At 47.4% G+C, this 71571-nt stretch overlaps 1 protein-coding gene across 3 annotated transcripts; it reads right to left on the bottom strand.

The window, feature by feature from the left end:
* Positions 1 to 3887: 3887 nt before the first annotated feature.
* On the bottom strand, positions 3888 to 59286 carry COLQ (collagen like tail subunit of asymmetric acetylcholinesterase). 3 transcript variants are annotated; one of them, XM_021678710.2, is made up of 17 exons: positions 59181 to 59286; positions 33355 to 33467; positions 32096 to 32197; positions 28615 to 28659; positions 28255 to 28281; positions 26333 to 26395; positions 24621 to 24683; positions 24113 to 24139; positions 23410 to 23454; positions 23192 to 23227; positions 20376 to 20456; positions 15241 to 15346; positions 10154 to 10293; positions 8952 to 9071; positions 8404 to 8524; positions 6757 to 6859; positions 3888 to 4860 (listed from the first exon to the last, which is right to left on the bottom strand). In XM_021678710.2, exons 1-17 carry the CDS (start codon positions 59284 to 59286, stop codon positions 4791 to 4793), a joined length of 1368 nt encoding a protein of 455 aa, XP_021534385.2. In that variant the 3' UTR covers positions 3888 to 4790. The 3 variants fall into 3 exon arrangements, with proteins under 3 accessions (XP_021534385.2, XP_044771613.1, XP_044771617.1); XM_044915678.1 differs by lacking the exon at positions 59181 to 59286 and adding an exon at positions 39536 to 39611; XM_044915682.1 differs by lacking the exon at positions 32096 to 32197.
* Between the last annotated feature and the right edge of the window lie 12285 nt (positions 59287 to 71571).

Consider the following 71571-nt stretch of genomic DNA (forward strand, 5'->3'; position numbering starts at 1 on the left):
TGAACCAAATCACTGTCAACCTTTGTGACTAAAATCTTGGGCTGTCAAAACTTTGCAGTTTGCAATCCTATCAGTAAGAACGAAACTTTCCACTCTTGCCTGGAAGACCTGAGCCGTATGAGTCACTTTGACACAGAGAAGCGGTTTCGATTTCTACCCTAGATTTAGAAATCCTGATAGGGACTTCCAGCCACAACAGTCCATGCTTTTCTTAACTTTGCAGTTCTCCAAAGAATCAGGACCTGGGTCCACTTCCCAGTCCAGGCTTGATCTTGACCCCTTTATACACAGCCCGCTTTGCTTTGAGCCTGTCCCCGCCATGCTTCTTTCATTTTCTACCTACACTTCCACCCCTCCCCAAGTCCTACCATAATCTTGTCTTTCTTGGTTTGATGAGATTCCCAAACAGGCCCAAACAGGCAACGAGGCTCAAGGCAGAGTTTGAGAACTGCTGCTCTTTTTCACTGCTTTGTAGTAAAGGCTGTGGTCCAAACAGCTGTCAAAAGTGAACTCTTGGGGCGCCTGGGTGGCTCAGTCGTTAGGCGTCTGCCTTCGGCTCAGGTCATGATCCCAGGGTCCTGGGATGGAGCTCCTAATCGGGCTCCCATCTCAGCGGGAAGCCTGCTTCTCCCTCTCCCACTCCCCTGCTTGTGTTCCCTCTCTCGCTGTGTCTCTCTCTGTCAAATAAATAAAATCTTTTAAAAAAATTTTAAAAAGTGAACTCATAACCAGCCTCAAAGCAGGAAGAAAGAAACCCCAGGTCCCAAAGAGGTGAGTGATTCGGCTTGAGTCACTAAATAATAATGACACAGATAAAACCCAACCCTCCCTAAAGAGTTTCTAGGTTTCAGAAATTTTAACCATATTATCACTAAAATTCAACACAACCCTGAAATAACCCAGTATAAAGATGAGAAAAACAGACTCAGAAAAGTTAAGCAAATTATGCAGGATAATTAAACAGGGAGTTGGTGACAGGCTTCAAACCCAGATAGGTGAATCTGATCCTCTCTTTTTTTCACAAAAGCAAACTATACCACCTCTTTCGCAACCTGTGGCTCCCTAGGAGAGTCGACCTCTTTTACGTAAATTGTTGGAATCAGCAAAGAGCTTTCTAGATGTGAGGAATATTCCCAAATGTTTGCCCCAAAGGCTCAGCACCTATTCCTGCCAAAAGGAAAAGCAAAACCAGAGACAGCCACTGTGATGTGTACCCAGCACCCATTCACCCCATACCTGCTCCCCACTATATAGTCCAATAGCCTCCCCTTCCTTACACAGCTGATGTGCTTCTGGAGAATCCCCAGGGACTGGGCAAGGAATAATCTTAACACCTTTTGCCTCCGTGGGTTCAGGAACCCAGCTATAATCCAATTAGGTGGTATTCTCCTGACAATAACAAATGAATGGGCATGTGACCCCAAACAGGCAACGAGGCTCAAGGTAAGATTTTTGGGGGGGATTCTGGAATAAAAAATTTGAGAGCCACTGGAATAGACGTTATCTCTTCCTCTGGATATTATAGGGTACAGACGTAAGCCTGAAACTGCAATAGTCAGCTTGTGACTACCCAAGGATCAAACTAACAGGAGATAGAGAGGACAGCTCAAGCAGAGAAATGGAGTGGGAGCCTTGATTGAACCATGCCTGATCTCCACTCTGCCACTGGAATTTTTAAGTTATATAAGCCAATAAATTCCACCCTGTGGTTTATATTATATTTAAGTTGGATTTTCTGCTACCCACCAACAAAAGCATCTAAACCGGCATAGCCTTTTTTGGTGACTCAGCTGCAGCTCTGAAGACCCTACGATATTCGCAGCCACCCATGTGACAGCCTCAGGAGCAGCTGAGGATATCCGTCACCACTCCTAGGCATGCCCTGTCACCGCTGGAGAACAGAGTCCCCACCCACAAAATGTTAGGGCTGGAAGAAAGAAACTTGTCTACAGTTTCTTCCAGGTAAGGAGCTGGTGTCTGTGAGAAGTGACAAACCAAGTCTGAGCCCGTGTCAGGACTCCCGGTACAGTGCTCTTCCCTCCCCGCTGCAGCACCTCGGCTCCACACAGGGCCAGCAAGTGCTCCCAGGAGACATTTGGCTACCTATTCTGTGGCCACCTGGCCTGCGCACAGGGTGCCCCTGGTCCTGAGGAAGCTGCCCCCTGTACCACAGCATTTCAGGGGAGGCCTGAGGACAGCACGTTGTGTCATGAGCACTGGGTGTTATACAAGACTGCTGAATCCCTCTGAAACTAATAATACACTATATGTGAATTAATTGAATTTAAGTAAAAAAAAATGACAATGCCACAGGGGGAGGATTACTACTGTTACATATATACTTCAAACAAGTGGCTTTGAATCCTTTCATTTTCAGAGCCATTCAGAAACCCCTTGCAATAGTCAGAGACAGGCCCACCTCTAATATCGTGGGATCTGGTTACAAGAGCCCAGATGGAGGCTCACACCCCACATGTCTAAGTATTTACTTTAGAATCAATCTAACAAACTATTATTAAATACGTCTCTCTGCTTACTTGACAGTCACACTTTCATAAGACCTGGAAGGCTGGGTTTGCATTTGGAATATTTAGATTCCTCAAAGTTCTGTGGTGGCACAAGGGGAACAAGGCTCAGCCCACACTGAGAGGGGCTTCGTGTATATCTGTGTGGAAACCCCAGCTCGCATATCCAAGCCCCATCTACAACTTCTAAACACAGCTTGTCCCTGGCCACCCAGGTGTGTGCAGGTCACACTCAGGAGGACAGACATGGCAAAGAGTCCTGCTCAGGACCACCTGGATGGGAACTGTGGTCTCCTGGGTACCTGGATCATGGTCTGGGAGAGGGGTGCACAAGCTACAGTGGGAAGGTCACCTTGGCCTCATAGACTCCCTGACCTGTGGGGAGGGTCATGGCCAGAGGAGGGCCAGATTGGTGCCCTTCAAGGCAAGGGACCCGGGACAGGGCCTTACGTGGCCAGGTCCAACCAAGGGCAGTGCTGGAGCTCCATCTTGTTTTAATTGTGGTCCTAAAATAAGGCTGGAGTGGCGCTGGGTTAGCAAGAGCAGGCTTTGTGGCCTTAGGTAAGTCCCTCCATCTCTCTCAACATCGGTTTCCTCCCTTGTCCCTGAGGGACAGTACTGCTCCACATTCTAGAACCCTTTGCAAAGCCTGGGAGGCAGTGAATTCAGACCCCTCATTCCAAACAGTAATGCTGGGACACTGGCCCAAAACCCCAAGGGAAAGAGAGCCACAGTGGGGGAAACAAACTGCTTGTATTTCTTGATTTCCCATATGGAGATCCCAGCATGAAGGTGTAGCTTTACATGGGGGCAATATCACCCTAAGGTGTGCAGTAGAGGCTGAGGGAACTGGGCTGACCAGTGTGCCCACCTCTAAAGACATCACCTTTGGGCTGATCCCATCTACTACAGACCACTAGTGATGGTCTGCTGGGCCAGAAGCTCCTGTCTACTGAGTCCCTAGGACTCAGGCACACTAGCTTCGTACAAAAGCCCCAAAGTGTCCCTCCATCTGGTAACAAATAGACAAATCCCATTTGAGGTCTGCCATGGGGGAGACATCTTTGCGAACCAAAGCTAAGCAAGCCCCACTCAGGAAAGATGGTGGTATAAGGCAGCTCACAGACAGGCCAGACTAACGACCCTGCAGAAACGTGGGGGGGGGCTCAGGCACACAGACATGAGGGCAAGGCAATGCACTACAGAGACACAAAGGGAAGGCCACGGGATGCGCACAGGAGTCAGCAGGTAGCCAGGAGCTGGAGCTCAGGAGAAATGGTCTCTGCCTAGGGCAGGTACTCAGTCATAGGGCCTCACATGGGGAAACCCAGAGTGGTGAATTCCTAAGGACTGGAAACACCAAAAGCCTGCCCAGGTGTAGACTTAGGAGGTCACCCTCTGGTAGTGAATCTCCTGAACAAGAAAGGGACATAAGGGGCATTTGCAAGACAGAGGTCAAGGTGCCGAGGGCCACAAGGTCAAGATGGTGCTGGGGACAATGAAACCACAAGGGCTACCCCTTTGGGAAACACTGAGAAGCAGAAGGCCACTGATCTGCTATTGTTCACATGCTGAGCACCCCAGCTGGGCCTCCACCCTCTTCCAGGGCCAGAGCACCATTTCGGTGGCTTTCTCAGGACCTTTTCACAGTTGGGTCTCTTCTTGGGGAAGCTGCATCCACATGAGGCTGTGCTGGGCCGTAGCCAGTTGAGGGGTTCCTCAGTGGGTCCAGAGCTGGGAGCCACTCCGAGAGAATGGGCCCACTTCCCTGCTTTGTGGTTCACGGGCCTGGAGAGACCTGACAGCCGACTGCCCTGGGTGAGAATGCCCACATTTCCAGAGGTCAGAGGATTGGAGAGGCCTGTACACCAGATGCCCCAAGTGGGAGGAGAACAAATTCAAAAGGCCCTGCAGGTCTAGGTGGGGCTAACAGTTCTAAGCCAAGTCCATGGTGTGGGTCAGTAACATTCCAGAAGAGAAAGGGCACTGTAGGTTTGGCTATTCGGCCAGATGGTAGCAATGGGAAACAGTTCCCAGGTCGGGCACGTGGAAGGTTTTCCTGGACTCTGGATTAAGACAGGATGCAGTAGTCCTAAGTTCTTCCAGTCGGACTGAGTTACAAGCATGTCTTAGCAGCAAGAGTTTGTCCTTGTTGTCGCACGAAGGTGGTGGAAACTGGACCAGGATGGCGCGAAGTCAATTTGCTGAGGGTGGAGGAGCTGCTGCCGGTTCCGTAAGACGCAGCCCTCCTCCTCCTCGCGGCCCTCATGTGAAGTAGCGGCAGGACGTGGAGTCGATGTAGCAGTACGGAGTGCACTGCAGGTCTCCATACGACCTGAGGGGGGGTAGACAGGGGTCAGGGCGCTCACGGGCCAGTGGGCAGGGGAGCTCCTGCCCAGCCCTCACGACCACACCAGGTTCTAAAAGGCCACCTCTGGTGACTTTTGGTCAAAGCTCATCAGACAGCAACCATGGCTGCTACCTTACCTAAGGGTTCCAGAGAGACTGTTCTCATTCCCATTTGGGGTGAGAGGCTTGGGGCAGTTGAGTCCAGGCCTCTGGGACTTTTCCCCCGGAGCCCAGCTGAGGGATCTGGGTGGAAAGAGTTGGTAACTTTGTTCTTAACACAGCATCTTTGAGAGAATCACTCCCTTCTCAAGACCTGAAAGGTTTCAGTGCTGTCCATTAGATCATAACTGTGGTGATGCAAATGTTCTATTTCTGTGCAGTCCACTATGGCAGCCACTAGCCATATGTGGCTACTGAGCTCTTAAAATAAGGTTGCTGTGACTGAAAAATTAGATTTTTAATTTTATTTTTAATTAATTTAAATTTAAATAGCAACATGTGACTGGGGGCCACCATATTGGATAGCAGTTTATACTTCTGTAAGCCCAAGTGCTAATCCTGACCGTGTGTTATACATTACACCCATATTCACAAGCATTCTCTGAGGCTTCTAGAGATCAGACGAGTAATCACAGTGAGCCAGTGGGTAAGCTCTGGGCTCTATGCAATCCTGTGCTCCACGTTCAGCTGTCTATATTGAGTTGTGTCCATGAAGCCATCAACCAACCAGCTCAGACCTGCCAACCCTCTGGCAGGTTAGGAGCCCTCCACACTTCAGAGATAGGGAAGTACATACAGACACACAGATACGGGTGGAGGGGGCATCCTGACCAAGCCTAAAGTGCTTGTTTTGGGGTGACTATAGGTCTGTAGTTCTCCCAGCCTGGTTTGGTGTGTTGGTGTGTGTTCAGGGGGTGGACATTGAGGAGACCTCCTTGGAAGAGAGAGCAGAGAGAAGGCGACAGAACGACAGGCCTGGTGGCTGTTTCCCAGCCCTGCGGAGGGCTAGGTCCAAGGAACAGGGCTGGAAGGGAACGCTGAAGAGACTGGGCTCCTGAGGGACTTAAGAGGTGTGAGGGGCCAGTGATCCACTCTGGAGCCAAGGAAGAAGCAGGAACTGAGGGTGGAACAGCCTTCCCATTTCCCCTAGAATGCTATACAACTCTGGTTTTGAAAGGATTAAGGGGAATGTGGTGCTGTTTTGCATTTCATAGTGCTAGTGGCCCTCAGCTGTCTTCGGAGACATCAACGTGGAGGTCAAGACACTAGAATACTTATTCTGAGCAACGTGAACACCCACTGGAGAGTCCCAGATATAACTAGAGAGGTCCTTGAAGGGGATACTAAGTTCCTGGGGTTTTCCTGGAGGATCCATGAGCCAGCAAAATTAGATATTAATGCTGTTGTGATCTCATTTGCACCCACAGGCCCGGGAATCAGGGGTTGTCCCAGAGAATTCAGGTTATACAGATGCTTAGGTTCTTGGGAATGCCCTGGTCCCTCCACTCTCCACTGGGCTTCCTCCAGACCCACTTTCCAGAAGACTAACGTGGTCATGGTAGCCACTGGGGATGGGAGTTGCTCATCTGGGGGCAACCGCTGAAATAGAGACTGCCGGTTCCCAAGGGCCCAGGATGGAGCTGGTCACTGTCTATCTCAGCTTGGCCTCGGTGGCACTCAGGCACTCTGAGAGGCACATGGTGGTTATGTTTATGGCCTGTCTCCCCTAGTGAGCAGGGACCACGTGTTAACTATCACCATACCTCAGTGTTTAGAGAGTAGAAAGAACATAAGCGCTAAAAAAAATATTTGTGAAGGAAAGAAGAGGAGGCAGGCAGAGAGGGAGGCAGGGTGTCAGAATAGCACATGTGGTGAGCCCTACCCAGGGAGATAGGTCTCGCACGTCAGGTAGCCAAAGTCAGAGCCGTCACAGTCCTCCACGCCCTTGTGCTGGTGACCGTCTCCACAGTAGGCCCGGTGACAGCCTGAGGGATACAAGGAAGTAGCCCTGAGAGGGGGGCTAGGGTGGGACAGGCTTACCTCAGCCTGTAAGGACTGTATGGCCTGAAGGATCCCCCCAGAGCATGCACCCTCTTGAATGGACTTCCATAAAGCTTCAGATGCATCCAGGGACGGCCCCTCAGACCCCCAAATCCCACACCAGAGACTAAGGAGACCCAGGCTCTAGCCCACTGCAGCTACTCAGTAGCCAACGGACCAAGAACAGGCCACTTGGCCTCTCTGAGCCTCCATATCCCTATCTAAAGCCTGGGACGTGGCTACCACCTCCTCTTCACAGGACGCACTGTGGGTTCCCGTGAAGTGAGGATCAGCAGACTGGGCACAAGTGATGACCGAGGTGGCTCTTGTCTGTCTCCAGAGACCTTCCAGGGTGGGTGGCTCTGTGTCCCTGGGGAGCCAGATGATCTTCAGTGGGGTCTCTTTTGTCATGCAAGGGAAGGGTCTTGGAGTCCGAGCCCCACCCCCATTTTACGGGGCTTTGAGACCCCCTCAGTTCCTTCCTGCTGTGTGATCTATCGGACGGTGTCTGCGCCGGGGCAGAAGGGCCTCCAGGCAAAGCCGGCATGCCAGGGGGCACCATCCCGGCGTCGGTCACGGGAAGTACAGCTGCACCGCGGGGGCGCCAGCCGCCTCTCCGTCCCTGCATCCATCCCTGTGCACACCTTCCTCACTCCACTGCAGTGTCGTCAGCCTTCCCAGAGCCAGGAAGGAGACTTCGCATTTGCACATCCCCAGCCCTGAACCGGGGCCTGGCTCCTCACAGCAGGGGCCGGAAAATAATTCAGCGAAGGGATGTTGAACCCTTACTCTACCCAGACGATCCAGTGCACATTAGCTCACAGAATCTCTGAAGACCTGAGCCGTCAGTGCTGTCATACCCATTTTTCGGTTGAGGAGAGACTCGGAGCTGTGAACTGCCCTCCAAACCCCCCTGTCACTGAGTAGCCTCCTCTCTGAGCATCCAAGCTCTGTTCTGTCGGACTCTAAATCCCCTGCTTTCTATCTCCCCTCCTGCTTTGTGGCACGACTGACAAAAGAAGAACAGCAAACCCTCCAGGGCCCTGTTGCGTGCCTGGCCTGGTAGCACCCCATCAGCCTGAAGGCTGCTGCCCCACGAAAGGGCTTCGCCACTAGGGCTCTATCTGGTAACTCTGTCCTGATTCAAATTTTTGGCTTCTCCCTTTTGTCTCTCACTCTGCATCACCTTTATCTTTTGATAAAGAATGTGGACTGGAATGTGGGTTTTGCCCAGAAGTAGGGTTCAGGAAAAGGGAGCGACTGGCGGCTTCTCTGGGGGCAAGATCCTTGACACTAACCCCCACCGACATGCTTGGGCAGTGGAGGTCCACACGTGGCCAGAATGGGAGCAGTCCAGGTGTCCCCCCTCTGGCTCTAGAATCATCCAGGGGCTCGCCCTCAGCCTCCCCTGCCCAGTGGCAGTTTGCGCTTCAGCACCTCCCGCCCGCCCCCATCCCCCAACCCCCCGCCCCGGCTGGGCCCCACTCACTGATGCAGTCGTCGTCCACGTTGCTGTTCCCGTCATCACACTCCTCCCCAGGCTGCAGGACCCCATCCCCACAGGAGCCGTGGTGGTCTATAGTGTAGTCCACAGGGTAGAAGGGGGTCACCTGGCCAAAGAAACACATGGCAGTGACCAGGGATGGCATGCCGGGCACCGCAGGCAGGACGGGTCATTGGCACTGGGGCCAGAGGCTCTGGGTCTGTGGGGGCTTCCACCTGGTGGTGATGGAGAGGCACTCCTCTCCTGCCGCTCAGAGCTCTGCAGCAGACAGGGAAGCTGGATCAGATCAAGACAGCAGCCTGGCAGTGTGGGGATGGGAGCCCATCTGGAACTCTGGCTCAGAGAGGAGGTTCCATCTGGGGAGCAGGGGCACGGAGAACCGCTCAGAAGCAGAGCAAGGGAGGATGCCTAGGCCTTCCTCGGGAACAGATTGCAGAAAGCTCTGCGCCAGACCCAACTGTTGGCCCTTCTTTCCTCTAATGCTGTGTTCCTTTCCGGGGTGGGCTATGTCCAGAGTGCCTGCCTCATGGTACCTGGATGGGGAGCCAGCCAAGGCTGTCCTTGAAGTACAGAGATCTCTGGTCTTTGCGGAATGCAATGGCGTTTTGGGTGTTCAGCCTCTCAAGCTCCTCCTGGTTGTTGACGACAAAAATCTGCCAGAGAACACATTGGTGAAAATTTCAGAAAACACTTCTATAATGGGCAGGGAAAAGCTGGAGGAGGAAACAATCCTATCCTTGGGATCATTAACTATGGGAGGGGCGTCTGCATATTACACTCCAGCATTCCTCCTGAAATAGGGAGGAAGGTCTTGATTCCCACATCTTCTCAATCCAGTTCCAACTGTCTGAGTTTGCAGTAAGACTATCTATGATTTGGGGCACCTGGGTGGCTCAGCTGGTTAAGCATCTGCCTTCGGCTCAGGTCATGATTCCAGAGTCCTGGGATCGAGCCCCGCATCGGGCTTCCTGCTCAGTGGAGAGCCTGCTTTTCTCTCTCTCCCTCTGCCCCTCCCCACTGCTCATTCTCTCTCTCTCTCTCAAATAAATATCTTAAAAAAAAAAAAGACTATCTATGACTTAAATTTTTTAAACATTTAAAATGCCCCTAAGACTTAAATAAAAAGGTGGTATCATCTAATCAAGTAATTCAACATCTGGAAATGATTCTTAACAAAATTGTTATACTCAAAGGTGTTCATTATGGTTTTATTTACATTAGTGAAAAGTTTGAGAGAGCCCTATAAATATCCGACAATAAGACACTGGTTAAATAAATCACAGCACAGCCGCATGTTGGATGGATGATTATGGGTCCACTCAAATGATGAACTGATGTCCAGGGTTATCTCAAAATAACCCAAGGGAGGGTGGGCAGTAGAGAGTGGGTGTAAAGAGGAAACAGGATTAGCCAGGAGTTGATAAATGTTGAATTTGGGTGAAGGATACAGAGGTTTATTACACTATTTTTTCCGTTTTTGTATTTACCTGAAATTTTAAATATTTTTTTGTTCTTAAAAAAAAGACAAAGAAAATACTTCAAAATGCACCCACAACCAAATGGACAATTTGGTTTCCTACTTTTGATTTTCCTTTATTTTCCAATCTCCCATAATGAGTGTGTCCCAAGTATAATGGGGAAATCTGTTGTATTAAAAGGCTCTTACAAAGCTCTGAGAGGGTCAGGTGAGAGGTCCTGATGGAGAACCAGCCCAGATTTCTCCTAGGAGCCTTACCACAGGAACGTGCGGGGAACTGGGCCCAAACATGGATTCCCTGTAGGAAGGGTTATTCACATTCATACGGGTTCCACAAAGACAGCTTCCTGGAGGCCCGGGAAATCCTCTGTCCCCTTTGGGTCCCATCACAAGTTGTCCTAGGAAGTAACAGATTGCTGAGTCACTTGAGTGAAGGAAGAGAAAACCAAATAGCCCTGGGAGAGGTGAGCAAACTTCACAACAGAAAGAAGGTCAAAGTCCACAGTATTTTAGGGTAGTCCTGGGGGAAGAGGTTCAGAGACTCTTGTTCTGAGATGTGGAGGAGGTGATGTTCTCTGTGGGTCCCTTAACCATGAGGGGTGTTGCAGTATCTTCTCCCTTTCATTTCTCTGTACTTGAGAAACAGTCATTCCACCTCCCAGACTACCTTGCATTCAAGGTCTGAGATGGGAGAAGGGTAGGCATCTGGGAAAGTCTATCCTGATACAGGAAAAACATTGCTGGTAAGAGACAGTTTCCTTCTCCTTCCTGTCTATAAGACAGACAAGATGTCTGGTGCTGCAGCAGCCACACTGCAACCATGAAGTAACAAGTATGAGAAGGGAAGCCAACACACAGGAAAGACCAGAACCTCATGGAACATGTGACCCTCATAGTGACCCTTAGAGGCTGAACCAAAGCCAGCCGTTGTCCACCTCTGGACTTCCTTGTTATATGAGAAAAACAATCCCCTTTTTGTTTAGACTATTATTAACAGGGACTTCTTGCTGATGAACACATCGCTAACTGATAGCTTTTATTATTATTTTTATTCATTTTATTTTGTTCTTATATATAAGATCTTTACAAAGGAATTTCTGAAGGTGGATTTTTTTTATTTCTTCTGGAAGAAAATGGCATGTTGGAAATGCTCCACCTACTTATTGTCCCCTGATACTGAGTGTCCTAAACATATATGATTAGGAAATTTACTCTCTGCAGTGTGGGTGGCCTGCTAGGGTAGTAGTTTTCATCCTGACTTCTAAAGGCCCTGATGCCCAAGCCACAGCCCAAACCGATTCCATCAAGAATGCTGAGAATAGAACCCAGGCATCTGTGGCTTTTAAAAGCTCTCGAGCTGATTCCAATGTACACTGAGGTTGAGAACTGCTGGTCTAAGGAAACAGTCTTTGCACAAGCCATTCCCCCACTAGATTGTTCTCTCTTCACCCTCCGTGCCTCCTAGCTTGCTCCTGACCTGGGTTCCAATATTACATCCTCAGGGAAAGCTTGTGAATGCTCACATTCAGGCATGTTTACCTTGGATACAATCTCACAGCTCCCCATGCCTTTTCTTCACCGCACATCTGTCTGTGATTTCTGTATCTTGTGAGATTAGGTGGTGAAGGTCAATCTCCCCCAGTAGAGTGTAAGATCCACAAAGGCAAGGTTGGTACCCGTGTTCGTTTACCACGGTCAGACACGCAGTAGGGGCAGGATACAGGCTTGATGACTGACTGAATGAATGAATGAATGTGGACTAACTGGTCTTCAGAAAAGACTAAAGATCATCTTTGGGTTGGCCAGAAAGAGCTAGAGCAAAAGCCCTCCGACAAGAGAGGGAAGAAAGGGAAGCCAGAGACAGAGAAAGGAAGTGTGCCTCCTCCTGGGAAAGTAAGGGGGAGTCTGGAGACCAGGCAGTCTTTGCTTTCAGGCTGTATAACTTCCAGGGGAGCCAACAACTGTGGACACAGTTGGCAGATCCCAGAGGGGCAGAAAATAAAATGACCCCAGGGGAGAGGTCTGGTCAAGACCCCAAGGAAGCAGCTTCAGCTAGAGGAGGAGACCCCAGTGGGAATACCCTCCCCACAACCCTTCCAGAACACATATCTTCCAGAACAGATATGTCCAAGATCAGAATAATGTCAGCAAGGGGGGAATGGAGGCTTGCCAACATTTTTATCCCAGGTTGTGGTAGTTCGTTTGAACAAGAAACTTGCATCCAGTGCTGCAGGAGGAGCTCCAGTCTTGGGTTCTGATGTTTTCAGCACAGCCCGGAGAGACAGAGACTCCACTAACCCAGGAATATTCTGGGTTATCACCACGTGGGGAAACTGAAGTGGGAATTTCTATAACCGAGGACACGAGAGTGCCTCTGTGACCCCCAACAACTCCTCCAGATCTGTGGCCTCAGAGCGATTCAGGAGTTTGTCCCATTATCCAGCTAGGTTAGTGGGGATGCTGAAATGTGAATTCGTGTTCGACTTAACGCTATGCCATTCAAGAGACAAACGTCCAAGAATATTGATGCCTGCAGGAAGCTGGCGATTCCCAGGTACCACAGTGATTCACTTAGACCCTGTCTGGGTGCTGGAAGGACTCAGCCAAATTTGTAATTTGGTTATTGCAAATTACATCCTAGACGCATTTTGCCTTATTCCCTCCCTGCCTCCCAGCACCTCTTTCTCTCTAACTCTGGTACTAAAGAGCTCCCACCCTCTCCACCGGCCCCAACACCGTCCTGCCCCACAGCACTGGGCACCAGAACCAGAGGTGGCCTCCTGACAGGACGACAGGATGGGGCAGGGTGCCTGCTTCCTGCCACCACTGCAGTTTTCCTGCAGCTTCCTTTCAGCTGTCAGAGGACATCTGTCACCCCTGCCTGCTGGTTTCCTGTCAGGAGGCACTGACGGGCACGGCAACTTGAACTTCCCCACCCCAGCCTCTCAGAGCTGGCCTAGCAGGCCTGCTGATCCATCATCCCTTGTAGCCATTGGCCCTGGCTTTCCATCATTGCCCAGAGAGCCTCCCACCGCCTCGGGCTGTGCAGTGGGAGTGGGCTTGAGATGGGAAATCTGGGGGAAGGGGGAGGCACCACAGAATAGTCTCCACATCACCCCCAGCTTCTACTCTGCCTCTGCAGAGGCCGCATGGCTAAATGGAAAGGTCTCAGACCCAGGAGCCACAGACTGATTCTAGGCCCACCAGTCAGCTCTGTGACCTTGGGGAAGTCCCTTTTCTCTGAGGTTCAAAGTTCTTTTCTATAAAAGGAGAGTTTTTAGATAAGATAAGACCAGGGTTGTTTGACCTGTGGTCCACAGAGACCAAGCACATCCCAAGATGGATTTGGGGCAGGGGTTCTCGAACTCTGGGAAGCAGTTGTACAGAATTCTGGGTTTAGATAGACACATGTTTCTCCTGAGTGGGCTTGGGACTTTTATCAGCCTTCAAAAGTAGTCTCAGGAATCACTTTTGGGGCCTGCTCCCGTTCTTGATAATAATCCAATTGGCCCCAGGCCCAGAGAAGTTCTCTTTTAAATTCCTCCCTCCTCTTCTTTCCCTACCCTACCCCAAATGTTTCCAAAGAGCAGGATTATTGCCCCATTTTCTTCAGTCCCTTCACTGAGAGGATCCCCAGAAAGGAAGTGACTCAAAAGAAGGCACAGGAAGGGGACATGAGTCAGAAACAGACTGCATTGGGCTTGGCTGCTGTGCAATAACGCACGGACTGAGAACTCAAATGGCCCGTGTCTGTGAAAGCCTATAGTACCTGGCCCTGCCCATCCCCCCTGCCAGGTGCCATGGGGATGCAAAGCTGACTTGGCCACAGACGCTGCCTCAAGGACTTGCCATCTAGAAGGAAGATGAAACACAGCTGCAGAAAAGAGTTAGCAGTGAAGGGCCACAGCAGAGAGGCAATATGTGACTTGGGCCCAGGGGAAGGAGACGCACCATGTTAGGGCCTTGCTGAGGAGAGGGCTTTGAAGGAAGGAGATGGTTTCATTGGGTACACCAGAGGATGATAGGGATGCTATTTCAGGCCATGTGGACCCAGAGAGACTGTAGGAATATGCTCCAGCTCAACAGAGAGCGGAATTGGCTGGCGGGTAAAGGGCGGTGAGGCTGGGATCTGGCAGAGGACAGAGTGGGGGGAATGGGAGGTGTGCATACTAGCCTAAATGAGGAGGAGCTGGAAGACCAAGGAGGGAAAACAGAACTACACTGGCCCTGCTAAAGGGATGGGGTGGCAGTCCCCTGGAGCCTGACAAAACAAAACAGTGGGCATCTGAGTAGGTCGCTGAGGTTCCCCAGGTCCTGGCCTCACCCAACCTCGGACCCCAGGAGGGAACTGAGGTTCAAGCCCAATGCGGGCTGGCGTTTACAAACAGACACAAAATGAGGGCTGGCCTAATGACCTCTCTTTGCATGCACACTGCCCTCCCCCTCCACCCCCCCCGCCATGATCCTGGCTACTCCTCAGTTTTGCGAGCCGCTCAATACCCCAAGGGCCAAGAGAGTCCCTTCCAAAGACAAAACTCGGGCCTCACACCACACTCTCGGTCCCTGGGGTTGGCAGCTCATGATCATGGGGCTTGAGGGGAATGTTACGCGTGCCAGAACCAAGGAGGACGAGGACTACAACAGACCCTTGAACTGAAATGGTAATAAAAATTGCTTGGATTCCTTTTGTATAACTGAGGACAAAGGACCCTATGTAGTAAACAGTCTTCTCAGGCCCAGAGATGCTGAATGTGCTGTGAAAGGTCATATTTGGAGCTGACAAAGGTACAAACTAAAGAAAGGCTTTAGGTCATCAAATGAAACAAGGTAAGCAAGGTAGCAGTGTTCCATGCCCTCTTCAATGGTAGACTTTGATTTCTTTTTATGATTTTTTTGTATGTTCAGTATAAACTAACAAGGACTCTTTAATAACACTACATAAGATAGAAAGCTCTGCCACACCATCTTCTAGGTTTAAGAGAACTGCTTGGAGTTGTGAAAGGTTTTTTTAGAAAAAGGTATTTGTTGATGAAATATGTGCCAGTTATTTTTCACCTAAAGTATAAAATGACATCACCAGTGTAATCAGGGTTCCCTTTGTTTTCTCCTCTATTTGTTCTCTAAAATCCTACAACAGAATCAGGATGGCTTTTACCTCTCTTGTGTTAAAGTTGAAAGACCCAAACTGTGGAGAAATTATAAATATGTTGAAGTGCCTCTAGTAGTTTCTAACTCAAAACACAAGGCATCTCTGCGGCATCTCTGCGGCATCTCCTTGTGCCCTCTCTGGGGAGGGCGGCCAGGAGGGCGACACTGTAGATCACGTGAAGCAATGTAGCTCTTACCTGCGGATGGGGGGCCCGGGGGGCCTGGGGGACCTGGACGGCCAGGTTGACCAGAAGGCCCAGGCTTGCCTGGTGGGCCCGTTACTCCACTATCTCCCTTCTGCCCCTGACAGAGAGAAAGGCAGAGGCTGTTATGATAACATGACATGGCAACCTTCCTTCCCCATTTATGTCTAAATCAGGGACCACCTTGCAGGAGCCCAGGGCAGGATGCACCCGAGGCTTTGACCATCAAGCTCCTAAAAAGCTCAGGGCAGGGGCACCTGACTGACTCATTTGGTGGAGCATGTGACTCCTGATTGCAGGGTCATGAGTTCAAAGCCCTACGTTGGGTGTGGAGCCTACTTAAAAAACAAAACAAAACAAAAACTCAGGGCAAGTGATATTTGAGATTGTGATGGTTACAAGTTTGCAGACATTACTTCTTGCTCTCTCCCAGAAACATGGCACATGACTGCTGAAAGGAACCAGTCCAACCCACTCCCCTCACCAGGCAGAATGGGAAACAGAGGCTCAGGAAAGAGCAGAAATTCATGCAAGGCACCTAGCATTGAGGCAACAGACTTGTTGCCTAGGCCTCAGGCCTCTGCTTGCTTGTCAAGACCATTTCTGTTTTACTACAAGAGCCGTTTCCATCAAAAGGCAAAAGGCTCCCCGTTGCTCTCAGGATAAAGACCCAGATCCTTATTTCAGCCTACAAAGCACTGCATGGCTGGCCTTTCCAATCTTGTTCCAGTCTTCCAGCATTTTCGGTCTTCAAGAGCACCATGCCTTTTATTTCCCTCCTCCCTGCCCAAACTCCCTGTCCACTCCTCCAGCTGGTTAACTCCCTCCCAGCTGTTAGCTCTCGGGTAAAGTGTCACTGCAGCACAGCCTTCCCGGACCTTGCTAGACCTTGCCAGACCTTGCCAGACCGAGTGAGTTCTCCTGGTCACAGGCTCTCTGAACTTGGCCCCTTTTCTTCCTGGCATTTACCCAACTCGGGAACACACCGTTATTTGTGCAGTCCTTTCATCAATGTTTCTCTATGAAATATAGGCTCCCTGTGGGCCAGAATTTGTCTTGTTCCCAGATTAAATGAAGGAGGAGGAAGATGTTGACAACACAAACAGGAAGCAGTTCTGTTGAGCTGGAAGTAAGAGACCTGGGTTTTCACATTGGCCATGAGACCTCGGGTCATGCAAGTCATTGTTTTGTGCCTCAGTTTTCTCATCTATAAAATGGGCCATTACATTACACACACACCTTCACAGCTTTGTTGTGAGAGTAATAAAGCTCCCAGAGGTGAAAAAGCCTGGTGATGGGTATTAAAGAGAACACACTCTGCATGGAGCACTGGGTGTTATATGCAAACAATGAATCATGGAACACTACATCAAAAACTAATGGTGTACTGTATGGTGATTAACATAACATAATAATAAAAAAATAAATTAAAAAAAAGTGGTTTGCATAGAACCAAGTGTTGCGGGGGGCGGGGGCCAAGCTGACTATCATAGCAACTGGCTTGGTTTCATCTTTTTCACGTGGTTAGAAAAGGCCTGGTTTCTTAAAGAGAGGCACACCTGGAGCTGTAGCCATTCCACACAGGATGTCCTCCTTGCTGCCTGTTCTGAGACGGTCAAGAGCAAAGATTTCCTCCTTAGGGTTGCTCTGAGGAATGACCCCAGAAACCAACGTCTGTAGGTTCTTCTCCCAAACAATTTTCTAATTGTCTGCTCTTGCACTGGGCCTAAACAGGACAGTGATTGATGCAGGACATTTTTGACCTGGATCCCCTTTCTACACTTATGCCTTGGCAGGCCTGCCCATGTAATGAAACATAATCTTCCCCAAGTCTGGGAAGCAGGGGGGCAGGGCACTCCTTTCCAATCACAACAGTGACACGCAACCTGCCGCTTTGTCAACATGGCTCTCCTGGCAAGGTCTAAGGGGTTCTTAAATTCTTATTTATTTATTTATTTATTTTTAGGAGTTCTTAAATTCTTAATATGGGACCTGTGAGGTCAGAGTTTATTTCCAATTCCATCCTGATGGAGGGAGTTCTTAAGCCTTTGCCCAGGCTGACACTTGGTAACTAAGATGGGTCCCAGAATAGCAAAGAAGGTCACACCATCTTAATATAGCCACGGTTAAGGCTTGTTTTTCTAAAAGCCACATCAGCTGACTATGAACACAGGAAATGTCACAGCTTGAAGGAGCTGGAAGCACTCCTTGATTCTGACACCAAACAATAATGGAATATTCTATGTATCAGTCATTTGTTTAGAATAAGCCATGTCTCTATGAGCAGGATTCACTGAGCAGTGCTTTCCAGGAAAGGCATTATTCTTTATTCACTTTACTGCCACAAAGCTTGATGTCTCTCAAGGAAGTTGTTCTGTCTCCTTCACTGAAGATTTGTATAATAGAGTCAAGAACGGTTTTCCTGAGCCTGGTTGAAGGCAAATGCTGAAGCATGAAAGTGAGGAGAGATGTGTGGGGAAAAGTAGGTCTCAGCTCTCTAAGCTCCAACGCTGCCTTGGAAGCTTGCTTGGCTGAGGGGGTCACTCTGCTGCCCTGTCCCTTGGTTTCCTTGTGACTAGACCGAGGGAAATGGATGAGGTGGTCTCTAAAATCCTTCTGGCTCTGAAATTCGGATCTCCTGAAGTTCCTTCCAGATCTCTGATTCCAGGAGTTGGATCGACTTATGATAACATCCAGAAACTTTTAGTACCACTGGCCCAGCAACATTCAATGTATAATACTCTATGGTACTAAACTAATTAAGGATTTAAAAAAAAAAAGAAAGAAAGAAAAGAAAGAAAAGGACCATGGTGGTCTCCCAAGGCTAACAACTAAAGTCTGCTGTCTAGACAGGCAAGGAGGGTTCGGAGAGCACTCGGCTTGTTTATAACATCTTGTAGGAAGGATGAACTCATTTCTCTCAGCTCCCACACATGGTCCTGGGGTAGTTTTAAGATTGCTCCGACTGAATCATTCTCAACAGTGTCAGGAAATAACCTTCTTGTCTCAAGCCGTCACCAGGAAAAGACAAACACTGTCCAAGAAAAGCACCAGAAGGACCGAAGCCAGCAGGCTTCTTGAACCCCAAGCATAAAACATTCTGCATGGAATCCAGCAGTAGGGAAGAAAAAGATTTTCCTTTTTTTTTCTCCTTTTCCCGAGCCAAGTTTTTAGGGAATTGTGGCATCCCTGTGAAGTCATGGACATGCCAGCCATTTAAGACTTAGAAAACTGAACTGGACTACTGCGACTTCAGAAGTTATAGTGGAATTTGTATTCAGGTTGGATGCTGTGTCATTCCTAAGTTCGCTTGGAAAAGACCAGAATTGGTTTCATACTGTTACCATTGTTTTGAACCCTGGCTACATACTAGAATCATGTGGAGAGGGGCACCTGTGTGGCTCAGTCGGTTAAGAATCTGCCTTTAGCTCAGGTCATGATCCCAGGGTTCTGGGATCCAGCCCCACGTCGGGGTCCCTGCTCAGTGGGGAGTCTGCTTCTCCCTCTGCCTCTGCCCATCCCCCTGTTCATGCTCACTCTCTCTCTCTCAAATAAATAAATGAAATCTTAAAAAAAAAAAGTCATGCGGAGAGCTTTAACAAACAACCACCCATGCTGGAGCCCCAAGCCAGGTCAATTATATCAGATGCACTGGGAAGTAAGGCCCAGGCACTGGGGGTGATGAGAGGCAAACCTTGAACTACAACCATGGCACCTGAGGCAGAAAACCTGTATCTAATCGGCCCCCAGCTTACTCAGACGCTAAAGTTTGAGCACCATGGATCTAGCCTAGGGAAAGAATGAAAACATAAGAATGGAGAAAAGTTTGCACCCAAAGATGTTCACCTCTCAGCATTATATATAATTTGGCTAGGCCTCTCTTGTCCAATCTACTGCTTACTCATTTACAAAATGTGATTGCAGACATTTTAAAAAGATGTTTAAAAGTGCTTAATGAGGGGGTGCCTGGGTGGCTCAGTTGGTTGTGTCTGACTCCTGGTTTTGGCTCAGATCGTGGTCTCAGGATCACGGGATCGAGCCCTCTGTCGGGCTCCGTGCTTAGCGGGGAGTCTGCTCAGGATTCTCTTCCTCTCCCTCTGCACCTCCCCACCCCCCACTTGCACACATGTGCGCATGCTCGCTCTCTCTCACAAATAAATAAATCTTAAAAAAAACAATATGTGCGGTAATGAGGAAAAATGTGTATGCTGTGATTTTAAGTTACAGTTTTAGGATACAACAACTATATATTGGATATAAAAGACATGAACAACTAGGAAGTTCACAAAGAAATAACACTGGAAGGAAGTACACCGAAATGGTTATGTCCGGGTGTTAGGCCTTTAGATGACTTCCCTCCTATTTTCTGAATTTTCCAAGTTTGCTGTGATGAGCATATATTACACTTGTAATGGGAAAAGAAGTAAAAAGCCTACAAACTGACAACCAAAAAAGTAAAGGACGCCTGTCCATTAGAGAACAGATGAGGAGTTTCTCTGAGGCACTCAACACAGCTCTAAAGCCAGCTAAGGCAAACGTGCCTTCATCTTTCCTTTCCCTATCACATCACATGGTTTGACACCCATGCCTTCTGACCAGGGGATTTCAAACAACTTCCCTAAGTCCATAATAGTGCCCATAAAGAGAGTGGAGTCACTTACAAATCGGGTGTCTGATTTCTCAGGGGCCTGGGAAAAACCACTGTATCCTTGAGACCCAGAAGACCCTTCAACAGCAAGGAGATATTTGGGCTGTTCTCCAAAACTCCATTTGTGTCTGGGGCATTGAGGCAAAAAGCAAGTTTTCTGGATGAACAACCAGATCTGGCTTCTACTCCCAGTTGCTTTGGTTAAGATAGACCCATTCTTATGAACCAAAGATCCACTCTTACTTCTGGCCTTGGACACAGTTTGAATGGAGCATTCGCTCCCACCTGCTTCAACCCTTGGTTAGCCTAGAGAAACAGGAGCTCCTGGAAGTGGTGCTCTTTCTGCCCGCCAGCCTCGACGACACTGGGGACTGTGCCTATGGAATATTTCTGATTGGCTTCAGCTGTCTGCCTCTCTACACCACCTGCCTACATCAGGAGGGTCTGACTTCAGGGGCATGGTAAGCACTGGGATCCTTACCAGCTTGCCTCGTTTTCCTGGTCTTCCTCTGGGTCCTCTGGGTCCTGTTATCCCAGGCTCACCCTTTGGACCCATTTCACCCTGGAAAGAAGAAAGAGAAGCAAGAAAAGAATTAGGGCATGTGGAGCAGGCACATCTCTATAGGTCCATCCAATCATTGGTCATGAGGGCAGTGCACTTGATCATTCTAGACCTCTTCCAACTGGCCAAGGTGGGAGATTGGGAAAGTGATGAAGTCATGTGAAAGGTAGATAGGTTTTTCAAGGAAGAGGAAGGAAAAGAGAAGGTTACCCCAAGTGGGTTATTTGTTATCTGAAAGAGACAGCTGCTGGGCAGCACACGTTTTGGTGTCCCAAATCACAATCCTGAATGGCCAAAGTAGGAGATTCCTGCATGTCAGTGACATGTGTGCCTATGACACGGCATGCTGCTGGGGAAAAATGCTTTCTCTTTTAGCCAAAATTGTATGTTGTGTTTCGTTTTTAGCATGAATTCCAATCTTTGAGTTTTTGAATGATTGAACGCAGTTCTGACAACTAGCATCTTTGGAAATTTTCTCCACATGTAAGGACATTTATTTAGCGTTATACATTTGCCTACTCTTCTGTAAAAACTGGTTTAGTTCCAGCTCACTTTCATTTGAGTTAGTTGAAAACTGTGGAGAAAAATATTCCAGACATATATTCATATGCTCAATATAATTATTGTAAAAGGCACGGAAAACAATGTCAACAGTACTCTTAATTGAAAAGCCCTACTCTGAGCTATCAGAACCAAATGCACCAATTGCAGAATTCCATAGTTTAAGGCCAACCTTTTGTCAAACCCATTTCTCCATTATAGCTTCTCTCCTTCCCCGTGTTCTTCTGGAATTGCAGGGCCACCTGTTGTTTCTTTGGGTCAGGGACCCCACAGAACATCATTCCTACCTCCAGTTATCCCTCTAGAGCCCAGGATGCACCACCACCAAGCTAAGTTTAGCAAGAGCAACCATGAGAGTTTCTGTTAGTCAGCAGCCAGTGTCCATGAAGAGCTACTCCAGACACTCAGAGAGAACAACAAACACCCAGAAGGCTCTCCACATGGAAGTCAGAGGAAGTAAAACACAATAGAAAATTTCAGAAAAAACTAATACAGAGTAAGGACCAAGCATAAAGCTCTGAAATTATCTGTCACTCAGCCAGTGTAACAAACTTGTCCCTATCCAAGCCATCAACATCTTGCCACACCAAGAATTGTTCTTAAACCTGTGATTTCTTCCCAACTGTCATGTCCTCCAGCATCTAGGCATTTCAAAAGTGTGGGGAGGATAACACGGATTCTATGTGGCTACAGAGATGTTTGTACAATTCTCCTCAGCTGTTTAGAGGGGGTCACGGGGTATTTTGTCTGGCTTGGACAAAACAGCAGCATAAAGAGTATAAGTGGTTTTTGGTTTTGTTTTTTGTTTCTTTTTAAAGATTGGCAGAAGGAAGTTTGGCCCCTCTCTTCATCAACTGGAAGCAGCCAGTAAGTTCTTGATCTAATTTCTAAGACCTAATTATTGTTATCATATCATCTTTGTCTCAAAACAGCCTGCCATGAAAGGGAAAGAGAACTCTAGATGGCAAGTCCAGTAAAGGGTGCAGAGGCCAGAGAAGCTGTCATACTTAATTCCACAATAATTTATTATTCTTTGATGTTCACTCTTGCACTGAATGAAAACCTAGCCTAAATATTTTTAAATCAAATTATTTTTTTTTCTCTTGTAATGTTTCCTTTAACTTGCTTATGTAATTATTTATTTTTAACCCAACATTCCACTTAGGGAATAGCAGGAACTGCTTAAGGCAGTGATAAATAATAATAAATTACTGTCAGATGATTGAAATTATTTAAATATGTTCTCCTGGATGAACGTCAGACAAAAATTGTTTGAGTTTGGAAAAGAAAACTTTAAGATAAACTTGAAAAACAATTAGGATTCTAAGAAAGCATTCATTTGCATGTTTAAAGAATACTATGCTCTGAGGCTTGGGGAAAAATGACAACCTCCCAGGTCAACTGGCTTTCAGCATGAGGAACCACCATTACAACGTTAGATAGAGGTGTTTTCAGTGGCCAGTTAGGTACGCTTTCACGCTCTCTCTTTATCCCCTGACACCTCCTCTCACCAACCCCATTCTTCGCCAGACCCTAACCTTAAGTAGAAGTTTCCGGAAATCTGCCAGTCAATTGACACTTTCACAATTTTTGTCGTATCTACACACCACTCTATTGTTAGTTTTTGGATATTTTTTTTCAAGTCAACTGAATGAACTCCATATTTAGTAAGCCTTGTTCCCAGCTAGATATCCATGAAATCACACTAAATATTTAACCGTTTAAATAAAAAATTTAACTAAGATAACTCTGCGTACCAAGGGTGACCTTGAAGAAGGTCTGAGTTGAGTGCTGCCAGCAATGGCCTTAGGCCAAAGATGCCCGTGCCTCACACTGGGGCCCACGACCATGGCAGCTCAGATCTGATCCCTCTGTCACGATGCCTTCTGCTTCTGAATGTTACCATGGCCACCTGAGAGGTAGGAGATGCAAAGAAAGGCCTCTCTACCCGGATGGGGTGTCCTCTCCCTCCCACTGAATCGGAGGGAGGGCTCAGACCATGTTGGCACCCTCTCATCAATGTGCACGGCAACTTGCTCCTCTTCCAAACCAGAACCTTCCATGGAAAAACCCACTTTCTCTGCCTGATGGACAGAGAGGCAGAGCTCTTTGTGTAGTGCGTAGAAGGTCTAATTTGTTACCGAGGCCCCTTCTTACTACTTTTAAGTACTTACTTTCTGCCCCAGCATTCCAGGAAATCCCGGGAAACCCTGTGAAGAGAGTGACACACAGAGTGACTATCTCTTCAGAGAGGACCTGAGAGGGCTGTGGAAGAGTGTGGTCTGCCATTTTCAAGATAAGAGCCCAGTCAGTCAGCCAGCCAGTCAGCTGGACAGCCCACAAGGGGCTGCCACTTCCGTTGTAGTTTATCATTCCATGCAAAGGCCATTACCTTTTCTCCTTTGGGACCCAGGTCACCCTTTTCACCTCTGGATCCCTAGGAGGAAACCACAGCAGAGAGTCAGAGTTAATACCCTGGGGGGAAAATTGGAGCATTTCACAATGAAAGCTCCCTAAGGCAACACCCTCATCTTACAGGCAAAGAAGTAGGCTCAGAGATTAGGCGACTTGCCCAAGGAAGGAATGCTTTGTGATCTACCTTTTATTTGGACCACAAAGACCCTTTGCATTAATGAAAGACAACTTACAGAAAATCCTGGGTCCCAGATCCTCTCTCATCCTGTAGGAAATTTGTCCCCAGTTTCTGGCTGGGTTTTTTGTTTCGTTTGGTTTGGTTTTTGACAGATGAGAGGGTTGTGTGATGGAAGCTTAATCTAAAGACACACGTCAGCCATCTTCTTCCAGTACCCCCCAAGCAAGCAGTGCTCCCTCTCCACCGGGCACAACCTTCAACTGCTCATCTGCTCCATGTGAGAGGCCTCTACCTCCACTGGAGCTCCTCCCTTGCCCATGCCCTGCCTCCAGAGACCCCTCACTGCTCTCTCAGTGCAATGACGAAGGACAGGGGAATATCTAGGAATGGTCACTATAGTCACTAACTTAAGAGAAACCTGGGCCTGTCCTCTGCTTATCATTGACCCCAGAGCCAATAGCCCAGACCAGGTTCTGGGAAGCCACCAGAGACAAACACTAACCTTTTCCCCTCTGGATCCAGGGTAACCCTAAAAGAAAGGAAAAGGTACATTTAGGATCAGCCCTATAGGACCTTTGGGTTTGGTGCAAGAGTGGAAGGAATCCCTGAATATGATGGTGAGGTGTGTCCCCACCTGGTGCTGCAAGTTTTAGTGGGGGTTGTAACAGTAACCACAAAGATGTCCCTGAGGGTTATGTTTATACCAGGCCTAAAAAGAACATTGCTTTTCTTAACCACAAAGGTCCGAACAAAGGTTTCCATCTGCTTTGTTGTTCAGAAGCTGGACTCTCCCTGCCCAGGAGAAGGTCATCTCCATGCCCTTTGTCCCAGGCATCATGTCCCCCAAAGGGCTGATAAAGGCAAGCACTCTGGCACTGGGCTTTCCAATATCTCTGACGTTCCCCAAACCTGGGACGGCAGCTCCACCCAGTCCCGACTTTGTGGACAGCAGCTGTTCCAGAACCTTAGTAAGAAGACCTGGGAATGTCCACCTGGACCAACACACTGACCTTGGAGCCCATTGGTCCTCTTGACCCTGGCAAGCCCATCATACCCAGGTCACCTTTTTCACCCTGTGGGAATTAGAAGAAGAAGGGGAAAGGACCTACAGTGACTTTTACTAGAGAAACAGAACCAGGAGAATCATGGGCAAGATTAGGATGGAACTAGGGACATTGGGGTTGGCTGGTGAATCTGAGGACCCCACATGCGCCCTTGCTCACTCCCAGGGGTTCAAGGCTCTATGGTCCACAGTTTATTCTGGTATTTGAGACTAACATAAAATGAAATTGCCCCAGGCAGAGCAGATCTCCAAACTAAACGCTGAGATGCTATAAATGCTCCATCTATTCCTGGAGTGTGTTGTGAGAGGGTGGGGAGAGAGCATGGGGGCACTGGGGCCTCATAGGACTAAGTGTCAGCACCCCCCAGAAAACTTCACCTGCTTTGTTCTTTGCATAGGGAGGGCCTTTCAGGCATTTCCATATACTCTCACCCTAGGTTTGCAGCCAAACAGAGTGAACATCAGCCTCTGGGCATGCATTACTGAGACAGGGGGCTAAGGCTCATGGGTGGCCTCTGTACCATCTGTGCTAAAAATTATATACCAGGGCTAAAAAGTAGAAATATAAGGTACTTGCACTTAATTAAGAATTTTTTAGAAGTCACATTAAAACTGGTAAAATTAACTTTAATAACATTTTATTTAATCTAATTATCATTTGAACATATAACCAATATAAAATTAGTGAGGTATTTTACATTCTGTTTTTCATAATACATATTTGAAATCTGTTGTGTATTTTATATTTAAGTCACATCTCAATCCAGGCATTAAATTTTCATCAAAATATTTGATCTGTATTTAGATTTCATAAAATTTAGAGTTGAAAAAGCAGATTCACACATTCAAGTTGCTCCAAACATGCTTAAAGATTTTCAAATAACTGAACTGAGTAAAGGTCTTTAAATTCAAACTTAAATAAAAAATTCAGTTCCTCGGTTGTACCAGCCACATTTTAAGGACTAGTTGCTGCCATATTGGACAGTTTAGCTCTACACAGTGGATTTTTAGAAAAAATATCCTTGGGACTTTTCCTAAGAGCGCAGGGAGCACAGTTTTCTATTCCCACAATAAATACAGCTGGTAAGTAAATCAGAGCATAAAGACATTCACCTGCCCATCCCTTCTTTCTGCAGGTCAAATCTACACCCAACACTTTATGACCAAAGTGAGAAGAATATAAATAAAGGCATGGATGTGAATGTGTCGGTTTCCCATAATCTGTCTGAAGAATGGGATTTTATCGGCATTTGGCAATCCCTGTCTAAATGTAGGATTCCAGTCCAGCTAGCCAGGGCCCACCCCCCAAACCCCAGTCTCCTGTCAATAGCTTTCCAGACCCAAGCCCCTCTTGGGGTCATCTTGGGGAAACAAAAGATTGTATGCTAACTCTGAGGACGAAGGAGAACCAGGGCCCCTGTGAAAGAGGGGAGCAGACCCTCATTGCTCCCCCCAACAGGAGCAGAGCTGTTGCAAGGACCAAGGTCTTGTAGTCCAAGTGAAGGAGAAAGTATTGGGACCTCTGGGCAATCCTCATCTTCTCTTCTCCTTCCTCCTCTCAAGGAAATGAGTTCACTATGTGCCAAAGGCCAGAGGGGCTGACATCTTCTCCCCTCATGTTCTGATACCACGTGAACCCCGAGAGTGTGCCAAACTTACCCTGGGTCCTTCGGGGCCGACTGGCCCGGGCATGCCAGGAACACCCGGGGGGCCGGGTCTACCCTTCAAAAATGAACAACAAAAGTCAGGATGATTGGGTTTCTTTCCCTCCTTCCAGGAAATAAGATTTGTTTTGGGGGTCCAAAGGGAACTGTGGGGTCCCTAAGCATGGCGTCTGGGTTCACCCTCCAAAGATTGATAGCCTCGGAAGTTGGGTTACTTAGATATAAGTTCAAGTCCTTGGCATCACATTATGTCAACATAGAAGATCTTATTCTACCCAAGAAATAGAAGGTGGGAGGAAATGAAAGGAAGGTGGTGGAGAAGGGATTCTAAACTTCTTGGTTTTTGAGCTTTATCACCTCCACCCACCCAAATGTTCCTTGCATTGCAGTAGGTTCTCCCCAAGGATACAGTGTGGAATGGGATAGGATTTTGTTTGGGGTGCACTAGCAGATGCTGTTGGTACTCCCTCAAAAACTTTTTCACTTGCTCACTGTGCTCATCCCCCAGGGGCTACCTGCCTTGCTGCCACCTCTCATTCCTGCAACCTGCAACTGTGAAATTTGCCCATGGGCAATTGGAGCTGCCCAGCAATTTATGTACCTGTTCTCCCTGCAGCCAACAGCCCAACTCCCTTACCTCAAGGCAGGACAAACTCTGTGGTGCAGTTCACACTCCAGAGCTCCCCTAGGAATGAGGCTGAAGATGGACTTCACCTGACACCATGCCCAAGCTGGGCTTCTTCCCCTGCACCATCCAGCTCCCCCTCCCCCCCAGGATCCTCCTGAGAGTGCTCCCATAAGTCATTCGCTTGCACATGGCACACGTGGCCTCTACCTCTGCTTCTAGGGAAACCAGCCTAAGCCAGGAGCTATGGAAGAGCAAGCCTTACAAGAGAAAGCGGGAGCAGGGACTTGGGGTCCATCTCAACCTCTGCACGCATTGGCTAATTTCACAGTTAGCCTAGCTAGACACGTGGAAGGCTCAACCCTTAAACCAGAGATCACAAATCCTGGCATGTGTACTGGTTTCTGCTCTCACCGCCCCTGTTCATGGCAGAGGTCATGACGTTCATGGCAGCCCATGATCAATCATGGTCCTCGTTAGTTCTGAGTATGGAGACCATCCCAGAATCCTTTCCAGCCCAGCACTTCAGATAACCACTGTGCCTCAGCTGGAGCTGTGATCTGGGCCCTGGAGGGACGTAATTTTGCTTTGCAAAGGTCTGTTTGAGGCTTTTGTTGATAGTGAAACCATTTGAGTAAAACACTTAACCAGAAAAATAGTAATTTATATTTAGAATCATGGACATCTTTTTTGGCCAAAGTCTTGCACCTCCTTCTACCCCCGAGACCCACAGTTTCAGTGCCAGTATCCATTGACCACAGTGAGTGGCTGCTGGTTTACTCTTTCCTGACATGAATGAGAGTCTTGATGACATGTGTTTTGTTCACTCAGAATGCCTGTGACCTTAAGTAACTCCCATTTATTTCAGCTGGGCCAAAAGGCAAAAGCCATTTGCTTCTGTTTTGCACTTTGTTCCCGCGTAATCAAATAGACAGCGAGAGTCATTTTGTGCCACCGGTTGGGGCCTTGGAGGGTTTCTCTAATGGGTGGCAGGATGAGATGGCCTGAGGTTGGGGGAAATTTGGCCAGGCTTGGCAGCCCCTGGGAGAAGTCCAAATGTCTGGTAGTAGCAGGCTCTAGCTCTTGAGCAAAAGAACAGGCAGAAAGAGCCCACTGTCACCATCAAAATGGCAGTGTTATTATTGCCCACCTGGGTATTGTGGCCCAAGGAAGTGCACTGCTAGTCCCCCCCACCCCTAAGAGCACATGCGCACGTGCCCAGGCACACGCCCTCCCCCCGCCCGCGGTGCACAGTTGCCCATGTAATGCTGACAGAACAGCATGGACCATACCTTCCTTCCTGGTAGGCCAAGCTCCCCCTGTGGATGAAGAAGACAGGTAAGCAGAGGCTGCTTTGGAAGAGAAGTTCTGGAAGCACAGAGCTTAGTAGGGCTGATGGCTGGGCATGACCATGTGGCTTGGTTGCTTGGCCGCTCACAGCACCCCTGCCATGCCAGTGGGCCAAGCTGAAATACACCAGTGGGATCTCACGGCTGCAGTAGCAGCCCCATCATTATGGAGCCCATCCTCATGCACTAAGGCAAAATTAGCACATGCTTTGAAATCTCAACCAGAAAATTCTCCATGGCATCCCCAGGATACAGGCTGGAATTACCAAGGAGAGGTGGACTGAAGAAAGTAGTGGCTCATACCTTTTCTCCCTTTGGTCCTATCTTGCCAGGAAGTCCTGGTGGGCCCTACACCATCAAGATAAGAAATGAAAAAGTATATATCAAACCAAGGCAGGACAGGTGGTGAGGGAGGCAGGACTGGGAGGGAGGCTCCTCCAGCAGCTTGGTTCCCTGTGCAGACTCAGGGTTCCAAGGACCCCATGAAGGACCCCCTGGTGCCCTCCAACCCAGGCTCCCTGTCCTCTTCCAGCTTTCTCTGAGCTATGTTTCCAGTGGTGCCATGGTTACAACTACAGAGTCTTTACCACCTCTCTTATCTTTTCAGCTGCTCTCACCAACTTTCCCTGGGACCCTGACAGGGGGCACATTCTGCTTTGCACACAGGAGCAGCCAATTTAGAAATTCCTGTGCTGGATCTATGGGCACCAGATGCAGGGAAAGCCTTCCTGAAGATGTGAAGAATATGGGCAATGGAGCATTTTTGTCCCATTGTCCAGCCACAGGAGTAGGGCTGACTCCAGCTCAGGGATTCTAGCACCTACTACACTAAAGCTTGGCACATCCACAGCCAGAATGCAGCTACTCTGTGCTCACACGTCTATGAAATGCGCAGTAGGCTAACTGCTTTCCAAATGCCCTAGTACAGCAGAGAGGAAATCCATCAACCCCCACCAGGCCACTACTTCATCCCCAAGATCTGCAGGTGAACACGCCTGACACAAAGCCTGTTTGAAATCTGATTCCTGTAAGACTTGTCCAAATACCAAACAGCTCCCTCAGTGGCTCCCACACCTATCACATTAGAATCCCCTGAGGATGTTTTGAAAATCCCCAACACCAAGGCATACCCCAGAGCAATTACATCACAATCTTGAGGAGAGGGGCACGAGCCTCAGGAATGTTTGAAGTTCCCAGGGAAATCCAATGAACAGATAAGTTTGGGAACCACAGTCTCTGGTTTGGGGGGGCGTGGGGTGGAGGAAGAGTTACTTCATTTCCTTTCCTACTCTCCCCCTTCTCTCCCTCCCCTCCCCTCCACCGCACCACTTCTTTCACCCTCCCACCTTCCCCTCCTCCCCACTTCTCTCTCTCCCCACTCCTCCTGATTTGGGCATCCTTGTGTGGAAAGAGGGCTTCCTTGGAGGGTGGCCTCACCACCCTTCCTCCCCAGCCACCCACCCACCTGGTGACCCACTGGGGACTGCACTGGCCCCACCACCTGGCCCTCAGTGCTGCATGCCTTCACTTCAGAGCTGCGTGGGCCAGCTTGGGCAGATAGCACAAGGTGCAGGGTATACAAGTCCTCGAGGATCAAAGCCCAGGGGGGCACCAGTGCTCCCAGAAAGTGTGACTCAGAGGGGCAGAGGTTCCCCACTCCCCAAAGCCTGGGAGCCCAGGGTGACAGAGAGCCCCAGGACCGTGAACATGCCAGGCAGGATGAATGAATACTGTTCCATTCTCTCATTTCTTATTATCAGGCCATTGTGCTCTAGCTCAGAGCTTCTCAAGCTGTGATGTGTAGATAATGCAGCAGGGGAGTCTTGTTAAAATGCAGATTCAGATAGCAGGGGTGTGTGTATGTAGGGGGAGGGGAGAATGAGATTCTGCATTTTTAACAAGCTCCCAGGTGATGCCAATGTTACTGGTCCACAGGTCTCATTTTGCTTGGGAACAGCATTTTATGCTGTGTTCTAAGGCAACGGAGGGGGCTGCAAATCCCCCCCACCCCAGTTGGGCAGCACAATCTCCGCACAACTCAAAGGGATTGCGTGAGGTTCGAGGTGTACAAGCACAGTTGGACAGCTGCTGGTCTGAAGTCAGTAGAGAATTCCCCTTTCCTTTCCAAGCTCTCTGGTCCTCACGTGTGTGTGCTGAGACCCGAGGAGACTGCCAGACGCGGGAAGATGGAAATTCTCAGCGGAGGTGCCCCTCAGGGGGCCCACCCTGCCTTTCTGCAGACTTCCTAGCCCCTCTGTAGCAGCGTCCAGCTAATTCTGGGTCCAAAGGCCTGTTTTTATTGCATTTGACAAATATTTATGGAGAGCTTACGACAACCCGTGCCCTGGCGTGGGCTGGGCGCAACATGTGAACAAGATGGGCAATGTCCCTGCTCTCAAGACCAGGGGTGGGTGAACTGTCTCTGTCAAGAGGCAAACAATAAATACTGTAGACTCTGCCTCGGATATAGTGTCCCTGTCACAGCCACTTACCTCTGCCCTTGTGGCACAAAGGCAGCCCGAGATAGTCCAACTTTGATTATAAAAACAGGCGGCCGCCAGACCTGTAGGCCACAGTAGGCCAGTCCTTGCCAGAGAGCTTATATTTTACAAAGGGAAGACCAAAGAGACCAGGGACAATAACAAAACCAATAAGAACGCAACAGCGAGATGAGAAAATGATGCAGAGAATTACAACAGGCCATTGGGATGGACAGTGAAGGGGGGAAGGCTACTTTAGACTGGGTGGTTGAGGAAGGCGTTTCTAAGGAGCTGGCCTGTAAACTGTTCTGACAAAGGAGCTGGCCGTGGTGAAAATCAGAGGGAAGAACATTCCACACAGCCAGAACCACAAGCACAAAGGCCCTAAGGCTGGAACGAGCTTGGTTGGCATGCTTCAGGACCCAAGAGATGCGCATCGGGTGGGCAATATTGGTGGTCTGAGACGATGCAGGAGATACAGGCAGGGTCCTCTGGGGGGTGGGGGGCTCTGTAACCCAGGGCGAGGACTTTGGCTCTTAGTCTCCCGTGATGGGAAGCCATAGGAGGGGGTTATCCAGAAAGGAATGACAGAATTCATAAGGCATGTGGGCAACTGACTGCTGCTTGTACCCTCTTTCCCCACCCCATGGCAGGCCCCAAGGCCCAGGCCAGGGGGTGCTCCTCCTTGATGGACCCCTACTCCCAGGCAGGCCAGAGGAGCCACGGCCTGTGAGACAGGGTCTCTGGAGGGTATTCTTGTCTGCCTAGAAAATCCTTTCTCCACCATTGTGCCTATTCCTCACTCTGCCCTTTAGCTTCAGTGGGGAGCAGTGGGCTGCCTGGCTGCAGGATCTGGGGGCCAAATGAAGTTCAGAGTAACAAGTTCCCCATCAGTTCCACTTTCCTGCACCAAATGCAGGCACTTCTTGGGCAACTGGCAAGGGTCAATGGTCACAGAAGGGGCAACCCCCTGTTGCCAAGTGTTTGATGATAATTATAGTAACAATTACATCTATCTAGGCAGCAGCTCATTTGGACCCCTCACCACCACCAAAATCCAGTACTGCAGGGGTAATTATTATCCCCGTTGCAGAGATGGGGAAATCAAGGCTGGGAGGCCAGAATTTACCCAGAGCAGAAAAATCAGTGTGCTATCCACGTGGCTCTGGAGCTGGAGGTGAGCTAGAGAAGGAAAAACAGCCCCCATATCACTTTAAAAGGGGCAGCTCTAAGAGACTCTTTCCAGTGGGCTTCACTGCTCTGAAGAGAAGACAGCAGGAGAGGATCTGGTGGAATGCACCAACCTGGGGGCCAGGGGGCCCAGGGGAGCCGAGCGATCCTTGCGCGCATGAGGACTGCGTGGTCTCTAGTTCCAGGATGAGATTCTTCATGTCTGGGGAGAGAAGCTTCAATGCAAAGCAACACATGGTGATAGGTCAGACTTGGGGGATAGAAGAAGGGTCACCACCTGGACACAGTCCTGCTCCCCAGTCCAGTCCTCAAGACTGGTGGTTCCCTGACACCCTAAAGAGTGTCCCAAGAAGACGACCTTCTGGGCCTCCAGTTCCTGTTCTCGCTTGAGATATACCTGGCTTGAATGGATTACAGAGATAGAATAGCCACTTTGGATGGAGTTAGGAAGCTCATTTCAGGGGCCTTTATCCAATGTCTAGGACAGCACCGTCCGACAGAAATAAAATGCAAGCCACCAGTGCAAGCCACATATGTAGTTTTAAATTTTCTGGTAGCCACATAAAAAAGGTAAAAAGAAAGAAGTGAAATTAATTTTAATCATATATTTAACCCAGTATGTCCCAAATATTATCACTTCAACATCTGTTCAATATTTAAAAATTACTAATGAGACATTTTATTCTTTTTTCACACTAAGTCTTCAAAATCCAGTGTGTATTCCATACGTACAGCACATCTGAACTGGAACTAGCCACATGAAAAGTGTTTAAGTCACGGATGGCTAGTGGCTACTGCATTGGACAGTACAGGTCTTAGAAATTCTGGAAAAATTTGAGAATCCCAAGTCCCTAGAATATCCTGGCCCACTGTCTTCTAGCTCAGCTTCCCAAATCCTGCTCTTTCCCTCTTCCCAAATTCTGTTCCCTCTCACACCTCAGTATGGCTATCGAGGGACCATGTCCTGTGTCCCCTCACAGAAACAGCCTACATTCAATATGGGCTGTGGAAGGGAATTTCATAAATACTTGGGAAGAAAGGGGAAATTCCATATCTGAGCAGCTGAAGAGAGCCTCAAAAGCTCTAAATTCACCTCATTGTTCTCAGGAAGACGGGATGCTGTGTCAAATTCAATTTCCTGCTGAGAAGAATCTCCCTCCATAACTTATTGAAGACAGTGGGAGAACAGACACACACCAGAAACTGCAAAATGCCCATTCTAGGGTTCAACCTGCTGTATGAAAGTAATGGGTTGGATCCCTCAAGAAGGATCTGAAGGTTGCTCACCTCAAGTGGGGGGACGTGAGGGGCTGTGTGGCGGGCACTGGGGAGCCTGCATTTCTGTTTTTTTCATAAGCCCTAAGGTACTCACCAGACCTCGGCCCCCTCTGAAGAATGGTGGTGGGAACAGTGGGGGTGGAGGGGGCGTCAGGAGGCAGCATCCTCTGTGGCCGCCACGCTTCTTCTGATCCAGGCCGGGAAGGGCTGTGCAGAGAAAATTGCTGCTCATTAGTGCCGGGGCCTCTGTCATGCCCACTGAACCCCAGGGAGACTCATGTAGACACCCCAGATTTCTGAATCTGATTTCTAACCCACTAGATATGAGTGCACCTTCTGTTTGCTACTTGATGGAGTCCTCCCCCAGCCTTTGCTGAATGAAGATGGTTAATAAACAAGCAGATGGTATGGACACTGTGACCATAATAAGTTCCATTTCTCCCTCTTCAGGGACTGACTTGTCATTTTGTAGATGTGACAAGGAATGCAAAGTTCAGACTTATAACGCACTTCTAATAGCGGAGGAGAAGGAAGCGTTTGGTAATTATTTAGAAAGTGTGCTCAGAGAGAATTGTTCAGGGAGGGGGCAGCCAGGGCCTGAGGTGGCATTGATTATAAGAGACCCAGAGCCCTGATTTAAGACATCTATTTGACTCTAAACTCTACACACACAGTTGGTGTCACCCAGGCTCACTAAAGAGTTTACAGTCTAATGACTCAATACAAGGGTGTGAGATGAAAGGAGGGCCCTGGACCCTGATAGCCTCATTGAACATGGGGCCTTGCCCTAGTGCAATGTTAGTTTACGCTCAATGTTGAAGTATACCTTACAGAAGGATGCAAATCATGAGTCTACGGCCCAATAGATTTCTGCAAAGTGAACACACCCTCGAAGCCAGCCCCTGGATCAAAACACACAACTCTCCAGCATCCACAAGCCCCATAAGCTCCTGTCCAATCTCTGTGCTCCTCCCTCTTCACCATCCTGACTTCTAACTCCAGAGAATCACTGTATCTATTCTGGAACTTTATATAAAGGGAATCAGACAATATGAACTCTTGTGTTTGGCTTCTTTTGCTCAACAAAGCGTTTGTGGGTCATTTGGGCATTGCTTGTGGTTGTTAATGCGGAATAGAGTTCCATTGCGTGACTAGACCACAATCTACTTATCCATTCCACAGCTGCTGAACACTGGGTTGATAACCACTACATACCCCACTGGAATGGCTAAACTGAAAAGGACAGAAAATAACAAATGTTGGCAAGAACGTGGAACAAACAGAACTCATACACTGGCCAGGGGGAGTGTAAGTTGGTTCAACCTCCTTGGAAAACTGCTTGGTATTGTCTCCTGAAGCCTAGTACGGGCATCCCCTACAGCCCAGCAATTTCACTCCTAGGTACTTACCAACAGACAAGTGGGTCTATGTTCACCAAAACACATGTACTAGAATATCCACAGCAGTAATACCCGTAATTGCCACAAGCTGTAACCTTACAGTTCCCAGTTTGGGTCTCATGATGATACCCTCACCTCTACCCCTTCGTCAAACCTCTGGCCTCACAGAATATGGGCAGGTCACTTTACCGCATGCCTCTCGGCCGGGAACCCAGCAGTTTCAGTCTTATGTCTCAGGGGCCCATGCTTGCATACTGTTCGCACCCTGGGCTCCAGGACCTGGCTGCGGACCTCAGCCAGCTGGTAGGTGCTCCTCGGGAATGGCGGCCCCGTGCACACCCACAAGCTCACTCCCCGATGGAGGAGCCCTCCACGAGCCTGTGCCAGGGATCGTCGGCCCTCTCTGACCCAGTGCCTCCTCTTGTAAGAAAGATTTTGTGAAGACCCTTCTATGATCCTGAAATGAAATTCATAAATCCTACAACATACACACACAATTTAAAAAATCAATACAATCTTGCAGCAGCCAGATGTGGGGGTGGCCTGCCAGGGCCACGGAAGCCGTGAGGACAAAAAGAAAGGGACCGACGCAAACATCACTGAGGAGAAAGCAATGGAGCAGTGGGTCATAGGAGCGCAAGAGGAGGAAGGGTCAAGGGTGGTTTCGAGGTTGCAGGGACCTGGGACCACAGTGATCAGAGTAGGAGATGGAAAAGTCAGAGGAGGCACTGGTTTATGGGGAAAGCTGTCAAATTTGGTGTTAGATGTTTGTTCATTCGAGCACATGCTTTACCAGGCACTGGGCCAGGCCGTGGGGGTGGTGGGGAGGTACAGAAAGATGCCTGACTGGTGCTTCAGACCTGCAGTCAGCAAGTCCTTTGGAGCTTGAATGGCTGCCACAGCCCTTCTGCTCTTATCCCACTCGTCCCCTCCACCCCCACCTAGCCTAATCCTGGAGACTCATTCATTCATCAAGAACTGTCAGGTGCTGCCTCCACCAGGAAGCTCTCCTTGACTTCCCAGGCCAAGGTTGAGAGTCCTACCATGTTTTTTTTTCTGCGTTTACCCCCATGTTAGTTCTTACCTGTGGGATAAAACAGTTTCCTTGTATCTCCCTCACTACAGTGCTTTCTGGGAGGATGGGAGCCAGTTTTCAACCCCCAGGTTCTAGCACAGTACCTGACATACACTAGATATTCCACAAATGCTTGCCAAATTCATAATAAAAACTAAAAAAAAACCCCAACACTTACCACATGCTTAGGCACCACTGAAGTGCTTCACACATATAAATTCACCTAATCCTCACAGCAACCCTGAGAGTTAAAACTATTGTTATCATCACCCCCACTCTACAGATCAGTTAACTGAGGCTGAGAGGTAAAGCAACTTGCCCAAGCTCATACAACTGCCAGGGTTCTTCCTCTTGATCTCCACACTCTTCCACATGCGGGTGGAAATACAGGTCAGGAGCGCAGAAGGCGGCAAGTGGCTCCCATAGCTACTACCTGAGATATATAATATCAAGGGCTTCCAACCAAACGCCATCAGGAGCACACGTATTTTTGCACAAAACTGGCCCTATTGGCTCATCGTGAGGGAGGACGCACCCCCAGGGGACTGTGCAGCATCTCGTAAGAGGGCGTTAGAAAGGATTTGTTCTAGGATTGGGGCATTCACTAGGTGATGCTGGGGGAGACTCTCGAAGAAGCAAAGTCTGGCTCCGTTCTGGACTGGATGTGGTCGGGAAGTTAGTCTATGACTACCTTAATTCTTATCTAGAAGAGAAGAGCAGAGGGAGACAGAAGCTGTGGGTGATAAAGCAGAAGCCGTCACTCATATTAGCAAGGACAGAGGGATGGTTGGTCATGTTTGCAGTTGGATGGAGGTCTTGTTTTGTCTGTGTCAGGTGCGGTGACACAGTGGCCTTGTTTCTGTCATGGGCTGTCACAGTCGCAGACTGGCCTTTGTCTGATGCTGTTCTACGAAATGGTTTTCATCCAACAGAACACCGGGGCCTAGCTGTGAGCGGCAGATCTGTTCCACCTGTCATGGGCTGCTTTCTCTCTCTCAGGGGGTAAAATACGACAGCTTTGTTGTTATAAAACTTGACATCAGTGCCAATCATATTCCTCTTCAAATTCATTCAAGTGTCTTTCCTAGAGTGTTGAGTAAGCTCAGAAGGGCAGCTTCCATGGTGTCCCCCTGCCCTGGGTGCAGGGCGAAGGTGGCAGCTACCCATCAGCCCTCCAGAACCCTCTCAACGCCCAGTCCCCCCGCCTGCCCCAGAGGCATTTTCTCCTTTCCTGCTCTTTGGCCTCAGCAGACGGCTAAGGGCTGAGGTTGCGGTTTTCCGCAAAGTCTCCACCCGCCAGGAGTACCGGAGGCTGGCACATTCATGTGGCTAATATGCACTCCTCACTATTGATTTTTCCAGACCATATATGCCCTCCCTTCACTCCCACATTCTCTGTGGGCTTCCATGGATGAAAGACCCTGAATCATTTAAAGCAATTCTCTTATTTCTTCTTGGAAACTGGAGAACTCTTCGGTGAACATAAATTATCAGTTGCTTTCCCTGCTGAGGCATCTGCATTGTTCACCTCTCCCCATCCCTCCTCGCCCTTTCCCCCTTGACCTTGACTTCACTTTCAGCAGGTGAAGAGCATCTATTTCTGCCCGCCCCCCAACTCCCTGGAGATGTTTGTTTTTAGCACAGTCTAGTTTATTTACGGCTCATTCCAGCTCAGGATATTTCCATCAGGTGGATGTGTTTGGGAACAGCTTCCCGGCCCTCCCTCCCTGTCAACTAAGCCAGGACTTCACATGTCTATTTTAGTGTCATCCAAGTGGCCTATGGGTCTCATTCAGGACTAGGCTGCCTCCATGGACTCGTGTCTGAGCCCAGGGTCCAGCTTGGAAAAACCCCAGCAGGCTCTGTGGTAATGGAAACAACCATGTGGGTAGGAACATGGGGCCTGCAGAAACCCGGGTGCGCCATGCGGCTCAGGCCCAGGCAGCTGCCTTGGAAATGCCAATTCCCACGGAATTTCAGAACCACTTGCCCTGACTTAAAGACGCTGAAGTCATACTGTACATGGCCGCTGCAGCTCCAATTCATGGGTAGAAATAATGTTGGGTCTAATGCAGGCTTGTGGCAAATGTTGGATTTTTGGTTTTATTTCTGTTTTGTTTGCCGCTGTAGATACTGGCTTTGCCCTTTGCACTCAATACCCACTTGACTCTGGGGCACATCCTTGGAAAGTGTGATTCACTCGAACTTACTCCTGGAAATATAGGGACTTGGATCAAAGAGTAGTAGTCTGTGTAAGACTGATGAATCACAGACCTGTACCTCTGAAACAAATAATACATTATATGTTAAAAAAAAAAAAAGAAGAAGAAGATAGCCGGAGGGGAAGAATGAAGGGGGGGAAATCAGAGGGGGAGACGAACCATGAGAGATAATGGACTCTGAGAAACAAATTGAGGGTTCTAGAGGGGAGGGGTTGGGGGATGGGTTAGCCTGGTGATGGGTATTAAAGAGGGCATGCTCTGCATGGAGCACTGGGTGTTATGCACAAACAATGCATCATGGAACACTACATCAAAAACTAATGATGTAATGTATGGTGATTAACATAATAAAAAAAAAGAGTAGTAGTCTGGGTGCAAGTGACCACGTGACCCGGCACGACTCATTGCTGAGACTCGGATTCCTTACCTACACCACAAGGAGCTTGGCCCAAACCATCTCCAAATTCTGTTTTCACACATACGACACCAGGATCGCCACTGTGTCCACCTGCATCTCCCACTCATGAGACCAGCCCATCCGTAGGGTACAGAGAGACAGCCTTTCTGTTTCTGCCTCCTGTTTTTGCAGCAAGCAGTACCCCCCACCCCACCCCCTGCCCAATCAAGCAAATGTATCATCAGAAGCCACCAAAGGAAAGAAGTCCCCTAAACCTCCTGCCTTTGCAGGGTGGGAAGATTCTAGGTGCAGCCATATGCTAACTATTCTGCCACTGCTCACAAAGCTGGGGGAGTACCCAACTTCTTACGTCTGCCTCCTCCTGCTTTGGGGCCCTTCCCTGCCTGTTGGAACTTGTACCAGAAGGACGAGAGGAGAGAAGGGTGAAGGGCACGTGCTCCATGCAGCACGGAGTGTCCTGACCATGAGCTGGGTATCTCAGCTGCAGCGAAGTTCTCATGAGAGCTGGCTTCAGTTTGCTTAAGTTTTCCCTGATACACTGATTCCAGAGAAGGCTACACCCTACACCTTTCCTCCAACCCCCACTCACGTACCCCACACACCTTGTAAAGCAAATTCTGGTCCTAAAAGTTGAAGGTATGTGAACGTCTCTGAAAGATCATGGTAGGAATTTGCCACCTGGCAGCTGGGCCCTGTGTGGGCATGGGGAGCAGGTGAGGGCACAATCTGCAGAGAATATGATTTGGCAGTTTGGTGGCTACGGTCTCTGGGGCAATAACCACATGACCCAAGCCATCAGCCTGGAGAATAATGGACAATATCTCGGCCACCCAATACCATGGCTGGCCCCAGACCACAGTACGTGATGTTACTTCAAAGCCAAAGGGGCAGCAGCTGCCAGCCTGCGACCTCAAAGTTAAGGTCACAGGAGGGGCACACACAAGTACACACACACGAGTGTGTATATCAAGGTCCCCACCAACTCCACCGCCAAACCCCTTTATGTGCAATTCCAACACTGGTCGAGAAGTTTAAGACTTAAAGAAGGCTGAAAGCACCCAGAACAAGTCTGCTTCTCAACCCTTTTTTCCAAAAACCATGCACACATCACATATGCAGGCATACAACACACACACACACACACACACTCACTCACTCACCCGAGCAGCAAGCTGAGAAACAGAGCAGTCCTGAAATGGTGAGCATGTGAGTGAGGCTGAGTGATAGACCGGTCATTGTGGGCAAGGCCCAAGGAGGGACTGGCCAGGGAACACACGCGGACGACAGGCTGAGATTTGTCACGCCTCCGAGCACTCCCAGCTGGGCATTTGGGGTGGGAGTCAGCCAATCCCTGCTCTGGTGTTGCTTCTGGCCCAGATGCCAGGGGTCCAGAGGCCAGTCCTCAGCTCCCAGGAGCAGGAACAGGTAGGCAGGGCTTTGGCCTCACAAGAGGCTGCACTGGGGGGCAGCTTGGGGGAGGAAGAGTGCCCCTGTCCCAGGGAAGGAGGTGAGGCTGGGATCCCGGAATCCTGATCAGCCCCGCCAGCCAAGAGGAAATGGGAGTGTAATCTATCTAAAAGGCTGCTTTTCATTTAGCTCAGAAGCTGCCCCTGTCAATACTGTTCTGGCAAGCCTCAAAGTCCACCCCACTGCGATTGTTCTGGGGGAATCTGCCCTCCTCTACTTCAGGGAAGACCTCTGTCACCAGGGTCTTGGCTCGAACCATGTCTGTGCCAAGGTGCCGCCAGCAACCTAAACTTAATTTTTAAAATTATACAAATTTCAAAAAGATATATATATATGTACATATATATATATCTTTTTAAAATATATATATTTCCAAACGGCTTGTGGAGCAAACCTTTTTAGATGAAGCCTGCCTGTAAGATAACAAAATGGCATATACCAGATACGTGTGGAATCTGTCTGATAACTTGATAGGCAAACCCAATGCACAAGCATGCGCACACACACACAGAATTCTAGTAAAAATCATAAGCTACTGCGAGAGCCAGAAGACTTTTTCCGGAAAGGGCCAAATAGTAAATATTTTAGGCTCTGTGGGCTGCGTGGTCTCTGTTACAACATAACTCTACTGTTACGTGAAAGCAACCAAAGACAATAAAAGAACATAGTTGTGTCTACTAAATCTTTATTTACAAAAATAGGAAGCAGGCTGGATTGGGCCCACAGGCTGTAGTTGGCTGACCCCTGAGCTAGAGCCTTCAGAAGAAAGGAGATTCCTTGTATGCATTCATTCATTTACTGTTTCATTCATTCAGAAACACACATTGAATGCCAAATGTATGCAAGACCCAATGACTAGACACAGTGCCTGACCTTGGCATGTGTCGTTCAGTGTCGTGGAATGAATATAGGCCCTGGAGTCAGGCAAACCCAGGCTGGATTTACCCAGGCTGCCACTTACTACTGTATAGCCTTAAGCAAGTTATTCTCTCTCTCTCTGAGTCTCAATTTTTTTTTTTTTAAGATTTTATTTATTTGTTTGAGAGAGAGAGTAAGAGAGAGAGAGAGAGAGCACAAGTAGGGGGGAAGGGGCAGATGCAGAGGGAGAAGCAGGCTCCCCACTGAGCAGGGAGCCCGACATGGGGCTCAATCCCAGGACCCCAGGATCATGACTTGAGCCAAAGGCAGACGCCTAATGGAATGAGCCACCCAGGAGCCCATCAATTTTCTTATCTGTAAAATGGGTAAAGCAAAACACACCTTGCTAGTTTGTTGTGAGGATTAGAGCTAAGGATTTCAGAGTTCCTGGAATAGAATAGGGGCTCTTTAATTGACATTGTCAGAGATAACTACTTTGCACTAAAAAGCAAAAAGAGAAGTGGCTAACAGGGCGCTGGGGATGTCTGGAGGGATTTATAGCAGGAAGTGATGGGTACCAGCTGGGGGAGGGATCTAAGTGAGAAATCAGGGAAGACAAATCAGGGAAAGCTTCCTGGAAGAGGTGAGCTGAACTTTGAAAGCAGAGAAGATTTGCTGGTACCAAGATGAAAGGAGTAAGGGAGGAAAGGGTTCAAGCTCTGTTCCTTCTCTGGAGCATTTCCCTATGTTCTCAGAAACACAGAGCCTAAGACATCAAAGAAAGCACGGAGGGCATGGAGTGCTCAGTCCTAAATTCCAGACTGTTGTGGAAATATCAGCGGCATCATTTTCCCAGATTTCCCTGTGCTGGGTCATATTCCCGCAGTGCTTCATTTTTCAAATCCTATTCAAAAACCTTTGGAGATGGAAATTTTGCCACTTTTTAGCAAGCACTTTTTAGCAAGCCATTTCCTTTTTACTGTTCAACATCAAACTGTTCCTAAAAAGGTTTACACATGTAAACCACTCAGCTGCACTTTGATTATTGTAAAAACAAAGGTGACTGGTCTAGATGGTCCCTGAGGTCCTGTCCCACTCTGCTGGTGTTCGAATCTCTATTTTGGACCTAATGACTCAGGCCCATGAATGTCTCTTTCTGTCTCTTCCATGTTGCTCTCCTTTTGCAATTCTCTTTTCGGTCTCATTCTCTCTGTCTCTATGTCTCTGACTCTGTCTCATTTGCTGTCTTTATGTCTCTGACTCTGTCACATTCTCTGTCTCTGTCTCTCCGAGCACTAAGAGCTAAATCTCCTTGAGTCAAATGCCTAGATGTATGCTCAACTACTGTTAACTGTCCTGCAGCCAAGCATGCCAGCCTGCGATTTGGAATCCTGGTCCCCAGCCCTGGTGTGGCCAGTAACTTGCTGTGTGACCTTGGACAACTCACTTTCCCCTTCTCCACCAGTGAGCCATCCTGTGCCCTCAAGGCAGCTGGCCTGCTGAGTTCCCTCCGGTTCCTTGGCCCAGGCACCAGCTCACCACAGCAGAATGGCCTACAAAATCTAATTCATAATAAAGGTTTCCGGGGCCTTCCTGCAGCTGTCAGCAGGTGTCATATTCACAGTATTTTGTCTTAATTGCAGCTCTGGTATTTATCAAACAGGCCAGAAGTCCACTTCTGGAATGCCGCCTCCCTGGGCGCCGTTCCAGAAGTTCTTGTCCCCCTGCTGCCACATGCAGGCCTGTTCTCCACCATCCTGGGCCAGAGCAGAGTCCTCTGTGCATCTTCCCCCACCCCTGTGTCTCCCACCCCTGCTGCACAGAGAGATCTTGAAGTCTGGATAACTCAGCATCCTCCCCAAGGACCCAGAGTCCCCTGTCTGAGGCAAAAACACCTGCATGTTTAAAGGCACAGCCTAGGATCGCACCAGCCCCATGGTACCTCAAGTCTGCTGGCCCATCCCCAAACCTGGGTGCGCAGAGAAGTAGACTGGACAATATGGGTTCTACCTTCCACTGACAGAGACTCTCGCCTTGACCAAACTTTGTTCAGGTTCTCAACAAGGCCTTGAACTTGGGTTTCTGTGTCTGTCCTTGCAGAGTTCAGTTTTAGCAAGAATCCAGCGAAGCCCATTTAGAGTGAATCCCTACCCTTGATATCTGACCAAGTTCCTCATTCTCCCTACCCTTTATATCTTAGCACCCTGGCCTGCCTTCAGCAAGAATTCTGTTAACTGGGTTTAGCAAGAATCCCCCTACCCCTGATGTTTCCTCTTAGGAATTTTCCATCCACCGACACCCTCCTCTCAACCAGCTCCTTGGCTATAAAGCCCCACTTTCTTACTGCATTCAGAATTGAGCCCAATCTCTTTCCCCTCTTGAGACCAGCTTGCCACCTGGGGCAACAGTCTTGAACAGAGTCTTCCTTACCATTTCAACAAGTGAACACCTCCAAGAGAGCTCTATAAAACATTCTTCTCTATTTATTGAATACTTCCTATGTGCCAAGTCCTTTCAATGCCACATGGATACAGAAAGGAGTAAGCCCAAGGTCTATCCTCTGGAGGTCAAAGAGTTTTCATCCTATCTGCTAACGGGAACTGATTGGTACAGATTTCCTGGAACACTGTGTTTAGAAGGACTCTGAGGAAAGAGGGTCATGACTTACTGGTGTTGGCCTCCCTGAGATGAGAGGAAGGCATGACACCTGTGCGACATACTTGCAGACCCTGGTTTAGCAAAATCCTCCTCGTGAAACAAGGACAACACTGCACTTCCATGCATCACTGCATTTAATCCTCGAAGCACCACTATCCTCATTTTATAGAGGAGAAAAGGACTCTTGGAGAAGCCGTCACTTGGTCCAGGTCTCACAGATAGTACAGAATTGGAGTCAGAGTTCAAAAGGGATCTTGCACACAGCCCTGGGAGAAGGTGCCTTCCTGTTGGCCAACTTTCTCAGTCCTTGAGGGATGGCTCTCCATGTGGACGTCTCCTGCCCCACCTGCTGTTCTCACTGCCCTCGTGGTAGAGCACGGCGGTTTCCCTCTAACCTGGCCCTACCCTGGCTAGCAGGCTCACTCTACTCCTAACTCCCAGCCACTGACTTTATGTCTAGGACCTCCTCAGAGTTGGGGCTGTGCAGAGAAGGCTAGCACTCCCCCAAACGTGGGCTCCTCCTTCCAGAGGCCAGAGCTGTCCCTGAGAAGTGGCTGCACTTCCCAGCCCCCTGCAGTGTGACTAGCTGGAGGCATGGGACCGTGACCATGCTTGCCAATGGTTCTGCCTGGATGCAGAGGACTTAAACCTTAGCGGATGGTGGAGGCACACATGGAAGGGGCCAGCATCCCTGAATGCCAGCATGGAGGTGAGCTGCTCCCAACCAGACACACTGGACTGTTAGGTGAGCATAAAATAAATTTTGATTAGATGAAGTCACTACAATGTTGGTGCTTGTTTATTAGAGCAGATAAACATTACCCCAACCTGGCAGTGAGGCACCAACAATGGGAACTATTCTGTGAGCATTCAATATCCTTCTTTGATTCCCACAGCAACCGTACAAAATAGTAGTATTATCATTCTTATTTTTAGGCAAAGCTCAGAGATTTAGGGATGCACCTACGGTCCTACACAGCCAGCAGGTGGGAGGCCAGGCCTGAATCCAGATGTCTGACACTGGAGACTTCCGGAGATTTGGTTACTTGCACAAAGTGGCGACCTCTCTCCCCCACTACCAGCCAGACATAAGGAGCAGGGAAGCTCAGGAAAAATGGCAGGTGTCGTCTCGGCCAGCTGGGGTTGGAGAAGTTTACCAACACCCCGTTCCATGCCTTTCTAATCAAACTTTACCATTACTTACAGTTTCCTGGTGTGTAGACTCATATGAATAGACAATCCTAGTTGCTTCCCATTATGGCCACAGAAGGTTCAATCATGTGTGCTCCTGGGCTTTAGTCAAACATCAAGCTTTTCTGTTGAATAGTTTACTCTTCAAAGTGAGCAATGAATCTGCAACTCATTTTGAAATCCATCCAAAAAAAAAAAAAAATGAAGAAGAAGAAGATGCAGGGACAAAGGGATACGTGATAGAGTACATATAGCAAAATGATAACAATTGCAGAATCTATTTGGTGGGTGTATTTGTTTGCTAAGGCTGCCATAACAAAGTACCAGGGTGGCTTAGCCAACAGAAATTTATTTTTCTTAGTTCTGGAAGCTAGAAGTCCAAGATTAAGGTGTTGGGAGGTTTGGTTCCTTTGGAAGCCTCTCTCCTTGGCTTGCAGATGGCCACCTCCTTCTAGCTGTGTCCTCACATGGCCTGTGCTCTGTTTGAGCATCCCTGGTGTCTCTGTGTGTCCAAATCTCCTCTTCTTATAAGGACACCAGTCAGATTGGATTAGGGCCCACCCTTATGGCTTCATTTAACCTTAATTACCTCATTTAAAGCCCCAAGCTCCAAATACAGTCACATTCTGAGGTCCTGGGGGTTAGGGCTTTGACATATGAATCTGGGGGGAGAGGGGTAGGTACACAATCCAGCACAAAATGTGGACATATTGGTGTTTCCTGGACGATTTTTTCCATTCATTTCAATGTTTGAAATTTTTCATTATAAAAAAGAACAAAATACAAAAATTTAAGTAGGAAATGGAGAACCAGAAGATACCTCCCCAAGGGTTAGGACTGGGGGTGGGCCAAAGCTAAGGCACCAGCATTGCCTGGAGAAGCCTGCAGCCACTCATTAGGAGACCTTGAGCAGGAAACTGAATCCCCATGAAGGACATGTTCTCTTCTGCCCCCTCCCCTGCCAACGGGGACACCTTGAGGAGGAAGGTCTGCCCTAGTTAGGTGGATGAAAGAAAATCTTCTCATATTTGGCATTATTTTATAGTAAGACATATATCAAAGGTGACTCCTTTGATTGTGCATAGATTCAAGAGACAACCCAGCCCCTTTTCCTCCCACAAGGGAATTTTTCGACCTTATCTAAAGGCAGGCATCTGGTTTTTTGAGTTCAAGTTCTAATTTGACAAAATGGCATGTGGTAAGCAGAGTGGAAGGAGGAGACAATGTTATTAGGAGCCAAGGGAACATCAAGAAACCTCCCCAAGACTGGCTGCGCCTTGGCTCTGAATTTGATTACAGTGTCCAGCATGAAGCAGTGAGCACTATTAAATCTTCTGCTACAGCTTGACAGAGAAGGCCAAGTTTGTAGAGTTGGGAGATCTGGCCATAGGTCAGAGACAAAACCCCCCAGCTACCCTTGGCCCAACAGGTGGATTATTTCCAACACCCACTGACAATGGGGTCCGAGTGGAAAGACCCTGTGTTTCTAGCCACTATGTTTCCACACCTTCATTTTTCCATGGTGACATTCTAGCTCTACTGACACTTGTGATTCAAAACCACGTGGCTCACTTAGCCCTTTTCCTAGAGCACCCCACATCCCTGCCCCCACTGCCTTCAGTATTTGTTGTCTGAGGGTCCACAGCAAGTGAGGAGGAGGAAAGAGGGTCCCTGGGAGTTCCCTGGCTCCCCCCAGCACAAGCATTTCTACTTATTGGTCTTGCTGAATCACTCAAATCCCTGGATTCCAGAAAGTGGGGGAATCTTAGCTGACCACTTTGGACTCAACTGAGCAATAGAGCTTCTCAAATAAACAAGTTGGGAAGATGAGCTTTAGGCTTTCCACAGCACTGTAACCATGTGACTCTACCATTCTGGGATCTCAATTCCTATTGCTGCTTTGGGTCTAAAAGATTTTTCAAGACAGAAAAATCCCATCCTGTGTGCTCCAGATAAGAGGTTCTGTTTTGTGTGCATAAGTGGAATTTTGTTTAATTGTTTAGAATAGGTAATGCATTCATGTGATTCAAAATTCCAAAAATCCAAGTAAACATACATGAAAACTCTCCTGCTTCTGTACCAGTTTCAATTATTATTTTTAAGATTTTATTTATTTGTCAGAGAGAGAGAGAGAGAGGACAAACGGGGGAGTGGCAGGCAGAGGGAGAAGTAGGCTCCCCGCTGAGCAGGAAGCCCGATGCGGGACTCGATCCCAGGACCCCAGGATCATGACCTGAGCCGAAGGCAGACGCTTAACCAACTGAGCCAGCTGGGTATCCCCCATTTCAATTATTTATTATCATTTAGTTTTCTGTGTATTCTTTCAGGAATATTTTATGCATAGACAAGCAGATAGGTAGATATAATATATTCCCCTTCATCCTCAAAGGGTTACTTAAATATATAATTATACATATGCTACTCCTTGGTTTCTTCATAGTATTTCTAAGAGATTATTCTCTACAACTACATAAAATGCATCTATATTCCTTTCTTTTTTTTTAAGATTTTATTTATATTTATTTATTTGAGATAGAGAGAGTGAGAGAGAAAGAGCACAAGCTGAGGGGCAGGGGGAGAGGGAGAAGCAGATTCCCCACTGAGCAGGGAGCCTGACATGGGGCTGGATCCCAGGACTCTGAGATCATGACCTGAGCTGAAAGCAGACACTTAACCAACTGAGCCACCCAGGCACCCCTACATTCCTTTCTATGGCTGTATAATATTCCTTCATTTGGAAGACATTTTCCCTGAAGCAGAAAGCAAAAACATTCTTTAAACTACCTTTACATAGCCTGAAAAATTAATGATCAACATACTAAGTAACCTGCACAGAACACTGACTATGTGCTAAGAACTAGCCCACAACGACCTTCAGTATTATTGTTTTCTCCCTTTGACAGATAAGTAAACTGAGGCTCACAGAAGTGCCCAGGTAAGTGACAGATTCATGACTTGAACCAGGATCAGTTGTCTCCTTGTCTTATTAGCTCTGCTCTCACACAAATTCCAACTACTTGTGCAGCCTGAGACACCACCAGATGATCTACTTCACTCCTCACTCATTATTTCATTTGTGTTATTTTAATGTTACAAATAGACTATGGGCTCCTAGAGTTAGTCTTATGAATCTTCTTCTTCAATATAATAGTCCAGTACATAGTAAAAGGTGCCGTAAATATTGGTCCTTCTGTTTATGGGAAGTATATCAAAAATTATATATCTCAAGTAATTGTCATAATTTAGAGACTGAGACAGGTTTAAACATACTACTACTAATAATAATAATACAGAGAATCTGAATCAATTCAAGTGGATTTTATCGCCCCATTTAGAAAAATAAAATTGAACAAAATGCAAAGTGGCGGTAGATGGGTATATGGTCAGAAAATTGAGCATCCTGGGGCGCCTGGGTGGCTCAGTAGTTAACTGTCTGCCTTCAGCTCAGGTCATGATCTCGGGGTCCTGGGATTGAGCACAGATCAGGCTCCCAGCTCCACAGGGAGCCTGCTTCTCCCTCTCCCTCTCCCTCTCCTCATGCTCTCTCTCTCTCTCGCTCGCTCGCTCAGTGTCAAATAAATAAATAAAATCTTAAAAACAAAATACAGAAAATTGAGCATCTTGTCAAATCAGCCACCATTTTCTGGCCTTCTATTTGAAAATTTCATACTTAATAATCTTCCTTTTACTGCCTGGGAAGGCCCACACTAACAGGCCTGATGACTTGGCATCCTCTGTCCATTTTGAAGGGGGCAAGACTCATTCCACATAAGGCAGACGTGACATAGATGGAGGGCCCCTTTTCCTGACAGGGATAAATTGGATACAGGAAGTGGCTTGTCTTACCAGCTAGGTTCCGCACAGGATTGCACAATTTCCAGAGGGTGGACACTCTCAGGACTGCAGTGCCCTGCAGGGATTCCCAGAAAGCTCACCTCTGTCTGGGGAGGGAGGGCGGCTTGTGGTTGACTCAGCCCATCGGCAGGCCTTTCTGCTGAGAAGTCAATATGCTAAGACACTGTCCTCAGGTATGAGCCTGTGCTCCCCACGTCTAGCAGGTCTAGTGTCACCCCTTGAGGCACAACAATGCCTGAGTGCATACTCTACCAGCTTAGAGCCGGGCCCTCCCATGCTTTCTCCTTTGATTCTCCAATAGCCCCTCAAATTACCTTCCATTGCATCCCTGTTTCCAGGTGAGAAAAACTGGCTCTGACATTCAAGTTTCCCTGGAGCAGGGCTCTGAGCCCAGACTTCCAATTCCAAAGCCATGCCATGCACTTAGCCATGCGCTAAGCCTCTGGCTTTAGATGGGAACTGGGAGTTCTGAAACGGACTCTTCAGCACTATGAGCAATTCTCTCCAGCCTCAATAAAAACAGATGGGATTATAGTAGAAATGACGCCTCCCAGGAGGGGGCAAGTAGCCTGGATTCCAACCCTCTTACCACCATGTGGAATAATGGTTGCCACCAAGTGAGCTTAACCATGTTCCAGGTGCAAAGCACTGTACCTATTAGCTCATTTAATCCTCACTGCCATCTAATAAGGTAAGTACTCCTATAATCCCCGTTTTACAGAAGTGAAAACTGAGGAGTTGAGATATTAAACCAAGACCACTTGGCCAAGATCATTCAGCTAGTGGGTCATGAAGATGTCACTCAAGGCCAGAGCTATCTGAATATGAACCCCATGCCCTTTACGTGCATGCCATGGCTTCTCAGGTGCCGGGGCTCACAAGAGAGAGACACGTGCCAAAACCCTTTTGTTGTGTAGGTGTTCATTCCATAAATTAGCAGGCAACTCATTAACCACAAAGTCAGAGAAAGTCTACGGCTTTAAAATCTGGTCGATCTCTTCATTTTACAGAGGAGGAAATGGAGTCTCACAGAGAGCCTATAGCTTGTCCAACACTACACATGTGTCCTAGGAGTTAGTGGCAGGTCCAGAGAAATAACCCGTTTCTTGAATTCTACCTCAGGCCCTTATTACTGTGCTGCAAGTTCTCTCTAAGAACATCAGTAAACAGGCTAGTTACCAGAGCCACTGACTAAACGTGCCCGTACCTCCTTCGGGTTGGACCCAAACAAGAGAACCTTAGCAGCAATCACCACGGTGGCCAGCTCTAAGCCTGCTAGGCAGGCACACTCCTTTAGGGCTCCCCAGCAGAGAAAGCAGAGGCCAGAGCAGTTGACTCAGGTAATTGAAGAAAATTTAAAAGCCTCATTTACCTTCACATACTTTGGGGAATTTGGGGAATTTCTAGGACCCAAACTGTCCAGACAGCCAGCTCAGCCTTCCACTCCTCCCTTTCTATGGGCAGACATGGAGAGTGAAGGAGAGTGCCACCCAAAATGACACCACTCCCTTGGGGCCCTCATGCTCCCTGGACACAGAGGACACTCTTCTTTTCCAATATTAATTTTCCCTACAATGACCTTGCTGACGCAGCTCTAAGAATGATGGACCAGGAGGGGGAAAGGGCTGTTGTTCTTGCTTGGAGCCTCCCAAATCCTGAACACTAATCTCAACGGTTCGGAATTTGGTTTCTGAATGACCACAGAGAATTTGGAAGCCTTTTCGGGTCTACTCCATGAGGTCCACCCCAGTATGGATGACCTCAGAAACCGAACCGGTTCTGTTTGGGCACAAAAGGGCAGCCCAGTTCTAACTTTCAATAATGATCCACCCCACAGGAACTTCCCATAGGGGACAAGTTGAAACATTTGAACAAGCCCCCAGGCACAGTAAAGTAAGAAAGCCCCAGACCCATCTAGGTCTCTATGGGTAGGATGGCCATCGTCACCCCATCCCCCACCTCCTGGGTCCCTGAGAAGCCCCATGTTAGGCCTGAGACCACTGGAATTTCCCTCCTGGAGCATGTGTCCCCAGAGAGAACTAGAGCTGTAGCAGGAAAGCTCCCGGGGCTTTCCCCAGACTTCTCAGAAAGATACCAAGAAGGCCAGGTGAGCAGCAGGGCAGGATGAGTGGGGAAAGGAGTGGGCAGGCCTGGGAGGGAAGTAGACTGTCCAACTCACATTCATGTTTCCTTCTTTGCTTTCCTCTCTTTTTTCAGCCCCCAGCTGGTTTACGGTGCAAAGCCCTCAGCGGCCATGAGGCCTCTCCTTCAGCTGTTGCCAGCTGCCAACACACGCCTCACGCTTGTGCTTATGTTGGTTGCTGTGGAGACATAAGTGTGGGCTTGAATGGAGCTAAATGCTCCTGGGCTGGGAGATGGAACAGGGCCAGGAGTATTTTTAAAGCCAGCTGGGAAAGCCGGTCACCACGAGAATAGTCTTCTTCCCTGGTCAACATGTTCCTGCTTTAGGGACTAGTTCACAAATGCAAAATGGAAAATAGCTGAGCCCCTCTTTTTGTCTTAACTCACTGGATATTTTAAGCAATAAGTTATCGTGTGGGTTGTATTTAAATTTTTGCCTTTAACACAAATGCATCCTAGGGGAAACCATGACCTCTAGGCATGTGTACAGACACTGTGAGGTTCTGGAAATAATGACAGAAATAATGACACATTATACACCAGGCACTATTTTAAGTACCTTACATTCATAATTAGCCCACTTCATCTTCACAACTCCTCTGTGAGTTAAATCCTGCTTTTAGCCACATTTTACAGATGGGGAATCTGAGCCACAGAAAGAGCAATTTGTTTGCCCAACATCACAAAGCTAAAGAAAACACAAGGTTTGAACCCTGGCAGCATGACACCAGAGGCCCTACCACTAACCACCAGAATATTCTGCCTCTACAATGGTTTGGGGGTCAGTAAGTTTTGATTTGGAATTTTGACCCTGGCACTGTGTGACCTCAGCCAAGTGATTGCACCTTCTTGAATGTTACTTTCCTCTTTGGTAAAATGGGGGTACTACTGGCTTGTGAAATTGTTGTGAAGATTAGAAGTCATATATGTAAAGAGCCTAGCAAAGAGAAAGTGCTCAATGCAAGATAGCCATATGAGTATAGCTCTCTTAAAAGATCAATGGTGGACGCAGCTGCTTCCCTGCCCAGATGCCCCAGCAACCGTCAGGCCCTACGGGCTTCTAGCTCCTACCCGAAACACCTGTGACTATGCCAGAGGGCTTCACCAGCTGTGAAAGTTGCTTGGGGCAAGCATGTCCCTAGGAGGTGGGTAAATATCCCAGTCCTCTGTCTCCCTGTCTCTCCTGTTCCCCCCAGGAGAACTGAACCCCAGACGCCCACAGCAGCAATCTGCTCATGAGCTCCCTCTATGCTGACTGCCTGCCCTTCCCTATCTCACTTCCCCATGCCCTAATGGGATCACCGCCTAAATAAACTACTGACACCCAAATCCTCGTCTCAGGGTCTGCTCTAGGAAGGAACCCAAATGAAGACAGTACACATGCCTGTGCCTTTGATTCTGATGCCACAGAAAGAATAGTCATGGGACACTTTCCCCAGTGAAATGTTAACTATGGAGACTGAATAACAGCCCCCCAAAGAGGTCCAGACCAATCCCTAGAGCCTGTAAACGTTACTTTATATGTGGCAAAAGGAACTCTGCAGATGGGATGAGATTAAGAAGTTTACGATGGGGAGATCAACTCGGTGGGCCTTAAATGTGATCACAAGTGGCCTTTTAAGAGAGAGGCAGAAGGGGATGCCTGGGTGGCTCAGTTGGGTAAGCATCTGACTCTTAATTTCGGCTCAGGTCATGATCTCAGGGTCGTGAGATCGAGCCCTGAGTCCAGCTCTGTGCTGTGTGTGGAGCCTGCTTAAGATTCTCTCTCTCCCTCTCCCTCTGGCCCTCCCTCTGCTCATGTGCTCTCTCTCTCTCTAAATAAATAAATTAATTAATTAATTAAATTAAATCTTTAAAAAAAAAAAGAAAGAGAGAGAGGGGGGCAGAAGAAGACTTGACACAGAAGAAGGCAATATGACCACTGAAGTTAAGATGCTATGCTACTGGTTTTGAAGATGGAGAAAGGGGCCAGGAACCAAAGACTGCAACGAATATAGCTTAACTAGAAAAGACAAGACGTTTTGCCGGAAAGCCTATGAAGGAAGCACAGCCTTGCCAACACCTTGAGTTCTGACCTCCAGAACTGTAAGAGAATAAATGTTTAAGGCACTGTCTTTGGGGCGGTTCGGTTCGTTCCAGTGGCCACAGGAAACTAACACAGTGGCTCCGGGGCAAACGTGGGCAGTGATTCTCAAAGTGTGGTCCCTGGACCCGTAGCATCAGCAGCACCTGGGATCTTAGTAGAAAAGCAAACGCTTGGGCCCGACCCCAGAGCTACAGACTCAGAAATTCCAGAGGTGGGGTCCAGTGGTCCGGGTTTCAGCGAGCCCTGCAGGTGATGCTGACGCTGGCTACAGTTTGGTGGTTAACCACAGCTAGCCATTAGACCGCCTGGAGAGCTTTAAACACCGTCAGTGCCAGAGCACATGCCCCAGAGAATGATTTAATTGGTTTGTTCAGCCTGGTCACTGGGCTTCTGTAAAACATCCCAAGTGATTCTAAGGTCTAGCCAGGGCTGAGAACCAGCGCTATAGTTTGAGAATCGCTGATCTAAAACATTGATGTTCAAACTGAACTCTGCAGAGCTTGGGAATTCTGGAAAAATAACCCGAGGCTTCTAAAGGAGGAGGAGGCAGAGTCCAGGCCAGCAGGGGTTCTGGCCCCAGACTCCAAAAAGTCACATGTCCAGATAGGGCTAGATAGGTACACGTGTTAAGGAAGGTAGACCAGGCGTAAGACAAGAGGGCACAGTAGGGATCTGAGGAGCTGGGACTGAGCAGTCAGCCAGCACTGCATTCCAAACAGTCCTTGTCATATCAGAATATGGCTTGTGGGTCAGGACTGCCAGGTTGCCCCACTTATCAAGAGTCTGTTGTTGTTTTTTAAGAGACATCAGAAGCATTTTTTTTAAATTGTTAAATCACTCTATTTTAAATGTTAGCAACTAAGGCAATGAAAAAATTCCTCTTTTTTTAAAGCACTACAACATCTACCACAAGAAGTGTGAACATAGCCAAACATGGAGCCTGGCTTTGGTCCTTGGGCTGCTCTGTGAGCTCCATCTGTGTGGCAGATGTCTTTTATTCCCCCCTGGGGCCCAGCTGGCTGGCCTGGCCAAGTTCTTCTCAGGGTGATCACAGGACTCCACAGGGGCCCATCTGCTTGTTTGCTCACGGCTGCATCCCAGTTCCAGATACACAGATGGCACTTACTAAGTGTTTGTTGAATGAATATTTCTAGCCATTCTGTGAGACAGACTTTGACACCCATTTGACAGGTGAGGGATTTGAAGCTCACTGCAGTGAAGTGACTTCCCTGCAATCACCTAGCTCATGACCAACTCGATCAGGATTCAAACCCAGGACTCCCCACCCCCAGTATGGACTACTGTGAAGAGCAAATACAAACGTAGCTGTGAAAATGGTTTGCAAAACAAGAGGTTGGGGGCTAATTCGTACTAATTAAAGAGTAATACGAGTAGGTGCTTACAATGTGAACTACATTTCAAGAAGATGGGACGCCAGCTTATTTGGTGACTCACTGAAGCCCAAGGGCTTTCTATTCATTCTGGAGCTATGCTGTTTTTGTGTGGTTGTAAATCTGGGGGAAGCAGGAGTGAGTGTGGTGGATGGTGACGCAGAGGTCCGGCCCTGGATATCAGAAGGGACAGCCTCCCATCTCACACCCAGCTCTCTCTATCTGAGCTGCAGCTGAACCCACGGCTTTATTCAGAGGCTTGGGAGGAGGCCAAGCAGGAGGCCGGCCCCCATGGAGAGCCCTCTAATTTAAGAGCCCTCTCTGATTGGATTATGCAGAGGAAATAGGAAAAGCTAAATCAGAGGAGATGGCTAGAAGTGCATTATGGAACATTAAACAGTGGCTGATCAGGATCAGACACAAATAAATGGCCCATAATCTACTGTCCAGAACATGAATGGTTCCCAAGTGGTGACCTGGCTGGCTTCCAGGCAGGGGAGTGCAGAGCTGGACATCAGGTCTTTTTGGCCACAAAACCCCTGCTCTGGCTCATATCTCAGCAGCCAACAGAAGATTCTGGTGCCCAGACAGTATTCACATCTTTCCACATGATCTCATTCTATCGGACTACATTTGGGTCTTCTCATCATCTGGTCTGTGAGGCTTAGACCCAAACATCATCTGGGGAGCTCCTGCCTAGCTGGGAAACCCTGTATTAGAAAAGGGAAGGCACATGTCTCTGTGGTGGGCCTAGGGTAGGTTGGCTCAGAGTGTCTGAAGAGAATGTCTGGGTAGTGGTATTCCCCTGGTTCCAGGAGGTCTCCTCCCCCACAGTACCTTGGTTGAAGCTCATTTTATTAGAGCATCCTTTAGTTTAAGTGCCCATTAAAATGCAAATACCTTCAAAAGAGAGATAAAGTAGTACCCTGGCTGGTCCTACACACTTTAGTATAAGGTAATCTTCAATCTTTTGCTAAGAGCTTTGGGCGTTGAAATGCCGAGGAGAAGGTAGGAGGGAACAGGGAATAAAGAATTTAGAGGAGAGTTTCTGAAGGACAGGAAGGTAGTCTGCAGGACCTGAAAAATTAATATCACTATTTGTCCATGGACATTGGTCTACCTTGGTAAAAGCCCTGGACTTAAAGTCAGAGGGTAGGATTCCAGTCTCCAGATCTCCCCATTTTATGTTAGCTCTGTGATCTTGAGTAAGTCACTTAACCTCTCTGAGCCCTCATTTCCTCAGCTGAAAAGTGGGAGTCATGCCACACGCATCCCAAAGGTGCTGTGAGAATTATATAAATCAAAGTGTGTGGAAGGTCTGCCCTTCTATAAATATTGTCCTTGGGTCTGTGCCACCACATTCTAGAAATTGTACAACCGCTGAGCTACATCTGTGAATGGATCTTGGAGCTGAGTCAATCCACAGACCCATAGTGAGCCCAGCCAGGGCCTGCCAAACCCAGGCTAGATCAGCTGACCATAGTTGGCCCACAAACACATGAACTTCAATGATAAATGATTGTTGTTTAAGCCACTGAGTGTTAGGATGGTTCATTACTCAGCGATAGTTAAAACAATACCAAAGTTACAGCTCCAGAGATTTTAAATATTAGGGCCATGTTCAGTAGAAATCATTCTAAAATATAGCTGACACTTATCTGCCTTCTTAAGCAAAATTAAGTGCACACTATTCAGTCTTCACTGGCTCATTCATGCTCATATAGTGAAAAACAATTAATGTGCTGTAAGTCAATGGTGTTACCTACAGAACAGGGGCTCTAGAAATAATTCCAAAATAATTCCAGTCTACTATTCTTTTTGATCTCAGAACTATTCTCTGCTTGTCATTTTTCTTATAATCAGTTTTGTCAGCTGTTTTTTGTTGTTGTCGTGGTCATGGTGTCCATTGTAAGCAGGAACTCACCCTTCCCAGTCTAATGTGCCGCACCTAATTTACCACCCTTCTAGAAACCTGCTATGCAAGTCTGCTAGAATGCTGTCTAAAGTAACAGTTAGTAGATTTGGAGTAAGGGCCTGAGCTGGTTTCCTGTATATCAAATGCATGTGCTTTAGTGCTGGGATTTCTATCATCACTCTTGGCCTCTTTGAGGCTTTTTGCTCCCTTCTGTGGTTCTCCTGTAGGACCCGGCAGTGGAGGTTGCCAGGTAATGAACCTCTGACCTAGATAGCTGGTGCTGTGTGTCTGGAGTTGCTAGAATCCAGTCCTTCCTGAAGAGAGTGAAGGACTGGCTCAGCTATGAGGGAAAGTACTGCTCTACAAGCCTGTAAGAGCCCTTCCTCCATCATGCCCTCCCTGGGCCAATTAGCACATGCTGCCTGTGTTTCAGCAGCAGATGACCACAGATTCCCCAGGGCAGAGGCAGGATCCGACTCATCTCTGTGTCCTCTGTAGTCCTTAGCATAGGGCCAGGCACACAGTAGGCACTCAGTAGGGTATGGCGGGTCGCCCTGATTTCTATGAGCACTGGGCTTGTCTTCTTTGAGAGTAAAAATTTATAAGCTTCTGAACATAGAGTATTTCACCTCAAATTATTGGAAAATATTTTCAAAGGATTAAAGTTGTCCTGTGTCACAGAACAGTTGCCATTTCAGGGCATAAGTTTATTTCTGAACTGTGCTATGAAGAAGCCATGGCAACGAAATGAGGGAACAAAGCTAAGAGACTCTACAGAGGAAAGCAGGTATTTTTTGCTCTACTGAGCTGTTACCTCCTTAGTGATTCCCCCTAAGTCTACGCCATTGTTTTACCAAATGCCTAAGGAGGACCACATTCACAAGCAGAAGATCTGGATTTAGAAGTTCCTCAGGAAGGGCCAGTGGCTGTGTGGGCTAGTGATTCCACATTCCCACCCCTCCCCCTCACTCTGTACCTCAGAAGCTGACCCCCATGGACTGCATCCAGAGGCTCCCCTACCCTCTGGCTTTGGCCAATGGAAGGCACTGCCAAGAGGTGGTTGGACTGAAGGACAGAGGTTGGGGTATTTCTTCTCTACTTTCTCCCTTCTTTGAGTCCCTCTGTGGTCATAGCTCCAGCTCACTGGCCCCTCCTCTAAGGTTCCAAATCTTCTTGGCATCAATTTCCCCATTTCTTCCTCTTGCCTTTTCAAGCACAAGAGTGGTAAAGACTTCCCAAGGTTGCTAATTCCTCAACTTTCCTTGTCGGTTCCCTTAACCCCACTCACACCTCTAAAGTGGTCCCTTCATTCAGGTCTTTTCATCTGAAGTGCTTCTTTTCCTGCTGTTACCCTGACTGCTACAATCTATACAAAGTCTGACCTAAGAGATGTCTAAGCTGTACCGGGGGTCTCTCTAGGGCAAAGAGTTTGGGGGAAAAAAATCAGAGGTTCTTTTCTCTCTAGCTTTCAGAACTTAGTAGCCATTTGGCTCTATCTAAATTATGTGATACAAAATGAAGGCAAGCCCCAATCTACAGATGAGAAAAGTTATTATTCTTTCATTCACTCATTCATTCATCAAACATTTACCGAGCACCTACTGCATGCCAGGCATTATTCTGACCCTGGGGAAACAGTGATAATGTATAAGACAGTCCCTGCCCACATAGTGCTTATAGTCTAACACTGACGGTCTCCCAGAAGTCAGAGCCCACCAGAGGCAGAGCTAGAACTAGAAGACAGAGTTTCCTTAAGTCCTGAGCCTTCAGCAGATTCTCAAAGGACTCTGTAGCCCAAATGAGGTTAAGAGCCCACTGATTTAGACCAAATTAACTACCAAGCTTCCCCATCAAGTAGAAGAATAATGACCCACTAGCTCCCAGAAGAAGTGTGGTGTTCTCATGTGGAATTTGTGGGGGCATACTGTCACACAGCCCTGGTGACACAACCATTCACCTTTCCTGCCTACTCCTCACTCCCCAATATTCTCCCCCAATCGCCCCACCCCACGCCCTCTCCTTCAGCTCCTCACACCTTTGTGATCAGCCCTTCTCCGAGTCACTTCCTCAGGGCCCTCAGACACTGGCAGTGCTGGGAGCACAGCATGCTGCTACACTGTGCTTAGGAACAGAGAGAGGTTGGGGACAGGATTCAGAAGTATGTCCTCTCTGAGAACCTGCGTTTTCAGCAAAGGCCATGAGAGTGAGATTTCTGCCTCCATGAAAGTATGTATGAGCCTCAAGTTGGAGGGCATGACTGAAACTGCTTTTGCTGGGGGGGGGGGGGGGAAGCCGGGGGGGGCAGGGGTGAAGGGGGGGGGGCTATGTGGGGACAGGCAGCAAGCCTGGGGTCTGCCTGCCTCCCTCAAGCCCTCCAGAAACATTTGAGTTTCCTCAGAAAGGTTTAAATAGGCCCTGCCAGTAACACAATACTTCCCCTGCTCTGGGTCAGACGAGACAAGGGCAACCTGGTGCCTGGTGCCCTCAGAGAAGTCTGGCAGGCTGGCATAAAAAGCCCCCTGCCCCCAAATCACCCAGCCCTACGCCCGATAGACACAGCCCACCCCAGGCCAGGCTATCACTCTGGAAGCCTACACCTCTCCCCAGGAAGCTCCCATCTCCCAGGACCTCCAGCTGCCTTATTTAGATAGAAGTCTCACCATAGGAAGAAAGCACAACAGGAAAGCAGACTGGGCTGGAGGATCAGTGGTTCTTGCTAGATCCCTCCAAAGGGCCCTGACCCATGGGAGCATCACTGGACTCCCCTTTCGTCTAGTGGGATGGTCCTGGCGGTGCACACTGCCCGAGCTCAGCAGAGGGGTGTTTGCTCCACAACATCCCCCTTGCAACAAGCCCCCTCTGGAAGGGGTCAGGGATGTATTCATAGAAACGTCTGGGACTCCTTTCTCTCTCACTTGTACTCCTCTGTGCCTTTCTTAAGCTCGCTACAATTCCCAGTCAAAATGAAATCATGCAGCAAATGGGGAGAAGTGGGAGAGGCAGAGTCATTTTTAAAAGGGTCTCTGGCTTTGAGCAGCTGGGTGGGGGCTATTTGGAACAAGGACAGAGGGAGCTTCAGAGACAGCTCGGGTGACAGGAAGCTGCTGGGGTGGCTGTCTCCCTCCAGCCTCCCTCCTCCGACAGCAGAATGGGGAAAATATCAGGGCACATTGCAAAACAATCTTCCTTCCTCCCCCTGCCCCCGACAGATGGAAGAGAGGAAAGTTGTGGTCATCATTTACCTGCTGAAATGGGGAGGACGCTGTTGATGAAAGCAGGCTGAGACACGATAAAGCGGAAGGAAAGCTGAAGATAAATTCCCAAAGTCACTGGATTCAGGACAACCATGCTGGCTGGGGTCTGGCAAGTGTCAAGTTCTCAAGGCAAGGCTGCCGTGAAGCCTTGCTTATCTCTGTCTTTGTCTTCCTCACTGCTGTTTGCGCCTCTCTCTCTCTCTCTCCCCCCCTCCCTCTCCCCCTCTCCCTCTCTCCTGTCTCTCTCTCCTTTCCCCATGCCTTTACCAAGAAAGAATGCCAACCATTTCCCATTAAACCTTCTCTGTACTCCACGGGGTTATATTTATCTCAAGCACTGGATCAAATGCCCACATTAAAATTAACATGTCAGAATTTTCTCTTTTGGACACTGAGGTAAGTAGCTACTGAAGAGCTGATGAAAAGGCAGCCAGGTCTCAAATGTTCACTAGAAGCAGTCCTCAAAGGGCAGACAGATTTCCTCATTATCCACCAGCATCTACCTGCTTGGAACTGAGGTGTCCTACAGCATCACAGAATTGGCTCTCCTGATTCAAAGTGAATTTCCACAGAGACCAATCCCTCTGCTGTCGGCCTGTGACTTTTTTACCCACTGGGCGACAAACATAAAGTGGACCTCGGATTATTTTTCTTTAATCACCCAATAAGAATGGGGGAGGTATATTTTCCAAAATACTCCTTTTCTCTAGGAAAAAGTGTTTATTCTCTCTCCAGAAGCAGCAACCTTTTATCTCATCCAAAGCAAAATAAGTGAAAAGACAGAAAATGAATGATTATCAAACTATATTTGGAGAAATAGCATCAATGACTTGATCTTTGGCTAGAAAAATTCGAATAAAAAGTACTGCATCCTTAAACGAATACCTCTTATGAGTTTATAAAGCCTGTTATAGAGACCCTTAGATTTTTAAAATAATGAAAATAGTAATCTACGGAGTTGTCTATTTTACTTCAATTTACATAATGTCCTCCCAGTGCCTTGTGGGAGTTCATTCAGAAATGGTTTGGTAGTTACTGGACTCTGGGCTGGGCCTCCTGGGGGAAGAGCACTGATCCTCATCCCAGGGGAAGGCAGAGTGTAAGGCGACACTCCCCAGCTCTTGCAGCAGTCCCATCTGACTCCCGGCTCTGCTGTGACAGCAGACAAACCGTTTGACATCTCTGAGCCTCAGTTTTCTTATCATAAAATGGAGGCCATGTTCCCTTTAAGGGTATGTTGGAAAGGTTAAATGAGGTAACATGGGATGAATCATACATGAGTTAAAATCTGTGTAGAGAGACAGCGAAAATGAAGCCCAGGGAGCTGTGGATCGGGTGCAGGGATGGCCACTGAAAATCTCTCCCATCCTGTATGTGTGTGCCATTCTCCCCAGCAAGAGGTGGTGTCCACTCCCCCTTCCACTGAATTGGGCTGGCCTCGGGACTGGCTTTGACCCATACAGTGTGGCAGAAGTCACAATGTGCCATTTTCAGGCTAAGGCCTTAACAGGCCTGGTAGCTTCTGCCCTTGTCTTTTCTTAGAAACTGCCACACAAGAAGTCGGAACTACCAGATGGGCAACTGGGACAGGGAAGCATCCAGCCCCTGGTGCTTGGCCACCTCAGATGAGGCACTGACCATGCAAGTGAGGATAGCTTGAATCAGCTAGTCCCGTGCAGGTCTCCAATCGGTGATGGCAGTCCCAGGAGTCACCCCTGGTGAGACCAGCTGAAGAACTGCCTGGGTGGCTCAGTCGTTAAGCGTCTGCCTTCGGCTCAGGTCATGATCCCAGGGTCCTGGGATTGAGCCCTGCATCCGGCTCCCTGCTCTGCAGGAAGCCTGATTCTCCCTCACCCACTCCCCCTGCTTGTGTTCCCTCTCTCGCTGTATCTCTCTCTGTCAAATAAATAAATAAAATCTTAAAAAAAAAAAAAAAAAAGAACTGCCTAGGTGATCTCACCCCAGATTACAGATTCATGAGCATATAAAATAACTGTTTTAAACCCCTCGGTTTTAGGATGATTTGTTATGCAGCAATAGCTAGCTGACAAAGGGTTTATAATAAAATCTTTTGAAAGCATGAAAAATAAACTTGGGCTACATTCAAAATTAACAGGACAGCTTTAGCTCTTCCCAAACTATCTGACGGAAGGCTCTGTGATTGTTGGCTAAACCCACCAGGAAATTCTCAGGCTTGTTCTCCTTAACTCCTGAAACCTACAGTCTCAGCAGCGGGCTTTTGGGCTTTTGGTGGCTTGGAGAAAGTGCGGTCTACCTTGGAGGAAGGTAACTCTTGAGTGACCTGGTGCCAAGAATCTGAACTTTCACCATCAGCTCAGATTCCTCCTGTGAAACCAAATTTATTTCTTCCTTCTCTCAACACCTAGATCTTACCATTGACTGTGCAGTTGGCACGAGGTGGATCAATATGTCCTGCCTGTGACACCTGCTGCTACAGTTTTTGAGCTGCTTCTAAATCACTTTGCTTTTCTATTTAACTTGTGTTAATGTCCCTGAAGATAGAACACTGTCCCATAGCTCTGTGTACCCCAGGACAATCCTTGTCACCTAATCCTCAACATCAGTTAATTTGATCAAATCACAGCACCATAGGATGAAAAGAAAAGTAGGAAAACTGGCATAATCTTATGCTCCAGGCACACTGAGTCAATTGCATTTCCCAGCCCCCTCTTTGTGCCTATGCACATACAGCTGGCTGGCCCGGGTCTGGTACAAGAGAGGGTTCTGGCAAGGATGGGGAGAAAGTGAGAACGAATGTGGACAGCCAGCCACAGAGAGTTAGGGCCTGCCTAGGAGAGGCTGCATGTACACATTCAGACCACTGGGATGTGAATCACCTTTGCCCTTTGGGGAGGCCCAGCATAGAGGTATTAATAAGCCCCAATACTTATGAAAACAGCTCTGTAAATTTCCATTTCCCATGGACTGTGTATTTTATGAGCCTATTTCTTACAGGGTTACCCTAACTGAGAAGTTATCATCTTTCTTCAAACTCTTCTGGAAGGACTCTCAATCTTTCAGAATCTAATAACACAGGCTATTAGATTATCCAGAAGGAAATTATTTGAGATTTGTAAAAGGCTTACACCAATAAAGCCAATCAAAACTTGAGCTTTCTCTCACAGGTCATGGAGGTGGGAGCGTACGTATACTGATGCACAATCTGATGGTACCCATCAACGCATAACATTCACATGTCGTTTGACCCAGAAAGTCCACAGAAATACTTGTTCAACTGCCCAGTAGTTGAGGTACGAGGGTGTTCATTATAGCTTCAGATTTAAAAAAACCTGACTCTCCGTGAATATAAGATTGTTGAATAAATCATGGGACCTCTCTTCAGTGAAACATTATACAGTCATTACAAAGAATAAAGTAGTCTTTGCAACAAACGATGCTGGAAAAATGAGTCTTCCATATGCAAAACAAACAAAAATTAATCTTAACTCTTACTTTGCCCCACACATAAAAATTAGCTCAAAATAGATCACAGACCTAAATGTAAGAGCGAAACCTATTAACCTTCTACAAGAAAACACAAGAAAACCCTAGTGACCTTGGATTTCGCCTTTTAAATTAAAATTTTTTTCTTAAATAAAAATGGTATATATTTAAGGTATATAACATGATGTTTTGATACACATATATTTTGTGAAATGATTACTACAGTCAAGCTAATCAACATACCTGTCAACTCATATGGTTACCTTTTTTCTAGTGAAAATGCTTGAAAACCACTCTCTTGGAAAATTTCAACTGTACAAAACAGTATTATTAGCTATAACCACCATGGTGTACATTATTATTCATCCTATATAACTGAAACTTCATACCCTTTGGCCAATATCTCTCCACTTTCCCCATCTTCCCTAACCCCTGGTAATCAGCATTTGACTCTCTGCTTCTTTGAAAAAAGTTTTTTAAATAGGACACAAAAAGCACCAATCATTTAAGAAAAGCATTACATTGGACTTCATCAAAATTTTTAAACTTCTGCTCTTTGAAAAACAATGTTAAGTTGAAAAAACAAGCCAAAGACTAGGAGAAAATATTTGCAAAACATGTATATGATAAAGGATGTGTAATCAGAATTTATAAATAACTTTTACAACTCAATAATAATGAAACAAACAACCCAACTAAAAGAAAAGGGCAAAACGCGGATACTTTGCCAAAGGAGATATGTGAATGGCAAATGAGCACAGGAAAAGATATTCAACATCATTAGTCATTAGGGAAATCTAGATTAAAACCTTAATGAAACATCGCTACGTACTACTAGAATGGCTAAGTTTAAAAAGACTGACAATTCCAAGTGTTTGTGAGAGCTACTGGAGCTCTCACACACTGCTAGTGGGAATATGCAGAATGGTAAACCACTTTGGAAAACAGTTTGGCAGTTTCTTTTAAAGTTAAATATACACTTATCACACCACACAACAATACTGCTCTTTGGTATTTATACAAGAGAAATGAAACCTATATCCACCAAAACAGACTTGTACGGGAATGTTCCTAACTATTTTGTTTGTAATGACAAGAAACTAGAAACAACCCAAATGGCCATCAAGTGGTGTAACCAATTGTGTACAATGCAATACTACATGGCAGTAAGATGTAATGAACTACTGAAACAAGTATCATGGATGAATCTCAAATGCATTCTGCTAAAGTCAACACAAAGGTTACATACCGCACAACTTCATGTATAAGGCATTCTGGAAAAGGCAAACCTTATTGGGATGGAGAACAGCTCAGTGGTGACCGGCAGTTATGGTCATGGGAGCCAGCTACAAGGGGAACTTTGGTGGTGATGGAACTGTTCTTTATCTTGATTGAGTGGTTGTTGTTTGTCTACTTTGTCAAAACTCATCAAACTGTGCTCTTAATAACGGTGAGTTTTATGTGAATTTTCCTCTCAATAAACTTGACTTTAAAAACATAAGGCAAATGTGGTTCACATCTATGCCTGGACACGGAAGGCTGTCCACAGAATATTGCTGAGTAAAATTAGAAAGATGCAGTGCATCTGACCAAACATTTGAACAAACAAGCAAATCTATTTATCAATTTATATGTGCAGAGAGAAAGATCTAGAATAGTATACATTGCACACTTGGGGATGGAAGAATGTGAGATAAGAAGGAGGGAAATTCCCTTTTTAATCTCACACATACTTGTCTTATTGGAAATTTTTACAATGGGCATAACTTAATTTGTCATTTAAAAAATTATTTTCTTAACAAAATCAAATTCTTGGAGTAAGGAAAGGGGAAAAAAGGTGTCTTTTCTGCATGTATGGGGTCCAACAAGTCCCTGCCAATGTGCTGAGAGGTACAGACAGACCATTTTTGATTGGTCCTGCCAGAGAACAGAGCTCTGAGCATGTTCTGGCCTGGAATTAAGGATGATTCAGTTATGCTTAGGCCCTGGCCACCTCCCATCGGCAGCTGCATCAGCAGGAGAGAGGTAAGACTGGGAAACTAAGAAGACCAGGGAAAGTCCCTCCTCACAAGCTCCCTGGCTCGTGGCAACTCAAGCTGAAATCAGAGCCAGAACCCATGGAACCTCAGGATGCAACGCAAAGACCCACCAGAGAACCAAAAGAACTAGTAGGAAGTCTAATGAGACAAATTAGACTCACCCAGGCATTGAGCCTGCATTTCCATCTCCAGGACAGGGAACTCGATCAGCCTCACTTTCAGGGAAGAGATTTGCACTGAGTTGGCCTTGAACCACCTGGATGCAATCACAATAGCAACAATAATCTTACCCAATTCAGTGTTTCCCAAACTGTGCTTGAGATACACACATTGTAAGAGATACTCAATTTTTTAAAAAGCAGAGGAGTTCACATAAATTTAAAAACACTATTTTATGTCCCTCTTGGAAATTTATAATATATTTGTATACTAAAACCACTTGGAAGTCCTGCAGTAAAGAAACCTATTTACTTTGCTTTGCCTCAAAAAGTATTTGACTCTCAAACCCAGTTTTATTTAATTGCTATTATTTGATACCCCCTTTTTCTTATCTATGTTTTATACAATAAACACATTACTGACATGCTAGACAAATAATTACTATACTGGGCTTTATTTTTTATAAAATCCTTTTTATCATTTTTCCCCTTGGTTGTTCATGAGGGAAGCAGTGGGACTAGATTTATAATTCCCATTTTACAGATAAGCAAACAGGCTTATGTGAGGCTCATAAGGGGAGAGCAGCAGACATCAGGTCACTGGCAGGGGGAGTGATGACTGGCAAGCCTGGACCTGAGCCCTCATGCTGGTACACATAGCCAGATGCCATCAGTGCTCCCAGGCCTGGACTTGTTCTCCAAGGGAATGCCAGTCAACCTTACCTTTACCTGAAACTGGACCTAGGAGTGCTGGGAGTCCAAGAATCGTTCAGCTCTGAAGATGCAAAACCCACACTCTTGGTAGGGAGACAGAAAAGCTTTTATGGCAGGAAGTGAGAGAGGGCTAGAGACTTCAGAGGAGATCCCCAAATGGTTTATGACAACCAAGGAGCAATGGTTCTTGAACTGAAGCCTGTAAGAAGGGAAAACATCCTGATCCCCAAGCAAAGCCAGTTTCCTAATGTTGCTTATTTCAAGAATCATAGAAATATATGAACTCAAAATAATTTTTTTAAAGATTTTATTCATTTATATGAGAAAGAGCGAGAGTGAGAGAGCACTGGCAGGGGGAGCCGCAGAGAGAGCTGCAGAGGGAGAAGGAGAAGCAGGCTCCTCACTGAGCAGGGAGCCTGATGCGGGGCTTGATCCCAGGACCCCGGGACCATGACCCGAGCCTAAGGCAGACGCTTAACTGGTGACCGAGCCACCCAGGCGCCCCCTCAAAATAATTGTTAAGCTACCAAAGGGCGTAACAAATCTTAGCCCCACTCTTGAAGGTGGGTTGGTGAGTTTGCCCCAAATTTCAACTAGGGTGAATCCCAGAAAACTTAGTTGACATTCACTTCATTCTCTTCTGGCCAGTCCAAATGCATGTTCCTAGTTGATTGCTATTTGTATTTTTATATATTTATTGGAAGAATATTACCACCTCAACCACACTGCCTCCCCCTTAACTCAACTCCACTGCCCCATCACATCACCTCTACCACAATCCCACCTAGAGACAACAGTTCCTCTTGTATTCCAAGAGATTGGCTGGAGTACAGAGGAAGGGCCACCTCACAATTTTATTTGGTCCACGATAAAGACAAAGCATCATTTCCTTTTCTTTTCTGAGAGAGTGTGCGCACACTTGTGCCAAGCTGGGGTGGGGGGAGGGGCAGAGAGAGAGGGAGAGAGAGAGAATCTTAGCATGGAGCCTGACATGGTGCTCGATCTCACGATCCTGAGATCATGACCTGAGCCAAAACCAAGAGTCAGATGCTTAACAGACTGAGCCACCCAGGTGCCTGGACAAAGCAGCATTTTCAAATGACTTGGTCTCTGTACAGCCAGGGGGAGAGGTCAAGGGTATGTGGCTGTGTTGTTTGGCAAGGCCCTAGAACAGGACCATTCCTAACACACTGAGAGATCAGTACTGACCCAGGCTCTGAAGTAATGGGTGGGAAAGGGCACTGCCCGTGCCATGTATAATGACACATCCTCCCATCCCATTCTGGGAAGGGAGAGCTCGGCCAAGACAATCATCGGAAGCTACTGAGGAGCGTTTTAGAATCACAGACTCTTAGGAAACAATAAGCTATGGCAGAGGGGAGAATATACACAGGCACTGCAGCGCATGCTGCTTTGGGGTCCATGTTCCTGTAACCAGGAGGTTCTCCGTCCTGCAGGCTATAGCAGAACAAACTGCACAAACTGGGGGCCACAGTATGTTCTGTAGGTAATCCACTCCTTAAAGTCTCGAAGTGCTTTACAAATAGCCCACAGAGATAGGGTTGTCTGCAAGGCCGAATGTATACCTATACAATCTAGAATAAGAATAGGTGACTTTCTTTTTTTTTCAAGCACTAGAGAGAGAAAAATTTTCCACCTGGTTATGGATTATGTGATGAGCCGTTTCCTTATATACAGAGTTACTGAACGTAACTGTGCTGTTTCACAATCACACTGTCCTGTGTCCTCAGGAAGGGGAGGCACAAGGCTAAATTGGAGAAGATGGAAACAGAAAAAGAATGATTCAGGAAGGTGAGAGGGAGGTCAGAGGATTCATTCATTCATTCATTCATTCATTCATTCAATAAATATTTACTCAGTTCCTACTGTGCCCAGGCAAAGACCTAGAAGTTGGGGATTCAGTGTGAATCAAATGTACAAAATTTCTTGCCCCCAGGTACCTACATTCTAGTGGCAGTCTCAAGATAGACAAAAAGCATATACAATAGAAGTCCGGGGGCATTCAGTGTAAGGCAGAATAATGGAGAGATATAATTAACCAAGAGGGCTTCCATGAAGGGTGGTAAGAGGTAAAGAAATGAAGGAGGTAAGGAAGAGTTTTGAAATTAGGTCTCAAGGAGAGATTCATGAAAGAGTTGGAGGTAATTCTGACCCTAAGGGATGGAAATACCAACACGAGCCCCTGTTCACTAAGCATCTATTATACTAGCACACATGTTATTTTTGTAAAGCCTCATAGCAACTCCATGAGGTAGGTGCTGCTATCTCCATGTTACAGAAGAAGAAACAGGGGCTGATAGGGCAGTTTAGGTCGCCTGCCCAAGGCCACAGAGCTAGAACACAAAGTTGGCCGCATACCCCCAAAGCCTGGGTTCTTTACACCACACTAGCCAGCGCCAGGTCCAAACACCTCAGGGAAGGAGGAGGCAGGCGAGGGCAACTGCTCCGGCCCAGGGCTCAGAGTGGGCACGAACATGGCCCATCATAGGCCAGAGTCCTCAGAGGGAAACAGAATGAGCTGAGCTTCGGTGGTAGACACAGGGAGATTCTGGCAGCCTGGAATGGCAGAAGGTCACTTCCAGATGTGCATGACTGGACAATGACCCGGCTGGGGGATATTTTATAGGGGCATTCCACCTCCTGCTCATGCTGGGAATTGCTAGCAGGGACAGTTTGCCTTGTGTTCTCCCTGGCCTAACAGCCAGTTCCCGAATACCTGCTCTTCTTTCCTCCTGGAAAGCCATGCTCCCACCCCTTCATGTCCAAGTGCTCCCAGTTCTCCCAAGTTCAAATGTTTCCTTTCCATGAAGAGTTTGCCAGAAGGAATGTGTTCCCCCTACCACCCTGGAGCTTCCCTAGTGTGTTCTTTGATTTTCATTCTTGGCAGTGTGAGTGGTGGCAAGAGCTACGGTTTAAAGTCAGACAGTAGCTGGTTCAAATCCTGGCTCCACCACTCACTGTGGAGAAACTCTTCAGGAGTTTAAAAGAGGTAACATTCTCTGATGTTATCTCTATGAAGTGTAAATGATTAACCTTGAGTTTCCTTGGGCTAGGAATATCCATATCTCAGGACTCATCTCTTTCCCTTCAGGACTCCTGACTAGGGCCCTCCGTAAAAGCCTGAGAGCAGCCAAGTGGGAATCAGGAACACTTTATCTGTACTTTTTTTTAAGTAGGCCCCACACCCATTGTGGAGCCCAATGTGGGGCTCGAACTTGTGACCCCGAGATCAAGACCTGAGCTGAGATCAAGAGTTGGAAGCTCAACCACCTGAGCCACCCAGGCGCCCCAGGAACACTTTATTAATTGTGGTAACCAACCAAGACAGAGTCTGGCAAAGGCTGAGTTGGAAGATGTTGGCTAGGCTGGCAACAGAAGATTGCCTGTTTCTTCCCCAAAAGAATGAAGATGCCAGCCCTTCTTTGGGCTTCTTCTTGCCTCCCCTCGCAGGAACAAGAATAAGGAAGATGGGACAGAGGCCAGACCTGGGTGAGCAGCCCCTAGGAAGCCCCTAGGAACCCCTAGACAGGTGGTTCCGCCATAAAGCTGATCTTCAAGGCAGAGGGACCCTGCCCGTGGGCAAAATGGCTCAATGCATGTCCTGGGTTCTGAATAATCAGACCCATAACTCCTTTCCTTCTGGAGCGCATGGGGACATAAACTTGGAAGGGGGTGGCCCAGAGTGGAAGTGTGGGGAGAGAGGTCTCCTCTTCAACAGTATGGATTTGATATACCACTTGTAAAGTATCTTATACAATGCCTCGCCACATAATAGGGGCAATCTAAACTATTCAGAAATAAGAACACTTACATGTGTAAGTATATATGCAAATGTAAATGTAGCTCTGGTCTACACATTCAATCTTGTAATATGTTACTTAGCTATATTTTATTTCTGAGTAAATTATTAACTACTTGAGCACAAGGCTCATGACTGCTTCATCCCTTTGTCCCTCTAAGTGTCAACTCAGATACACAGCTGGTCTTCAAAGTGTTGAACAAGTTAATGAATTGGTTTGCATGGTACACACAAGATAGATAAACTGCACTGCAGTATATCCAAAACCTTAAGAGTAATTCCAGCTGGATCAAGATTCCCTTTGTCATGTCTCGGAACAGACTTGCCTCTTGCCAAGGGAACCACAAGTTTGCAGCTGCAGAGGGCTTAGCTTTGAATGAAATGACACATGTAAGGCAGCTTACACATGGTCTGGCCTTTAAATGTGAGCCTCCAGAGGCCCCTCTCTGAATTGGTGGGTTTGTGAGTGCCTTGGCTCCCACCTGCCTCCCACAGGCTCTCTCTTTGATGTTCCAGACGCCTCCCGTGTCAGTAATACCACCTGGCCTGGAACTGGACAACCCACTCTGCCCAGGTCTGGCTTCAGGAAATAAATGTCATCAACCCCTAAAAATAGTCTTCAGACAGGGAGATGTTGATCTTCTCTCGATTACAGTCTGTGGTTTTCCACACGCTGCCTAGAAAACACATGAACCTAGGGTATTTGTTTGCTAGGGCTGCTGTAACATTACCACCACAGACTGGGGAGCTTCAGCAACAGATGTATTTTCTCACAGATCTGGAGGCTAGAAGTCCATAAACACCTGGACAGGAGAAAAATGGGCCAAGTCTTCTTTCTTGGATGCCTAAAACTAAAAACTTATGAATCTGGAGTAAACAGGTCTAACTTTAGCATGCACCAGATCACCCAGAGGGTTTGTCAAGACATGGATTTTTGCTCTGACTCAGAATGTCTTGGAAGTTGGGTGGGGATTTTCACTTCTTATATTTCAAGGTGCTGTGTCTGCTGGTCCATGGACCACACTTTAAGAACCACTGGTCTAAGGGTTCAGTCAGCAAAATGAGTGTATCCACAGTGATTGAATTATTGGGGCATAATTATCTAGAAGACCATTTCAGCAGGGAATTTTGGACAAATTTATAACTTCCCTAGAGAATTCTAATTTGTAGCAGTGTTCTTCTGGTCTCGTCTTCTCCGTGTTCCTCCCTGCCCTTTAAACAGCACATCCACCCTAAAAACATATGTAACCATATTTTCAGATTCCAGTTTGTAATTTTATTTCACTTTATTGGTGCAGAAATTCTCTGGAAGAGGCCTGTGGTTTGCAAATTCAAAGATATATTCTGAATTGAAGACAATTTAAAAATACATCTCATTACTTTCTTTTTTGTCTTTCATATATACCTCAAATTTCATTTACAATTTCCCCCTTACATATCAGCTTGAAGTCCATTTTTAAAACAGAACAGTTCTTGAATTAGGAACTCTACAAACTCAAGGCAACTGATAAGTGATAGCATCCAATATGCAAATGACCTTCTAAAGTAATTTTCCATTTTTATTCTTGCCCTATTTCAGTCAGTCTGGGAGATTCCTGGAAAGAACATCTGCTAAAAACATTTCCATCCATATTAGTAGTTGGCTCCATTAATAGCCAATTTGTTCTACTTTTCTCTGGATCATCCTCAACCCTATTTGCCTAAGCTGAGTCACACTGTCAAAGAAAACTGTAATGGTTTATATCCAAATAGCTCAAACTTGTTAGTCCCAGTGTACAATTATAAACACAGTGAGAGAAAAAGGAAAAAGAAAACAACAATAATATATTCCCAGGAATTGGTAACGTTTCTATAATGAAGCAACAGAAAGAGAAATTAAGAAAACAACTCCATTTACAATTGCACCAAAAAGAATAAACTTAACCAAAGAGGGGAATGACCTGTACTCTGAAAACAATGAAACACTGATGAAAGAAACTGAAGATGACACAAACAAAGGAAAGATATTCCATGTTCATGGATTGGGAGAATTAGTATTGTTAAAAGGTCTATACTACTCAAAGCAATCCACAGATTCAATGCAAACCCTATCAAAATACCAACAGCATTTTTCGCAGAACTAGAATAATACTAAAATTTGTATGGAACCACAAAAGACCCTGGACAACCAAAGCAATCTTGAG

The sequence above is a fragment of the Neomonachus schauinslandi genome, chromosome 1 (genome assembly GCF_002201575.2).
Source record: "Neomonachus schauinslandi chromosome 1, ASM220157v2, whole genome shotgun sequence".
In the NCBI taxonomy this organism is placed as follows: domain Eukaryota; kingdom Metazoa; phylum Chordata; class Mammalia; order Carnivora; family Phocidae; genus Neomonachus; species Neomonachus schauinslandi.

Bases quoted from the DNA above. Each gene is read 5' to 3' on its own strand.
- COLQ (XM_021678710.2), bottom strand. From the start codon at position 59,286: ATGGTTGTCCTGAATCCAGTGACTTTGGGAATTTATCTTCAGCTTTCC. The intron at 33,468-59,180 runs GTAAATGATGAC...TTCTCTGCACAG, and splicing joins CGTCCTCCCCATTTCAGCAG to CCCTTCCCGGCCTGGATCAG. The intron at 15,347-20,375 runs GTAAGGATCCCA...TCTCTCTGTCAG, and splicing joins CAGGAAAACGAGGCAAGCTG to GGGCAGAAGGGAGATAGTGG.